Source organism: Melozone crissalis, unplaced genomic scaffold, assembly GCF_028551555.1.
Source record: "Melozone crissalis strain CALT ecotype California unplaced genomic scaffold, PUWL_Pcris_2 ptg000079l_1, whole genome shotgun sequence".
In the NCBI taxonomy this organism is placed as follows: Eukaryota; Metazoa; Chordata; class Aves; order Passeriformes; family Passerellidae; genus Melozone; species Melozone crissalis.
In genome coordinates this window covers 4,225,748-4,295,998 of record NW_026535856.1, presented here as the reverse complement: position 1 = coordinate 4,295,998, position 70,251 = coordinate 4,225,748, and the positions used below count along the sequence as shown (strand labels likewise).

At 56.4% G+C, this 70,251-nt stretch overlaps 1 protein-coding gene and 3 gene segments (V, D, J or C); 1 reads left to right on the top strand and 3 right to left on the bottom strand.

Moving 5' to 3' along the window:
• Positions 1-15,120: 15,120 nt before the first annotated feature.
• On the bottom strand, positions 15,121-23,843 carry LOC128946260 (Ig heavy chain V region 914-like). The segment is given in 3 exon segments: positions 15,121-15,152; positions 16,527-16,928; positions 23,747-23,843. Coding segments are annotated over 3 exon segments (531 nt in total).
• A 2,739-nt stretch (positions 23,844-26,582) lies between these two features.
• Positions 26,583-44,403, bottom strand: LOC128946258 (immunoglobulin alpha-2 heavy chain-like). The gene is made up of 4 exons (XM_054290093.1): positions 44,258-44,403; positions 43,511-43,700; positions 42,153-42,497; positions 26,583-26,600 (listed from the first exon to the last, which is right to left on the bottom strand). Exons 1-4 carry the CDS (start codon positions 44,401-44,403, stop codon positions 26,583-26,585), a joined length of 699 nt encoding a protein of 232 aa, XP_054146068.1.
• Positions 44,404-45,257: 854 nt separating this feature from the next.
• On the top strand, positions 45,258-45,644 carry LOC128946257 (Ig heavy chain V region 914-like; the record flags this gene model as incomplete). The annotated part of the segment is given in 1 exon segment: positions 45,258-45,644. A coding segment is annotated over 1 exon segment (387 nt), but the record flags the coding sequence as incomplete, so codon positions are not given.
• Positions 45,645-58,041: 12,397 nt separating this feature from the next.
• On the bottom strand, positions 58,042-58,404 carry LOC128946256 (immunoglobulin heavy variable 3-48-like; the record flags this gene model as incomplete). The annotated part of the segment is given in 1 exon segment: positions 58,042-58,404. A coding segment is annotated over 1 exon segment (363 nt), but the record flags the coding sequence as incomplete, so codon positions are not given.
• Between the last annotated feature and the right edge of the window lie 11,847 nt (positions 58,405-70,251).

The window sequence follows — 70,251 nt, the reverse complement described above, 5'->3', positions numbered from 1 at the left end:
GGAACCATCACCAGCAGTGGTGGCAGCACCAGTTACGCGGATTCCGTCAAGGGCCGTTTCAGGATCTCCAGGGACAACGGGCAGAGCTCGGTGACGCTGACCATGAACAACCTCAAGGACGAGGATTCCGGATCCTATTTCTGTGCCAAAAATGCCTATGATGGTTGGGGTTTGGAGGCTCATGCTGCTGGTTCTAATTTTGGTCCCGTCCCCATCACCGCATCCCCACCTGTCCCTGTTCCCCTGGTCCTTCCCTCCAACCCTTGACCCCATTGTTGACCCCCATGGACCCAAATCTGACCGTTTTTCCCCAATCTCGACCGTTTGCACCCATGTTTGGGGACCTTGGTTGAGACTTGGAGCCAAGAGCTGAGGATTGGTGCCAAGAGCTGAGGTTTGGGGCAAAACCAGCTGAGTTTGGGGCCAATGGTCACAAGTGAGCCCCACTGAGATCTGGGGCACACAGGGCAGAGTTGAGGGGATGAACCTTTGAGAATTATTTCAAATTCTGAAAGCCTCATGGAAATGTGTGAGGTGAGACAATGATTGGGGAGATTGGGGAAAATGGTCAAGATTTGTGGCCCACACTAAAGATTTGGGGGTAGAATATGGGGTTTTGGGATGTTTGTGGCCACAGCATCGAGGAGGGGGCCACCACTGGCATCGTCATCATAACCAGCAGCAATATAAGGACCACAAAAAATGCTGTAACATTTGGCGCAGAAATAACATCCGGAATCCTCGTCCATGATGTTGTTCATGGTCAGCATCACAGAGCTCTGCCCGTTGTCCCTGGAGATCGTGAACTGGCCCTGGACCAAATCTGTGTACCTGGTGCTGGAATCGTCGCTGTTGATGCTGGCGATGAATTCCAGCCCCGGCCCGGGTCTCTGGCGCACCCATCCCATTGCAAAATTCCCGAAACTGAACCCAGACCCTCGGCAGAGGAGGCGCAGGGACCCCCCCGGGGGGCTGGAGGTGCCCCCCGCACTCCAGCAGGGTCACGGCCGGCCGGAGCCCTGTGGGGACCAAGGGGAGATGGGGATGAGGCCAAAGCTCAACCCTTGACCCAAATCCTGACTCTTGGTCCCAAATTGGGACCAATTGTTCCCACAGGGCTCCGGGCGGCCGTGACCCTGCTGAAGTGCGGGGGGGACCTCCAGCCCCCGGGGGGTCCCTGCGCCTCCTCTGCCGGGGGGCCGGGTTCGATTTTGGTCAATTTGGGATGGGCTGGATGCACCAGAGACCCGGGCAGGGACTGGAACACATTGGAGGGATCCAAAGCGATGGCAGCACCTACTACGATCCATCGTTCACGGGCCAGGTCACGATCTCCAGGGACAACGGGCAGAGCTCGGTGACGCTGACCATGAACAACCTCAAGGACGAGGATTCCGGATCCTATTTCTGTGCCAGATGCAGAGATGGTGGTTGGAATTGGGCCGCTCTTTCTTAAGGTGACAATCCTCAGCATCGCCCCAAGGCCGCAGTCCGAGTTCCCAAATTTCCCCAAAATCCTTCTCCCAATTTCCAACCCTTGACCCCATTCTTGACCTTACTCCCCAGTCTCCATTATTGTTGCCCGAATTCCTGTTGTCTCCCTAATTTTACCCATTTCTCCCAAATCTGCCCCAGCTCCCTGGGCCCTGGTTGGAGGAGGCCTGAACTGCAGGCCAGGGGTGAAGGTTTGGGGCCAATGGTTGAGTTTTGGGGCAGGAGCAGGGGAGGGTTTGGGGTCAGTGCTGACCATTGGGGCAAATGGGGGAGATTAGGGACCAAGGGACAATGGGTGAGGTTCGGGGAGAGGGTCTGGGATTGGGGACAGGGGGGGCTCAGACAGGGGTGGTGCCACCACCGACACGGTCAATATAAGCAGCAGCAGCACCACTACCAGCACCCATGTCTTTGGCACAGAAATAGGATCCGGAATCCTCATCCTTGAGGTTGTTCATGGTCAGCGTCACCGAGCTCTGCCATTGTCCCTGGAGATCGTGACCTGGCCCTTGACTGATGGCGTGTAGTAGGTGCTGGAACCAGAAGGGCTGCTGATCCCTGCGACGAATTCCAGCCCCTGCCCGGGTCTCTGGCGGATCCAGTGCATATAAAAATCCCCGAAATTGAACCCGGACCCTCGGCAGAGGAGGCGCAGGGCCCCCCGGGGGGCTGGAGGTGCCCTCCGCACTCCAGCAGGGTCAGGGCTGCCAGGAGCCCTGTGGGACAAAGGGGGAATGGGGATGAGAGACCTGAGTGTGTCGTAGGAAGGGGACCCGGACACCAGCTGTTTCATCACTGGTCCTGTTTATTGAAGAAAGCATCAAACACTTATACAGCAAATAATAAGCTTATGAATATTCTGTAAGCCAAGCAATCTATTGGTTAAACTATACCATGAACTCTTCCTCATTCCTTAGGGGTTACATCTCTCTTTTCTCATGTCTCTTTCACTATTTGTTATCCTACTACAGCTAGGCCCAAGGACACACTATCTCACAGGTGCAAGATTTGGAATTAGCCACGGCTTTGTACTTTTCCATTCTCTAGTCTGCTAAATTTCCCAACACCAAACCACAACTCCTTACCCCAAATCTCCTCTTTGTGCCCCATAACTTGGCTCTGAACGTCGGGGTTTGAAGCCCAGGGTCCCGATTTGGGGACAAAGGTTGAGAAGTTGTGTCAGCGGCTGTGGCTGGGAGCGCTAGGTGGGGATTTGGGGTAGAATTGGGTGAGTTTTGGGGCCAAAGCAGTTGGGTTTGGGGCACGACCACTTTGGGGGTTTTGGATCCATGGTTGGTGGTGTGGGAAATAGGGGAGATCTGGGACAAAGGGTCAGGAATGGGGTCACGGACTGAGATTTGGGGGAAGGGTCTGGGGATTGGGGAGAGGAGGGGATCCAGTCAAGGGCAAGAGGCCAAGAGCAGAGACATCATTACCCCACCTGGCACCAGCAGCTTTGGCAAAGAAATAGGATCCGGAATCCTCATCCTTGAGGTTGTTCATGTTCAGCGTCACCGAGCTCTGCCCGTTGTCCCTGGAGATCCTGAACCAGCCCTTGACCGATGGCGCGTACTCGGTGTTACCACCACTGCTGATCCCTGCGAGCCACTGCAGCCCCTGCCCGGATCTCTGATGGATCCAGAACATTCCATAAACCCCAAAACTGAACCCGGACCCTCGGCAGAGGAGGCGCAGGGACCCCCAAGGGGGCTGGAGGTCCCCCCCGGACTCCAGCAGGGTCATGGCCTCTTCCTCGTCCCCTAACCTTCACTGATTTTGCCCCAAATTTCCTTTTGTCGGGGCCCAAATATCTAACAGAAATTTCCTGTATGGAAAAGTTCCCTAAACCCTGCAATTAGACCCAATCCATCCATTAATTAATTGGACAGCTCTGCTGGACCTTTGCATCACCCCATCCCCATCTCCCCTTTGTCCTGCAGGGCTCCAGGCGGCCGTGACCCTGCTGGAGTGCGGGGGGGACCTCCAGCCCCCCGGGGGGTCCCTGCGCCTCCTCTGCCGAGGGTCCGGGTTCAGTTTCAGCAGTTTTCCCATGCAATGGATCCGTCCGAGACCCGGGCAGGGGCTGGAATACATTGCAGGGATCTGGAGCAGTGGTGGTTACATCTGCTACAGTCCATCGGTCAAGGGCCGGTTCACGATCTCCCAGGACAAAGGGCAGAGCTTTGTGTTGCTGACCATGAACAACCTCAAGGACGAGGATTCCGGATCGAATTTCTGTGCCAGGGGTGCTGATGATAATGGTGCTGTTTATGATGCCTATGGCATTGATGCCTCGCAATGGCCGTGTCCCCACCTGTCCCCATTCCCCAGACCCTTCCCGAATCCCTAGCCCCTGACCCCATTCCTGTCCCTGTTTCCCAGCTCTGAGCTGGCTCTGCCCCACATTCTCAGCTCTTGGCCCCAAACCTCAGCTCTGGGCTCCACGTCTCAGTCTAGGTCTCCAAACCTGGGTGCAAATGGCCGAGATTTGGGGAAAATGGGCCAGATTTGGGTCTCTGGTAGTCACCAATGGGGTCAAGGACTGGAGGGAAGGATCGGGGGAAGAGGGTAGGGGGGCACACAGGGACGGGGATGGGGTCCAACAGCAGCAGCAACAGCAGCAGCAGCAGCATAAGCACCCCAACCAGCAGAAGCACATTTGGCACAGAAATAGGATCCGGAATCCTTGTCCTTGAGGTTGTTCATGGTCAGCTTCACCAAGCTCGGCTCGTTGTCCCTGGAGATCGTGACCCGGCCCTTGAACGTAGACGGGTATCTGGTGTATCCATTGCTGTCAATGCCTGCGACAAATTCCAGCCCCTGCCCGGGTCTCTGGCGCACCCAGCCCATCCCAAATTGTCCAAAACTGAACCCAGACCCTAGGCGGAGGAGGCGCAGGGACCCCGCGGGGGGCTGGAGGTCCCCCCTGCACTCCAGCAGGGTCACGGCCGCCCGGAGCCCATCCCCAAATCTTTAACAATTTCCCTCATAACTCCGCTGGTTTGGTCCCAAATCTCCATCAGATTTTTCTGGAATCCTGAGGTCCCTCTAACCCTACAAGTTAACTCAATATTCTCATTAATTAATTGCACACCTTGACCTGAGTGTTCCACATTGATTTCAAAACTAAAACCAGCATTAACCATCCCCAAACTCGTCACATCACGGCCATGGCCTCAAGCTCCCTCCGGCTCCTGGCCCTGCTGCTCCTGCTGCTCCTCCCAGGTGGCCCCAACCCTTTTCCCCTTCTGAACCAATCAGGCTTCTGATCCCCATCTCCCCTTTGTCCCGCAGGGCTCCGGGCGGCCGTGACCCTGCTGGAGTGTTGGGGGACCTCCAGCCACCCGGGGGGGGGCCTTGCGCCTCCTCTGCCGAGGGTCCGGGTATGATTTTGGGAATTTTTCCATGAACTGGGTTCGACAGAGACCTGGGCAGGGGCTGAAATGGGTCGCCTACATCAGCAACACGTGTGCTTATATCTACTACACGCCATCCGTCAAGGGCCAGTTCACGATCTCCAGGGACAACGGGCAGAGCTCCATGACGCTTACCATGAACAACCTCATGGACGAGGATTCCGGATCCTATTTCTGTGCCAAAAGTTGGGATGGCTGTTGTGGTCCTGCTGCTGATAAAGACATTGATTGGGATGATGTTGGTCATGGTGGTTTTTTTCTGAGTCCTTTTTTTTGAACCCCCCAGTCCCCAAACCCAGACCCTCTCCCCGAACCTCAGCCCTTGACCCTTTGTCCCAAATCTCCCCCATTTGCCCCAATGGTCAGCACTGACCCCAAACCCTCCCCTGCTCCTGCCCCAAATCTCAACCATTTGCCCCAAACCTTCACCCCTGGGCTCCAGTTCAGGCCTCCTCCAATCAGGGCCCGGGGAGCTGGGGCAGATTTGGGTGAAATGGGAAAAACTTGGATAAAGTCGAAAGTTGGGGCAAAGATGGTGGACACTGGGGGAGAAGGTAAAGAATGGGGTCAAGGTTTGTGATTTGGGGCAGGATTTGGGGATTTTGGGACATTTGGGGAGCCAGGGATGGGGAATTGGGGCCACCACCAGCATCGTTACCATGTCCAGAGCTCCCAGAGAGGATTCCAGCCCAGCCCCAAGGAGCAGCCCCAGACACCGAGGCCGCTGAGGAAGAAGTGAAGCCCCAGGAGGGACAAAGGGAGGGAGAGAGGGAGCAGAAGACGCCGCAATTTTGGGGCTCCGCAGCCTCCCCCCACTTCCTCCGTGGCAGCTGCCGGGGCCCGGACGGGGCAGGAAAGGAAACAGAAAGTTCCTGGTTTTGGTCACTGTGAACATCTGTGTTTGGCAGAGGGCTGCTCAGCCTCGGGCCGCTGCAGCAGAGCGCCGGCTGCACAAAAAGCTTTGTGTGCAAAGGGTCCTGGAATGATCCCCGTGCCACTCTGGGATGGAGGGGAAGGGCCAGACTGGGGAGAAATGGGAAAAGCTGGAGGAAAACTAGGAATTGGGGAAGTGACAGTGGAGTTTGGGGGGAAATGTTGAAGATTTTAGTAAAAGGGGTACGCGCCATCGGTCAAGGGTCGGTTCACGATCTCCAGGGACAACGGGCAGAGCTCGGTGACGCTGACCATGAACAACCTCAAGGACGAGGATTCCGGATCCTATTTCTGTGCCAAGGATGCTGATGGTTACGGTGCTGCTCCTAATGCTGGTTGGGGATGGGGCCGTGGTCGGCACTCTCAATATAACCAGCAGCATAAGTGCCACGGGTACCATGAGATTTCCCACAGGAACAGGATCCGGAGGAGCCAGGAGCTGAGATTTGGGGCCAGGAGCTGAGATTTGGGGCCAGAGCAGGGCAGGGTTGGGACGCAGGGTAAGGAGTGGGGTCTGGGGTTGGAGGGAATGATCTGGGGCGCGGGGACAGGAAAAGGGCCATGAAAAACATCACAAACATCAGCATCAGAAAGAGCACAACAACTGTAAGCACCCTTGGTGCAGAAATAGGATCCGGAATCCTCGTTCTTGAGGCAGTTCATGGTCAGCGTCACCGAGTTCTGCCCATTGTCCCTGGACATCCTGAACCGGCCCTTGACCGATGGCGTGTAGTAGGTGTCTCCATTGTTATGAATCCCTGCGAGCCATTCCAGCCCCTGCCTGGGTCTCTGGCGCATCCATCCCAGCCCAAAATTCCCGAAACTGAACCCGGACCCTTGGCAGAGGAGGCGCAGGGATCCCCCGGGGGGCTGGAGGTCCCCCCCGCACTCCAGCAGGGTCACGGCCGCCCGGAGCCCTGCGGGACCAAGGGGAGATGGGGATGAGGCAACGCAAAACTCTGGCAGAGCTGTCCAATTAATCAATGGGTGAATTGGGGTCAGTTGGAGGCTTGAAGGCACTGTATAATAGTGGGCATCTCTCTTGGAGATTTGGGGCCAGACAAAGGGAATTTGGGGAAAAACTCCAATGAAGGTTTGAGGATGGGGGAGGGGCCGTGACCCTGCTGGAGTGCGGGGGGGACCTCCAGCCCCCCAGGGGGTCCCTGCGCCTCCTCTGCCGAGGGGCCGGGTTCAATTTCGGGAGCAATGGAATGTTCTGGGTGCGCCAGAGACCCGGGCAGGGGCTGGAGTGGCTCGCGGGGATCAGCAGGGACGGTTCCAGCGCCCACTACGGGACGTCATTCATGGAGCGCGTGAGGATCTCCAGGGACAATGGGCAGACCTCGGTGATCCTGACCATGAACAACCTCAAGGACGAGGATTCCGGATCCTATTTCTGTGCCAAATCTGCTGATAATCATTCGGGGAATAATGCTTATAATGTTGACCCCATCCCCATGGCTCTGCCCCCTCCCGTCCCTGTTCCCCAGACCCTTCCCCCAATCCCCAGCCCCTGACCCCATTCCTGTCCCCCTGTCCCAGCTCTGAGCTGGCTCTGCCCCAATCTCAGCTCCTGGCCCCACACCTCAGCTCTGGGCTCCAAGGCTCAACCAAGGTCTCCAAATCTGGGTGCAAATGGTCGAGATTTGGGGAAAATGGGCAAGATTTGGTCCGTGGCTAGGACTCAGTTCCACCACTGGGATTTTGGCACACAATGGGTTCAGTCTGGGGGCGATGATTGGGATTTCGAGGACGAGGCTGAAGTCAGGGTGAAACCGGCCCTGATTTGGGGACAGAGCTGAGATCTGGGGCCAGAGCAGGGCAGGCTTCAGACAAAGGGTCAGGAATGGGGTCAGGGGTTGGAGGGAAGGGTCTGGCGAATGTGGACTGGGACGGAGCTGGAAGGACAACCAGCAGCAGCATTCCAACGACCAGTGCCAGGTTCTTTGGCACAGAAATAGGTGGCAGAATCCTCGTCCTTGAGGTTGTTCATGGTCAGCGTCACCGAGCTCTGCCCGTTGTCCCTCGAGATCCTGACGCGATCCTTGAACGATGGTGCGAGGTTGGTGCCGGAACCATCGCTCCTGATGCTCCCGACCCATTCCAGCCCCTGCGCGGGTCTCTGGCGGACCCATTGCAAGGCAACACTCCCGAAATTGAACCCAGACCCTCGGCAGAGGAGGCGCAGGGACCCCCCAGGGGGCTGGAGGTCCCCCCCGCACTCCAGCAGGGTCACGGCCGCCCGGAGCCCTGCGGGACAAACGGGAGATGGGGATGAGAAACCTGATTGGTCGAGGACCTAAAAGCAGGCATGGCCATATAGAAAAAGGTGTGGGACCCACCTCGGAGGGCCAGCAGGGGCAGGAGCACACACCTGCTCCTCCAAACCGGTTCGGGAGGGATTCCTCAGAAATGAGTAGTAAGCACCTGTTTATTTTACAGGCACAGCACCCCCCAGCACAGAAAATAAACAACACCAGATGACGCCACTCCTTCATTGCTCTGAAAAAGATGACAAATTCAGAAAGTCTCCCTCAGGGTTTGTCGCTCTGTTATCAGTCCCTCCGGTGCTGGGGCAGCTGCTGCAGCCACAAGGTGCAAACTCTCGGTGTTTCCCAGGTCCTAGTACAGAGCAGGTCAAAAAAAGGGAAAGGAGAAACAGTCCAGGGAAAATTCTGATTGCCAGGTTGAACTAACTAAAGAGCAGGAGCAAAAAGCAAGAGCAAAATATGCCCTGCGTACTGCCCCGTCTCTCTGTGCCACCGACTGCTGGGGGAGTGAAAAGCTGATAACAAAATAAAAGGAAACAGAAACAAAACAAATCAAAACAAAATATTCTCTCTTAGAGCCATTCTTGAAGTCACAGACCATAATATCCAGCATAAAAAGAAAAATTACTCGGGACACAAGCAACCTAATGACACCCTAGGACAACAAGGAGTCAACAACTGGACCAAAGGCCAAGCTTTGGGGCAAAACTCGAGAGTTTGGGGACACAATGAGTGCGGATCAAATACCAGAGCTCCAGGCCATGGCCAGCACTGTCACTATAAGTACCAGTAGGCCAACAACCGGTACAAGAAGATTTCATGCAGAAATAGGATCCGGAATCCTCGTCCTTGAGGTTGTTCATGGTCAGCGTCACTGAGCTCTGCCCGTTGTCCCTGGAGATCGTGACCCGGCCCTTGACCGACGGCGCGTAGCAGGTGCTGCCACTGCTGCTGATACTGGCGATGTATTCCAGCCCCTGCCCGGGTCTCCGGCGCACCCAGACCATTCCAAATTTTCCGAAACTGAACCCGGACCCTCGGCAGAGGAGGCGCAGGGACCCCCCGGGGGGCTGGAGGTCCCTCCCTGCACTCCAGCAGGGTCACGGCCGCCCGGAGCCCTGCGGGACAAAGGGGAGATGGGGATGAGGGAACAAATCCACCCAAATGTTGATTCCTGCATGCAGATCCTGATCTTGACCCCAAATTGTGGAACTATCTCCTCCTCCCGATCCTGCTGCCCCTCCCAGGTTGGTCGAGGTCCCTTTTTGTATCTGGTCACCCCCAGCCCAGCCCACACCCGGATCCGGGGCCTCGTCCCCTCTCCCCTTTGTCCCGCAGGTCTCCAGGCGGCCATGACCCTGCTGGAGTGCGGGGGGGACCTCCAGCCCCCCGGGAGGTCCCTGCGCCTCCTCTGCCGAGGGTCCGGGTTCGATTTTTAGGATTTTGGAATGATCTGGATCCGACAGAAATCTGGGAAGACGCTGGAATCTATTGTGAGTATCAGCAGTGGTGCTTACAGCGACTAAGCGCCGTCGGTCAAGGGCCGGGTCACGATCTCCAGGGACAACGGGCAGAGCTCCATGTCCCTGACCATGAACAACCTCAAGGACGAGGATTCCGGATCCTATTTCTGTGCCAAACATGGTACTGGTAGTAAGTTACGGTGTCGGAGGAAGGAGACCCCGACACCAGTTGGTTCATCCAAGTCCAATTTATTGATCCAATACGGTGGGTTAAATATAGTTCTTAATAAGCTTCATACATATTGCAAAAGTTGAGCTCAGGATTGGTTAGTTACGTATCAACAACTACACCTACTTCTACATTCTTGTGCTTATTCTTCTGTTACATTCTGCAGATATTCAGGACTAATCTCACCTCCCTTTCCTCATGTTGCAGCAAGGCCATCCGGCATTCTTGCCTGTCAGCAGTCACTGAATCAGAGACTGCTGACCTCCCTCTTTCAGCTTAACCAGTGGCATTATGTCAGTATGGCCTTTCTCAGCTAACCAACTCTTAATGAAATCCTCCACGTTTTCTTCTTTAGCAAGAAGACTAGTCTGCATTTTTGCTATCATACGACTGACCATGTTTAGAATACAATTAAAAATACAAGGCAAAATAAGCAAAAACCTTAAGATCACACCCAGTAAGCCGATAGCATATGTCACAATGTTCCTTAGCCATGGTCCAAGCCCTAAGCCTTTAAGCCATTCGTCAATTCCTAAACCTTCTTCTTCCTTGAGATGGTGAAGTCCCTGTTGTAGTTTGTGGAGGATTTTATTAAGAGTTGGTTAGCTGAGAAAGGCCATACTGACTTAATGCCGCTGGTTAAGCTTGAAAGGGAGGTCAGCAGTCTCTGATTCAGTGACTGCTGACAGGCAAGAATGCCGGATGGCCTTGCTGCAACATGAGGAAAGGGAGGTGAGATTAGTCCTGAATATCTGCAGAATGTAACAGAAGAATAAGCACAAGAATGTAGAAGTAGGTGTAGTTGCTGATATGTAACTAACCAATCCTGAGCTCAACTTTTGCAATATGTATGAAGCTTATTAGGAACCATATTTAACCCGCCGTATTCGATCAATAAATAGGACTTGGATGAACCAATTGGTGTCGGGGTCTCCTTCCTCCGACAGTAGTTCTTTTATCTTAGTATGAATGGACACCGAATGATCAGACAAATTCATACAACACATTCCCTCAAATTCTTCACATCCATGCCCTTGTGCTAAGAGCAAAAAGTCTACAGCAGCTCTATTTTGTAAAACAGCATGGTTAACACTCTGCACATCTGCAGTTAACATGTCTAGAATTTGGGATGTCTTGTTTAGCTCATTTTTTGCCCAGCACCCTAATTGCTTTGCTGAATTTATAGCCTTATTGGCAGATCCTCCTGGTAAAATAGTTGAAACTACTACTTGCCTGAATGTACCCCAAAACTTTGGATCTCCAATCTGGCTGCAGTCCAAGTCATGTATACTACACTTTTTCCTGTTTGATGTTTGACTGAGCTGCACTAGCAAGGATACATTAGGGTGAAACAAGGACAATTTTCCCAAATAACAGGGTCTACCCTGTGGCTTAGCTGGTACACCATTCCACGCCCTGTCTCCACAAATTAAAAATATTCCTGTAGGTAATTTCATTGGTGCCGTGATTTTTGTACTGTTACATTGACTGTAATACTGTGGAGAGAATTCACTCAAATTCAGGGATGAATCTAAGGTGGCCCATGTTTCTTTAGGTTGATTTAAATTTTGAACATCCAAGGGTTTGAAACTAAACTATCCTCCAGCTGTAGTGTTAGGCATACTGGCATTTGCACTTCCAAAAAGATCCAATTCCTCAGGAGGAGAATGCAAAGAGGTGTTAAGTGATTGGATTAGTAAGCATTGGCGATAGCCATCACTGACCTGCAGTATACCCTTGTTGCACTGGCAATGTGATGTTTGACATGTTAGACATACATTAGGTTTGATTATTTATCAAACCGCAAAATTCTCCTGGAGACCACACCGGAAGTCCCACCCGGCATGTTCGAAATGGGTTAGTAGCTCTCCAAGACTAAGACAAAGCGATGATTGATTAATTTGATTAGCAAGTGTTACACATAGATTTTCTCTTGGCTGACTGAAATGTGTTATTCCTATTGCTTCACTTACTGCAGCATTGAGCAGTATAAAAACAAACCTCATTCTTCTTTCTGCTTTCTCTGTTTTTCCTTTCTTCGTTGTCTTTTCCCTGGTTTGTTAGAATGTCTATTGTGAGGCTGAGTCAATTTCTGAATACACTCGTCTAATTCCAAATCAGCATCCTTGCTTACAGATATAGATAGCATCAGGTAGGTTCAAAAGCAAATCAGCTTTACAGCGAGCTGCTATGATGCGTGAGGATGTAGTAATTTCAAGCTCCCTAAGTACTTGCTGTAATTTCCACCTTATATATGCTATGGCCACTTGTTCTGTACTCTCATAAAGTTGTAATCCTGACCTTCCTGGTAGACCAGTACTTTGCTCAAGAGCTCTATACCAGGAAGAATATCGAATCCACTTCCCAAAACAAGGGTGACACCATAAAATTCCTTCTGTCCTCTGTGAATACCAATAAACCTTATTGCAATCAGCACAATGCAAAGCTACCCAAGCATAGCACTTATCATTATCCTTTTTGTAAACATAACAAGGAAGTGTATATAGGAAAGGATCAGTATTAAAATTTGTCTGTGTGATCCAATCCAACCAGTTCAATGGTGGTGATTGCAAAGCCTCTTCAGCTTTCTTACTATATACAGCTACCAATTCAAGCTCCTTCCTTAATACAAAATGTATCTTATCTCGTAATCGCTGTTCTTGTTCTTCAACACCTATAGCATGCCACGAAGCAGGGTCCCATGGAGCTACAGCATCCCACAAGGCAGGGTCCCATAGATGTGAAATTGCCCTAATCATAGAAAACTAATTAGCAATCACTAATAGCCTTATTTAGATGAGGTTGTTCCCCATCCTACCTTCTTTTTCTTATCTGTTTTCAGTTTTGCTGCTCCTAACTTTACTGGTCCTGTTACTTGCAAACTTAATTTTTGCAACTTTACAATGCAGCAGTCTAGTGCTCTTTCATGATTCCCTCTGAAGGGTCCTACAATCGAACGTTGCGTTAAAGGTACTAATTTTCTACACCTTACAGAAATTATATGTGATTTACTTTGAACCTCAATTCTATTTACAACACATTGTACTTCCCATTGATAATAAGCAAGAATTTTCTGTTCAGGAGACTCATAAAGACATAAAGATTTAAAGCTACATATGCATTTATCCCCGTCTGTCTCCTTAATTCATCTTCCCAGTTTTTACCCCACGTGTGCTTGTGCTCAACAGTGTGACACCATAAATCCCGTAATAATGATTGTTCTATCCAAAAAGTTCTATCACAATCCCCACAACGTAGGGCTATCCAGGCAGCACAATGTGGATCGTGACAGTCAAGGCAATGTTCCTTTGCTGGATTTGTTAAACGAAAAGCTGATAATGAGTCAATAAAACCAATCAACTCCTGGGCCGTCTGATAGTGACGTGTCAGTGCTTTGTCCAACACTTTCAAGTGTCCCTTCAACTGCAACAGTAGTGGTCGTAGGACTGGAAACAGTTTCTTCCCCAGTAGCTCCATGTCCTCCTCTGTGAGACAGTCCACCAGAGGCTGCATCAAAAACAGGTTTAGTCCACTTAGCAGGCACCCACAAAGGTCCTGTAGGTGAGGAAACACAAAGATATCCCCGACCCCAGTATAATACTTTTGCAGGTTTTTCCCATAATCCTGTACTCGGGTTCTTATACTTAACCCAGACCTCTGTCTCCTCAGTATTTTTCTGACCTGACCTTGGATGATGTTTAATCGCAGGAGGGGTATCGTCTTCCTCAAAAATACATAAATGATTGATCACATACAGAACCTTAGCCAAGCATGATTGTGGATCTCTCAAATCTTGATGCTTTTCAATATACTGTTTAAGGGTACCATTTGCTCTTTCCACTATTGCCTGTCCAGTAGGAGAGTGTGGAATACCTGTCACATGCTTAACAGACCACTGATTCAAAAATTTCTGGACCTCAGCATTTACATAAACTGGACCATTATCTGTTTTAATACTCTTTGGAACTCCCATGACAGCGAAACAACTTAACAGGTGCCTAATAACATGTATAGCTTTCTGTCCTGCCTGAGCTGTAGCCCATATGTAGTGACTATATGTATCTATAGTGACATGCACACACTTAACTTTACCAAATCTAGCTATATGTGTAACATCCATTTGCCATTTCTCATTTATTTCCAAACCTCGAGGATTAACTCCCATGCCTAAACCTATTCCACCATTATGATAATTACATGTTGGACATGCTCTAACAATAGCCTTAGCTTCTGACAAACTCAGCTCAAAGTTCCTTGCTAATCCTTTTGCATTTTGATGATATTTACTATGTGCTTCTCTGGCCAATGTATGCTTTTCAATAGGACAAGAGTTATCAATGGGTAGGGTAACCAATTTATCTGCACGTTCATTCCCTTCTCCTAAACCTTCAGACCATTTATGACTCCTAATATGAATCACAGAATACGCTGCATTTCTCTCCCGTAAAGCTTTCCTTACTTGTATCAATAACTCATACAATCGTTTATTATTCGCTTCCTTAATTGCTGTATTCGTCTGACTACTCCTGCAACATACATAGAATCTGTGACCACATTTAAAGGCTCCTGTAAGTTAGACATTGCCCATACTACTGCTAACAATTCCAAAATTTGTAAGCTATCTGCAGGGTCTGCTGTAAGGAGTTGATGCTTCCATTGTCCTTTTTCTTGCCAGGTGACAGCAGCATGCCTTGATTTCTTTCCTGCATCCGTAAAAGCAGTAATAGCTCCTGTATCCAATAATCCATAAAGGGTTATGCTTTGATGCCCATGGGTAATTTCCACCTTTTGTTTTGGTCTATTTTGTAAATCCACAGTTAAAAGTGTAACACCAGTAGAGCCAAAACCTTTTTCATTCCGTGTTTGCCCAGTAAATGATGGTATACCAGATGTCATTTGTGACAGTGGTACCAATTGCGCGATGCGTTGTCCTTTTGTTATTTTAATAGGAGGATAAAGGGTGTAAACCATAATTTGTATTTCCCCTGTATAATCCGCATCGATAACACCAGGCAATACAATGAATCCCAGCATAGTTATTGAAGAACGTCCTAGTAATAATGCTCCACATCTTTGTCCATTTAACATAAGAGGACCCTTTACTCAACTTGGTATCCTCTCAGGCCGGTTTGTCATTAGTGTGACGTCTACTGCTGCTGATAAGTCCAAGCCGAGGCTCCCTGCTGTGGCTGGTTGCAGACAGGAGGTGACAGTGATGTTACGGCAGCAGCTGATGTCTCCGATGTCACGGCGGCTACTTGTGTCTGGGCGCGTATGTCCCTCTTTGCCGCATCGGTAACACTTGATGAACGGTCTCAAGCCTCCTTACGTAACCGCCAGTGAGCCGCTTCGGAGAGGAGCAAGAACAGCTAACACCTGATTCTGAGCAGCTAACACCTGATTTTGAGTAGACTCTGCTTGCTTTTGCCACCCTAATCCTAATTCCTTTAAAGTTTCTGCTATAAATGCCTGTGAAGCTGTTGGCATTAATGCCATTCGCTCTAAAGCTTCCTCAATAGTCCAATTTACTCCTAAAGTAGCTAACACTCTTTGTGTAACTGCTGATGCTGAGTAAATATCAACCGAACTATTCCTCTTAAATCATTTGGGCATAAAACCTGAGTATTAAAAAGGCAATCTAATATTTGCCTAACAGGTTCACTTTTTACTGCAAACTGACTAACCGTAGAACGTAACAACTACGTTGTTGAGGGGAGATGGGGATGAGAAACCTTATTGGTCGAGGGACTTAAAGCTGGTGTGGCCAGCTGGAAAAAGGGGCAGGACCCGCCTGGGGGGAGGGTGATGAACTCCAAGGGTCTCAATTTGCAGCCCAGAGTCAGGATTTGGGTCAAGGGTTGAGCTTTGGCCCCATCCCCATCTCCCCTTTGTCCCGCAGGGCTCCGGGCAGCCGTGACCCTGCTGGAGTGCGGGGGGGAGTCCAGCCCCCCGGGGGGTCCCTGCGCCTCCTCTGCCGAGGGGCCGGGTTCAGTTTCGGGAGTTATGGAATGTACTGGATCCGCCAGAGACCCGGGCAGGGTTTGGAATACGTCGCAGGGATCCACTACAATGGCCACACCATCTACGCCCCATCGGTGCAGGGCCGGTTCAGGATCTCCAGGGACAACGGGAAGAGCTCGGTGACACTGACCATGAACAACCTCAAGGACGAGGATTCCGCCGTTTATTTCTGCGCCAAGTGTCCTCCTAATAATTACTCTGAACACGCTGCTCGTAGTGACGATGTCCAAGGTTTCCCACCCCCATCCCCGTGTCCCCCCCCATCCCCGTTTCCCAGACCCTTCCCCCAAACCCCCAGCCCACACCCAGCCCTTCACCATTGATCCCAAACTTGCTCGGCCTCAGCCCCAATTTCTCACCCCAAACCACAACTCCTGACCCCAAATCTCCTCTTTCTGCCCTAAACTTTGCTCTGAAGGTTGGGGTTTGAGGCCCGGGATCCTGATTTGGGTCAGAATTGGGGATTTGCGTCAGTGGTGGCTGATCGGGGCCAGCAGCGCAGATTTGGGCAGAGCTGGGCGAGTTCAGCCCAGGGATCCTGGCAGAGGGGCCGGGGCCAGCCCAGGAGCCAAAATGGCCCTGAGTGGGCCATGAGCTGAGGTGTGGGGCCAGGAGCTTAGAATGTGGGGCAGGGACGGAGCAGGGTTGGGGCACGGGGACAGGAATGGGGTCAGGGGCTGGGGATTGGGGGAAGGGTCACTGTGGAGAAAGTTGGTGACCATCACGGTGGTGGGAACACTGACGTTGCCGCTCCCAATAGCAGCTGCACTGTGAGAGCCGTAACTACTACTGGCACGTTTTGTGCAGAAATAAACGGCGGAATCCTTGTCCTTGAGGTTGTTCATGGTCAGCATCACCGAGCTCTGGCCGTTGTCCCTGGAGATCGTGAACCGGCCCTTGACCGACGGCGCGTAGCCGATGCCGCCACCACTGCTGCTGATGCTGGCGATATATTTCAGTGTCCGCCCGGGTCTCTGACGGATCCAGATCATTACAAAATTCCCGAAATCAAACCCAGGTGCGCGGCACAGCAACGTCAGGGACCCCCCGGGGGGCTGGAGGTCCCCCCCGCACTCCAGCAGGGTCACGGCCGCCCGGAGCCCTGCAGGACAAAGAGGAGATGGGGAGGAGGCCTGCGATCCAGGTGTGGGTCCAGCTGGGGGTGACCAGATCCAAAAAGGGGCCTCGAGCCCCCTGGGAGGGCCAGCAGGATGGGGAGGAGGAGAAAGTGCCACAATTTGGGGCCAACATCAGGATCTGCATGCAGGAATCAACATTTGGATGGATTTTTTTCCCTCATCCCCATCTCCCCTTTGTCCCGCAGGGCTCCGGGCGGCCGTTACCCTGCTGGAGTGCGGGGGGGACCTCCAGCCCCCCGGGGGGTCCCTGTGCCTCCTCTGCCGAGTGTCCGGGTTCGATTTCAGGAGCAATGGAATGTTCTGGATGTGCCAGAGACCCAGGCAGGCGCTGGAGTGGCTCGTGGGGATCAGCAGGGACGGTTCCAGTGCCAGCTACGGGACGTCATTCAAGGAGCACGTGAGGATCTCCAGGGACAACGGGCAGAGCTTGGTGACGCTGACCATGAACAACCTCAAGGACGAGGATTCCGGATCCTATTTCTGTGCCAAATCTGCTGAAAATTATTCGGGGAATAATGCTTATGATGTTGACCCCATCTCCATGGCTCTGCCCCCTCCCGTCCCCGTTTCCCAGCCCTTTCCCCAGTCCCCAGCCCCTGACCCCATTGCTGTCCCCGTGTCCCAGCTCTGAGCAGGCTCTGCCCCAATCTCAGCTCTTGGCCCCAAACCTCAGCTCTGGGCTCAAACGTTCAACCAAGGTCTCCAAACCTGGGTGCAGATGGTTGAGATTTGGGAAAAAGGGGCCAGATTTGGTCCGTGGCTGTGACTCAGATCCACCACTGAAATTCTGGGCCAGAATGGGTCCAGTCTGGGGGCAATGGTTGGGATTGGAGGGCTGAGGCTGAGCTCACGGTGAAACCAGCTCTGATTTGGGGCCAGGAGCTGAGATTTGGGGCCAGAGCAGGGCAGGGTTGGGACAAAGGGTCAGGAGTGGGGTCAGGAGTGGGAGTGTGGGGGAAGAGTCTGGGGAATGGGGCCAGGAGGGACACGGGGATGGGGCCGAAATGTCAAACATCAGCAGCATAAGGAGCAGCACCAGCACCAGTGCATTTGGCACAGCAATAGGATCCGGAATCCTCGTCCTTGAGGTTGTTTATGGTCAGCGTCACCGAGCTCTGCCCGTTGTCCCTGGAGATTGTGAAGCGGCCCTTGACCGACGGCGCGTAATAGGTGCTGCCACCATCGTTGCTGATCCCCGCGAGCCATTCCAGCCCCTGCCCGGGTCTCTGGCGGATCCACAGCATGGAGAAACTGCTGAAACTGATCCCGGACCCTCGGCAGAGGAGGCGTAGGGACCCCCGGGGGGCTGGAGGTCCCCCCTGCACTCCAGCAGGGTCACGGCCGCTCCCCCATCCCCAAACCTTCGCTGGTTTTACCCCAAATTCCCTTTGTCTGGCCCCAAATCTCCAAGAGCGATTTCCAGAATTGTAAAGTGCCGTCAACCCTGCAATGAGCCCCAATCCACCCATTAAATATTTCGACAGCTCTGTCTGACTTTTGCATCGCCCCATCCCCATCTCCCCTCCGTCCCAGTGTGGAACGGGGATCGCTGCAGGGCCCTTTTCACACAAAGCTTTTTGTGCAGCCGGCGCTCTGCCGCAGCGACCCGAGGCTGAGCTGCCCTCTGCCAAACACAGATGTTCACAATGACCAAAACCAGGAACTTTCTGTTTCCTTTCCCGCCCCGGCTGGGCCCCGGCAGCTGCCGGGGAGGAAGTGGGGGGAGGCTGCGGAGCCCCAAAATTGCGGCGTCTTCTCCGCCCTCCCTCCCTCCCTCGCTCCCACCTGGGGCTTCACTTCTCCCTCAGCGGCCTACGGTGTCTGGGGCTGCTCCTTGGGGCATGGCTGGAATCCTCTCTGGGAGCTCTGGACGTGGTGATGATGCTGGTGGTGGCACCAAACCCCCATCCCTGGCTCCCCAAACGTCCCAAAATCCCCAAATCCTGCCCCAAATCCCAACCCTTGACCCCATTCTTGACCTTCTCCCCCAGTGTCCACCATCATTGCCCCAACTCTCGACTTCCCCACAATTTTGCCCATTTCACCCAAATCTCCCCCAGCTCCCCGGGCCCTGATTGGAGGAGGCCTGAACTGGAGGCCAGGGGTGCTGGTTTGGGGCCAATGGTTGAGATTTGGGGCAGGAGCAGGGGAGGGTTCAGGGTCAGTGCTGACCATTGGGGCAAATGGTGGAGATTTGGGACAAAGGGTAAAGGGCTGAAGTTCGGGGGAATGGTCTGAGTTTGGGGACAGAAGGGACTAAAAAATGAAGACTCAGAAAAGAACCATCATGACCAACATCATCACAATGAATGTCTTTACCAGCAGCAGGACCATAACAACCAGCCCAACTTTTGGCACAGAAATAGGATCCGGAATTCTCGTCCGTGAGGTTGTTCATGGTCAGCGGCACTGAGCTCTGCCCGTTGTCCCTGGAGATTGGGAACTGGCCCTTGACCGAGGGCGCATAATTGGTGCTGCCACCAGTGTTGCTGATGTAGGCGACCCATTCCAGCCCCTGCCCGGGTCTTTGACGAACCCAGTTAATGGCAAAACTCCCGAAACTGAACCCGGCCCCTCGGCAGAGGAGGCGCAGGGACCCCCCGTGGGGCTGGAGGTCCCCCCCGCACTACAGCAGGGTCATGGCCGCTCCCCCATCCCCAAACCTTCCCTGGAGTTTTGCCCCAAATTCCCTTTGTCTGGTCCCAAATCTCCAAGAGAGATGCCCAGTATTATACAGTGCCTTCAAGCCTCCAATTGACCCCAATTCAAACATTAATTAATTGGGCAGCTCTGCCGGAGTTTTGCATTGCCACATTCCCATCTCCCGTTTGTCCTGCAAGGCTCTGGGCCGCCGTGACCCTGCTGGAGTGTGGGAGGGATCTCCAGCCCCCCGGGGGTTCCCTGCGCCTCCTCTGTCGAGGGTCCGGGTTCAGTTTCGGCAGTTTTGCCCTGAACTGGATCCACCAGAGACCCGGGCAGGCGCTGGAATTCGTCACGTGGATCAGGAGCGATGGTTCCGGCACCATCTACACTCTGTCGGTCAAGGGCCGGGTCACGATCTCCGGGGACAACGGGCAGAGCTCGGTGACCCTGACCATGAACAGCCTCAAGGAGGAAGATTCCGGATCCTATTTCTGCGCCAAAGTTGCTGGTGCTGCTTGGGATGCTGCTGCTTATATTGACTGTGCTGATGATGGCAGCGCCCTTGCCTGAGCCCCTCTTGTCCCCAGATCTCAGAACCTTTACCCAAATCTCAGCCCTTGACCTCATTCTTGACCCTTTGCCCAGATCTCCCCCATTTCAACCAATGGTTACCAAAGTCCCCAAACCTCCAAACTGGTTCTGCCCCAAACCCCCAAACTGGTTCTGCCCCAAACTCTCATGCTTTGGCCCCAAAACTCACCCGATTCTGCCCAAAATCCCCACTTTGGGCTCCCAGCCGCAGCCGCTGACCCAAACCTCACCCGCTGTCCAAAAATCTCGGCCCTTGGGGCACTTTTGGGGCACGAAGGGGCGATTTGGGGCCGAGAGTTGAGTTTGGGGCCAGACCCAGGTGAGGGTTTGGGGCCAATGGGCAGGGTTGGGGCAAAGGGGGCGGGGCTGGGACAAAGGGTAAGGGGTGGGACAGGGGGATTTGGGGAAGGGTCTGGGGACAGCTGGGGACAGGGACAGGGCTGAAACCCCAAACACCAACCCAACCACCAGGAGTGAAACCAATGGCATGGGCGGCATTCCAGCCACCATAGGAATCCTTGGCACAGAAATATGATCCGGAATCCTCGTCCTTGACGTTGTTCATGGTCAGCGTCACCGAGCTCTGCCCGCTGTCCTTGGAGATCGTGAACCGGCCCTGGACCGACGGCGCGTAGTAGGTTCTGGAAAGATCATAGCTGATCTCTGCCACGAACTCCAGTCCCTGTCCAGGTCTCTTGCGAACCCAGTGCATGTTCACATTCCCGAAAGTGAACCCGGACCCTCGGCAGAGGAGGCGCGGGGACCCCCCAGGAGGCTGGAGGTTCCCCCCCTCACTCCAGCAGGGTCACGGCCGCCCGGAGCCCTGCGGGACAAAGGGGAGGTGATGGAAATGAAAAACCTGATCCCATGAATGTCTCATAGTGCATGTGGTCAGCTGGAAAACGTGATGGGACCCGCTGGGGGAAGGAGGAGGGAGGGTGATGAACTCCAAGGGTCCCAGTTTGGGGCCCAGAGTCAGGATTTGGGTTAAGGGTTGAGCTTTGGCCTCACCCCCATCTCCCCTTTGTCCCGCAGGGCTCCGGGCGGCCGTGACCGTGCTGGAGTGCGGGGGGGAACTCCAGCCCCCCGGGGGGTCCCTGTGCCTCCTCTGCCGAGGGCCCGGGTTCAGTTTTGGACGAGCCAGTCTGATGTGGATCCGCCAGCGGCCTGGGCAGGGCCTGGAATACATTGCAGAGATTGATTATGATGGAGACACCAGATACCCGTCATTGTTCAGCAGTCGAGTCAGCATCTCCAGGGACAACGGGCAGAGCTCGGTGAGCTGAACATGATCAACCTCTAGGACGAGGATTCCGGATTCTATTTCTGTGCCAAAACTCCTGAGGGTTGTAATGCTGTTCTTGCTTATCGTAGTGACGCTGCTGGTGCTGGTTATGGAGCATGTAGCCCCCCCCCTTTGTTGCGTCCATAATTGTCGCCATACCCCAGACCCTCCCCCCAAATCCCAGCCCTCGTCCCCGCTCTCGGTGACTGAATTCGTGTCCCCAGCCCCGGGCCCAGCGCTGACCTTTGGGGCAGAGTTTGGGGGAAGATCAACGGCCAAGGGTTGGGGTTTGGGGCCGGAGAGGGGGAAGGGAAATGGGGAAATGGTCACGGGCTGGGTCAGGGGCTGGGAGCTGGGGAAGGGTCTGGGGAATGGGGACAGGGGGGGACACAGTGATAGGGAAGGGGTCAATACAGCAGGCATTGTTATCACCAGCATAACCAGCAAAACCCTTGGTGCAGAAATAGGATCCGGAATCCTCGTCCTTGAGGTTGTTCATGGTCAGCGTCACCGAGCTCTGCCCGTTGTCCCTGGAGATCCTGCACCGGCCCTGGACCGATGGCGCGTAGTAGATGTAGGAACCATCACTGTAGATGCCTGCGAGCCACTCCAGCCCCTGCCCGGGTCTCTGGCGGACCCAGCTCATGGGGTAACTCCCGAAATCAAACCCGGACCCTCGGCAGAGGAGGCGCAGGGAACCCCCGGGGGGCTGGAGGTCCCCCCCACACTCCAGTAGTGTCACGGCCGCCCGGAGCCCTGCAGGACAAAGGGGAGATGGGGAGGAGGAGCTGGATTGGTTATGGACCCAAAGTGGGCACCGCCATGCCAGAAAAAGGGTGTGGGATCCACCTGGGAGGGCCAGCAGGAGCTGCAGGAGGAGGATGGGGAGGTCCCAGGGTCCCAATTTGGGGCCAACATCAGGGTCTGCAGGCAAGAATCAACATTTGGGTCGATTTGTTCCCTCATCCCCATCTCCCCTTTGTCCCACAGGGCTCCGGCTGGCCGTGACCCTGCTGGAGTGCGGGGGGGACCTCCAGCCCCCCGGGGGTTCCCTGCGCCTCCTCTGCAGAGGGCCTGGGTTCAGTTTCGGCAGTTTTGCCATGTAGTGGGTGTGCCAGAGACCCGGGCAGGGGCTGGAATTCGTCGCAAGGATCTACAACACTGCTGCTTACACCAACTACGTGCCGTCGGTCAAGGGCCGGTTCACGATCTCCAGGGACAACGGGCAGAGCTCGGTGACGCTGACCATGAACAACCTCAAGGACGAGGATTCCGGATCCTATTTCAGCGCCAGATGTTACACCAGTGGTTATGGTCATTGTTCTTATGCTTATGATGTTGATGGTGGTTGTTGTCCCAAGCCCTCTCCTCAATGTTCCCAAGCATCACAAAATTCTCTGATCCTTCCTCCAAATCCCCACCCCAGTTTCCCAAATCTCAGATATTTTCCCCCAAACTACACCATAACTTCCCCCATTCCCAGTTTTGCCCCAATTTTCCCCATTTCTCTCCAGTCTGGCCCTTCCCCTCCATCTCAGTGCAAAACGGGGATCGCTCCAGGGCCCTTTGCACACAAAGCTTTTTGTGCAGCCGGCACTCTGCCGCAGCGCCCCGAGGCTGAGCTGCCCTCTGCCAAACACAGATCTTCACAATGACCAAAACCAGGAACTTTCTGTTTCCTTTCCTGCCCCGGCCGGGCCCTGGCAGCTGCCACGGAGGAAGTGGGGGGAGGCTGGGGACCCCAAAATCACGGCGTCTTCTCCTCTCTCCCTCCCTCGCTCCCACCTGGGGCTTCACTTCTCCCTCTGCTGCCGCGGTGTCTGGGGCTGCTCCTTGGGGCATGGCTGGAATCCTCTCTGGGAGCTCTGGAGAATAAACCCACATTTTTACCCAAAAACACCTGAAATTTTCGTGAGATGAAACTGTTTAAATTGATCTCGAGCCAAGGGCTCCATGCTGAGAGAAGCAGATGGGTGCAAGGGTGGAGTCACCTGGAACTTTCCATCGGTCAAGGGCCGAGTCTGCACGGCCAGGGACAGCGGGCTGACCTCGGTGACGCTGGCCATGTGTGACCACAGGGGAAAGGTCTGGGGTCAGCTGAGGACACAGAGATGGGGACAGGGCCAAAAGCACTGGCAAAATCAGCACTGCCACCAGAAATACGCTTGGCACAGAAATAGGATCCAGAATCGTCGTCCTTGAGGTTGTTCATGGTCAGCGTCACCGAGCTCTTCCCGTTGTCCCAGGAGATCCTGAACCGACCCTGCACCAATGGACTGTAGATGGTGTAGCCTCCATTGTAGGTGATGTGGGCGACCAACTGCAGCCCCTGCCCGGGTCTCTGGCGGATCCAGAACATGTCGTGATTGGCGAGAGTGAACCCAGAGCCGATGCAGAGCAACGTCAGGGACCACCAAGGGGGCTGGAGTTCCCCCCCGCACTGCAGCAGGGTCACGGCCGCCCGGAGCCCTGCGGGACAAAGGGGAGATGGGGATGGGAAACCTGATTGGCCGTGGGGTCAAAGTAGGTGTGGCTTGCTGTAAAAAGGGGCGGGACACCGCCAGGGAGGACAGTGATGAAATCCAAGGGTCCCAATTTGTGGCCAAGAGTCAGGATTTGGGTCAAGGGTTGAGCTTTGGCCTCACCCCCATCTCCCCTTTGTCCCGCAGGGCTCCGGGCGGCCGTGACCCTGCTGGAGTGCGGGGGGGACCTCCAACCCCCCAGGGGGTCCCTGACGTTGCTGTGCAGAGGGTCCGGGTTCAGTTTTGGGAGTTTTGGAATGTTCTGGATCCATCAGAGACCCTGGCAGGCGCTACAATTCGTGGCATACATCAACAGTGGTGGCACCACCTTCTACTCGCAGTCGGTCAAGGGCCGGTTCACGATCTCCAGGGACAAGGGGCAGAGCTCGGTGGCGCTGACCATGAACAACCTCAAGGACGAGGATTCCGCTGTTTATTTCTGCGCCAATCGTACCAATGATTATGCTGGCAATGCTAATGCAGCTGCTATTGGCATCAATCCTGGTAGTGACCATGACGGTCACCAAATTTCCCCAATCCCGGCGATCCTTCCCCCAAATCCCAGCCCTTCTCCTCAAAACTTCACCCTTTTCCCCCAAACTCCACCCCTGCTTCCCCAACTCTGGACTTTTCCCCCAATTTTTCCCATTTCCCCCAAATCTCGCCCTTCCCCTCACCCTGGGGCCCTTTGCCCAGAACCATCCCCCAAGTCTCGGCCTTTCACCCCAGGTTTCCACTCCCTTCCATTGCGACCATTGACCTGAAAATCCCTCTGGGGCAGCCCTGAATCTGAACCCCTGGCCCCAAACCCGCGCTGGGGGCACCCAATCCTGAGGTTTTGGCACAAAAATTGGCACCAAGGATGAAGGGGTGGGGCCGAGAGTTGGGAATTTGGGGGAAAAGGGGGGAGATTTGGGGAAGGGCCAGTTCAGGGCTGGGACACAGGGACAGGAATGGGGTCAGTGGCTGGGGTGTGGGGAAGGGTCTGGGGAACCGGGACGGGTGAGGACATTGGGACATGGAGAGGATCCAACGATAAGCAGCAGCCTGATTATGGTAACCAATATCAGCACCCTTGGCACAGAAATAGGATCCGGAATCCTCGTCCTTGAGGTTGCTCATGGTCAGCATCACCGAGCTCTGCCCGTTGTCCCTGGAGATCGTGACCCGGCCCTTGACCGATGGTGCGTAGTGGGTGCTGGAACCATCCCTGTAGATTCCTGCGAGCTATTCCAGCCCCTGCCCGGGTCTCTGGCACACCCAGTACATGGTGAAACTGCCAAAACTGAACCCGGACCCTCGGCAGAGTAGGCGCGGGGACCCCCCGGGGGGCTGGAGGTCCCCCCCGCACTTCAGCAGTGTCACGGCCGCCCGGAGCCCTGCGGGACAAAGGGGAGGTGATGGAAATGAAAAACCTGATCCCTTGAATGTCTCATAGTGCATGTGGTCTGCTGGAAAACGTGATGGGACCCGCTGGGAGGAGGAGGGAGGATGATGAACTCCAAGGGTCCCAGTTTGGGGCCCAGAGTCAGGATTTGGGTTAAGGGTTGAGCTTTGGCCTCACCCCCATCTCCCCTTTGTCCCGCAGGGCTCCGGGCGGCCGTGACCTTGCTGGAGTGCGGGTGGGACCTCCAGCCCCCCGTGGGTTCCCTGTGCCTCCTCTGCCGAGGGTCCGGGTTCAGTTTTGGACAAGCCAGTCTGATGTGGATCCACTAGCGGCCTGGGCAGGGCCTGGAATACATTGCAGAGATTGATTATGATGGAGACACCAGATACCCGTCATTGTTCAGCAGTCGAGTCAGCATCTCCAGGGACAACGGGCAGAGCTCGGTGAGCTGAACATGAACAACCTCAAGGACGAGGATTCCGGATTCTATTTCTGTGCCAAAACTCCTGAGGGTTGTAATGCTGTTCTTGCTTATCGTAGTGACGCTGCTGGTGCTGGTTATGGAGCATGTAGCCCCCCCCCTTTGTTGCGTCCATAATTGTCGCCATACCCCAGACCCTCCCCCCAAATCCCAGCCCTCGTCCCCGCTCTCGGTGACTGAATTCGTGTCCCCAGCCCCGGGCCCAGCGCTGACCTTTGGGGCAGAGTTTGGGGGAAGATCAACGGCCAAGGGTTGGGGTTTGGGGCCGGAGAGGGGGAAGGGAAATGGGGAAATGGTCACGGGCTGGGTCAGGGGCTGGGAGCTGGGGAAGGGTCTGGGGAATGGGGACAGGGGGGGACACAGTGATAGGGAAGGGGTCAATACAGCAGGCATTGTTATCACCAGCATAACCAGCAAAACCCTTGGTGCAGAAATAGGATCCGGAATCCTCGTCCTTGAGGTTGTTCATGGTCAGCGTCACCGAGCTCTGCCCGTTGTCCCTGGAGATCCTGCACCGGCCCTGGACCGATGGCGCGTAGTAGATGTAGGAACCATCACTGTAGATGCCTGCGAGCCACTCCAGCCCCTGCCCGGGTCTCTGGCGGACCCAGCTCATGGGGTAACTCCCGAAATCAAACCCGGACCCTCGGCAGAGGAGGCGCAGGGAACCCCCGGGGGGCTGGAGGTCCCCCCCACATTCCAGTCGGTTCACGGCTGCCCGGAGCCCTGCAGGACAAAGAGGAGATGGGGAGGAGGAGCTGGATTGGTTATGGACCCAAAGTGGGCACCGCCATGCCAGAAAAAGGGTGTGGGATCCACCTGGGAGGGCCAGCAGGAGCTGCAGGAGGAGGATGGGGAGGTCCCAGGGTCCCAATTTGGGGCCAACATCAGGGTCTGCAGGCAAGAATCAACATTTGGGTGGATTTGTTCCCTCATCCCCATCTCCCCTTTGTCCCGCAGGGCTCTGGCTGGCCGTGTTCCTGCTGGAGTGCGGGGGGGCCCTCCAACCCCCCCGGGCTCCCCGCGCCTCCTCTGCAGAGGGTCCGGGTTCAATTTCAGGAGTTTCAGAAGGTTCTGGATGTGCCAGAGACCCGGGCGGGGGCTGGAAGACGTCGCAGTGATCAAGAATGATGGATCCAGCTATACCTACGCATTATCAGTGCAGGGCTGGTTCAGGATCTCCAGGGACAACGGGCAGAGCTCGGTGACGCTGACCATGAACAACCTCAAGGACGAGGATTCCGGTTCCTATTTCTGCGGGAAAGCTGCCTCTGATACTTGGGGTTCTGCTGCGGATGGTTCTGACCCCATCCCCATGGCTCTGTCCCCGCCCTGTCCAGGTTCCCCAGACCCTTCTCCCAAACTCTGCCCCTGACCCCATTTCTGACCCTATCTCCCAACCCTTCTCTGGCTCTGCCCCAAATTCTCCACTCTTGGCCGCAAAATTGACCGAAATCTTAACCCATGACCAGAAGTATCCACTTTCAGAATCAAGTTTTGGGGCACAAATTGGAGATTTGGGGTCAGGAGTTGTGGTTTGGGGTCAGCGGGTGAGAATTGGGGCCTAGGCAGAGCAAGGTTGGGATCAGTGGTCAAGAGCTGGGTGTGGGCTGGGGGTTTGGGGGAAGGGTCTGGGGAATGGGTACGGGGACACGGAGATGGGCACATCACGAGCACCGTCAATATAATCAGCAGGAGCAGCACCACGACCACAAGGAGCTTTGACACAGAAATAGGTTGCGGAATCCTCGTCCTTGAGGTTGTTCATGGTCAGCATCACCGAGCTCTGCCCGTTGTCCCTGGAGATTGTGACCCGGCCCTTGACCAATGGCGCGTACTCGGTGTAACCTCCAGTGTCACTGATCCTTGCGACGTACTCCAGCCCTCATCCAGGCCTCGGTCGATACCAGCCCATCCCAAAACTGCTAAAATCGAACCCGGACCCTCGGCATAGGACCCGCAGGGACCCCCTGGGGTGCTGGAGGTGCCCCCCGCACTCCAGCAGGGTCACAGCCGCCCGGAGCCCATCCCCAAATCCTCACCAATTTCACTCATAACTGCACTGGTTTGGTCCCAAACCTCCACCAGAATTTTTGGGTATCATGAAGTTACTCAAAAGCTGGAATTAAACTCAATATTGTCATTAATTAATTGGACACCTTCTCCTCAGGGTTCCACATTGATTTCCAACGCAATACCGCGTTAACAACACCCAAAACCCCCCAGGACCCCAGCCCCAGCACATCCCGGCCTTGGCCTTGAGGTCCCTCCTGCTCCTGGCCCTGCTGCCCCTGCTGCCCCTCCCAGGTGGGTCCCGCCCCTTTTTTCTGGAACACAAGCACCTTTTCCCCTTCTGGAGCAATCACATTTCTCATTTTTAATCATCTCCGCTTTGTCCCGCAGGGCTCCGGGCGGCCGTGACCCTGCTGGAGTGCGGGGGGGACCTCCAGCCCCGCGGGGGGTCCCTGCACCTCCTCTACCGAGGGTCCGAGTTCAGTTTTGGGAATTTTGACATGTCATGGATCCGCCAGAGACCCGGGCAGGGGCTGGAATTCGTCGCGTGGATCAGGAGCGATGGTTCCAGCACCATCTACGCGCCGTTGGTCAAGGGCCGGTTCACGATCTCCAAGGACAACGGGCAGAGCTCGGTGACGCTGACCATAAGCAACCTCAAGGGTGAGGATTCCGGATCCTATTTCTGTGCCAAAGTTGCTGGTGCTGCTTGGGCTGCTGGTGCTGTTTTTATTGACCTTTCCCGTGGTGGCAGCGCCCTTGCCTGAGCCCCTCTTGTCCCCAAATCTCAGAGCCTTTACCCAAATCTGAGCCCTTGACCTCATTCTTGACCCCTTTTCCCAGATCTCCCCTATTTCCACCAATGGTGACCCAAGACCCCAAACCCACAAACTGGTTCTGCCCCAAGCCCTCCTACTTTGGCCCCAAAACTCGCCCGATTCTGCCCCAAATCCCCACTTTGGGCTCCCAGCCACAGCCGCTGACCCAAACCTCACCCACTGTCCCCAAATCTCTACCCTTGGGGCACTTTTGGGGCACGAGGGGGAGATTTGGGGCTGAGAGTTGAGTTTGGGGCCAGAACCAGGGGTGTTTTGGGCCAATGGGCAGCGTTGGGGCAAAGGGGGCAGGGCTGGGACGAAGGGTCAGGGGTGGGTCAGGGGGGTTTAGGGAAGGGTCTGGAGACAGCTAGGGACAGGGACGGGGCTGAAACCCCAAGCACCAACCCAACCATCGGGAGTGAAACCAATGGCATGGGTGGCATTCCAGCCACCATAGGAATCCTTGGCACAGAAATAGGACCCGGAATCCTCGTCCGTGAGGTTGTTCATGGTCAGCACCACCGAGCTCTGCCCGTTATTCCTGGAGATCGTGAACCGACCCTGGACCGAATCTCCATAGTGGGTTTTGCCAACAGTGTTGATCTGTGCTACGAACGCCAGCGCCTGCCCGGGTCTCTGGCGGACCCAGCCCATCCCAAAACTGCCGAAATCGAACCTGGACCCTCGGCAGAGAAGGATCAGGGACCCCCCGGGGGGCTGGAGGTCCCCCCCGCACTCCAGCAGGGTCACCGCCGCCCAGAGCCCTGCGGGACAAAGGGGATGGAAAAGCTCAACCGTTGACCCACATCCTGACTCCTGGCCCCACATTGGGTCCCTTGGAGTTCATCATCCTCCTCCCAGGTTGGTCCAGTCCCGTTTTCCAGCAGACCACACCTGCTTTGAGGCCCTCAACCAATCAGGTTTCCCATCCCTATCTCCCTTTTTTCCCGCAGGACTCCGGGCGGCCGTGACCCTGGTGGAGTGCGGGGGGGAAATCCAACTCCCCGGGGGGTCCCTGCGCCTCCTCTGCCGAGGGTCCGGGTTTGATTTTGGGAGTGTTGCCATGCAGTGGGTCCGTCAGAGACCCGGGCAGGGGCTGGAGTGGCTCGCAGGGATCTGGGGCAATGGTGGAGACACCCGCTATGTGCCGTCTGTCACGGTTCGGTTCACAATCTCCAGGGACAATGGGCAGAGCTCGGTGACGCTGACCATGAACACCCTCAAGGACGAGGATTTCGGATCCTATTTCTGCACCAGGGGTGCTGATGGTTATGGTGCTGGTTGGGGTGCTGCAAATATTGTTTATGATTTTCTCCCTGTCCCCGTGCCGCAACCCTTCCCTCCACTCCTGACCCTTTGTCCCAACCTTGCCCTGCTCTGGCCCCAAATCTCAGCTCCTGGCCCCAAATCAGAGCTGGTTTCACCCTGAGCTCAGTCTCGGCCCTCAAATCCCACATTGCCCCACACTGGACCTGTTTTGGCCCAGAATTTCAGTGGTGGATCTGAGTCACAGACACAGACCAAATCTGGCCCATTTTCCCAAATCTCGACCATTTGCACCCAGGTTTGGGAACCTTGGCTGAGCGTTGGAGCCAAGAGCTGAGGTTTGGGGCGAAGAGCTGAGATTTGGGGCCGAGCCAGCTCAGAGCTGGGACACGGGGAAAGGAATGGGGTCCGGGGCTGGGGTGTGGGGAAGGGGCTGGGGAATGGGGACAGGTGGGGACACGGGGATGGGGATGAGGTTAACACCATCCACACCAGCAGCAGCACCCAATTATTATAGGCAGCCCTGGCACAGAAATAGGATCCGGAATCCTCGTCCTTGAGGTTGTTCATGGTCAGCGTCACCGAGCTCTGCCCGTTGTCCCTGGAGATCCTGAACCGGCCCTTGACGGATGGCGCATAGAAGGTGCTGCGACCACCACTGCTGATACTTCCAACCCATTCCAGCACCTGCCCGGGTCTCTGGCGGATCCAGCACATGACAAAACTGCCGTCATTGAACCCGGACCCTCGGCAGAGGAGGCGCAGGGAACCCTCAGGGGGCTGGAGGTCCCCCCCGCACTCCAGCAGGGTCACGGCCGCCCGGAGCCCTGGGGGACAAAGGGGAGATGGGGATGAGGCCAAAGCTAAACCCTTGACCCAAACCCCGACTTTTGGCCCAAAATTTTGACACTTCTGCCGCCATATCCTCTTCCTGGCTGCCCTCTCAAGTGGGTCCTGCCCCTTTTTCTGCAAGCCATGCCCCTTTTCCCCTTCTGGACCAATCCGATTTCTTGTTACCATAATCTCCCCTTTGTTCCGCAGGGCTCCGGGCGGCCGTGACCCTGCTGGAGTCTGGGGGGGACCTCCAGCCCCCCGGGGGGTCCCTGCGCCCCCTCTGGTGAGGGTCCGGGTTTGATTTTGGGAGTTTTGCCATGAACTGGGTCCGCAAGAGACCCGGGCAGGGGCTGGAATGGGTCACGGGCATCAGACACCGTGGTTCTTACACCGGGTACGCGCCGTCAGTCCAGGGTCGGTTCACGATCTCCAGGGACAATGGGCAGAGCTCGGTGACGCTGACCATGAACAACCTCAATTTCGAGGATTCCGCCACGTATTTCTGTGCCAAATCTGATGATGGTGATGGTGGTGGTGGTGGTTTTATTGACAATGCCCAAGCTGTCCCTATGCCCGTGTCCCCCCCGTCCCCGTTGCCCAGACCCTTCCCCCAAACCCCCAGCCCACACCCAGCCCTTGACCATCGATCCCAACCTTGCTCTGCCTCGGTCCCAATTCTCACCCGCTGACCCCAAACCACAACTCCCGACCCCAAATCTCCCCTTTGTGCCCTAAAACTTTGCCCTGAAGGTCGGGGTTTGAGGCCCAGGGTCCTGATTTTGGTCAGAATTGGGGATTCGTGTCAGCAGCTGTGGCTGGGAGAACAAAGTGGGGTTTTTGGGCAGAATTGGGTGATTTTCGTGCAAACTTTATTGGGTTTGGGGCAGAACCCGATTGGGGGTTTTGCCTCCGTGGTTGGCGTTGGTGGAACTGGGGGAGATCTGGGACCAAGGGTGAAGAATGGGGTCAAGGGCTGAGATTTGGTGGAAGGGTCTGGGGCCTGGGGGCAGGAGGGGACCCAGTCAAGGGGAAGGGGCAAAGAGCAGAGACATCATTACCCCAACTGGCACCAGCAGCCTTGGCGCAGAAATAGGATCCGGAATCCTCGTCCTTGAGGTTGTTCATGGTCAGCGTCACCGAGCTCTGCCCGTTGTCCCTGGAGACCCTAAACCGGCCCTTGACCAAACCCGCGTACTCCGTGTAACCACCACTGCTGATCCCTGCGAGCCACTCCAGCCCCTGCCCGGCTCTCTGATGGATCCAGAACATTCCAAAACTCCCAAAACTGAACCCGGACCCTCGGCAGAGGAGGCGCAGGGACCCCCCAGGGGACTGGAGGTCCCCCCCGCACTCAAGCAGGGTCACTGCCGCTCCCCCATCCCTAAACCTTCACCGGTTTTGCCCCCAATTCCCTTTCTTTGTCCCCAAATCTCCAACAGATGTATCCTGAATGGTAAAGTGCCTTAAACCGTGCAATTAGTCCCAATCCACCCATTCAATAATTGGGCACCTTCGCCTGACTTTTGCATCACCTCATCCCCATCTCCCCTTTGTCCCGCAGGGCTCCGGGCGGCCGTGACCCTGCTGGAGTGCGGGGGGGACCTCCAGGCCCCCGGGGGTTCCCTGCACCTCTTCTGCCGAGGGTCTGGCTTCGATTTCGGGGATTCCACCCTGTACTGGGTGCGCCAGAGACCCAGGCAGGGGCTGGGATACATTGGAGCGATCAAGTAAGACGGTTCCAGCACCAGCTACGCGCCATCGGTCAAGGGCCGGGTCACGATCTCCAGGGACAACGGGCAGAGCTCGGTGACGCTGACCCTGAACAACCTCAAGGACGAGGATTCCGGATTCTATTTCTGTGCCAAAACTCCTGAGGGTTGTAATGCTGTTCTTGCTTATCGTAGTGACGCTGCTGGTGCTGGTTATGGAGCATGTAGCCCCCCCCCTTTGTTGCGTCCATAATTGTCGCCATACCCCAGACCCTCCCCCCAAATCCCAGCCCTCGTCCCCGCTCTCGGTGACTGAATTCGTGTCCCCAGCCCCGGGCCCAGCGCTGACCTTTGGGGCAGAGTTTGGGGGAAGATCAACGGCCAAGGGTTGGGGTTTGGGGCCGGAGAGGGGGAAGGGAAATGGGGAAATGGTCACGGGCTGGGTCAGGGGCTGGGAGCTGGGGAAGGGTCTGGGGAATGGGGACAGGGGGGGACACAGTGATAGGGAAGGGGTCAATACAGCAGGCATTGTTATCACCAGCATAACCAGCAAAACCCTTGGTGCAGAAATAGGATCCGGAATCCTCGTCCTTGAGGTTGTTCATGGTCAGCGTCACCGAGCTCTGCCCGTTGTCCCTGGAGATCCTGCACCAGCCCTGGACCGATGGCGCGTAGTAGATGTAGGAACCATCACTGTAGATGCCTGCGAGCCACTCCAGCCCCTGCCCGGGTCTCTGGCGGACCCAGCTCATGGGGTAACTCCCGAAATCAAACCCGGACCCTCGGCAGAGGAGGCGCAGGGAACCCCCGGGGGGCTGGAGGTCCCCCCCACATTCCAGTCGGTTCACGGCTGCCCGGAGCCCTGCAGGACAAAGAGGAGATGGGGAGGAGGAGCTGGATTGGTTATGGACCCAAAGTGGGCACCGCCATGCCAGAAAAAGGGTGTGGGATCCACCTGGGAGGGCCAGCAGGAGCTGCAGGAGGAGGATGGGGAGGTCCCAGGGTCCCAATTTGGGGCCAACATCAGGGTCTGCAGGCAAGAATCAACATTTGGGTGGATTTGTTCCCTCATCCCCATCTCCCCTTTGTCCCGCAGGGCTCTGGCTGGCCGTGTTCCTGCTGGAGTGCGGGGGGGCCCTCCAACCCCCCCGGGCTCCCCGCGCCTCCTCTGCAGAGGGTCCGGGTTCAATTTCAGGAGTTTCAGAAGGTTCTGGATGTGCCAGATACCCGGGCGGGGGCTGGAAGACGTCGCAGTGATCAAGAATGATGGATCCAGCTATACCTACGCATTATCAGTGCAGGGCTGGTTCAGGATCTCCAGGGACAACGGGCAGAGCTCGGTGACGCTGACCATGAACAACCTCAAGGACGAGGATTCCGGTTCCTATTTCTGCGGGAAAGCTGCCTTTGATACTTGGGGTTCTGCTGCGGATGGTTCTGACCCCATCCCCATGGCTCTGTCCCCGCCCTGTCCAGGTTCCCCAGACCCTTCTCCCAAACTCTGCCCCTGACCCCATTTCTGACCCTATCTCCCAACCCTTCTCTGGCTCTGCCCCAAATTCTCCACTCTTGGCCGCAAAATTGACCGAAATCTTAACCCATGACCAGAAGTATCCACTTTCAGAATCAAGTTTTGGGGCACAAATTGGAGATTTGGGGTCAGGAGTTGTGGTTTGGGGTCAGCGGGTGAGAATTGGGGCCTAGGCAGAGCAAGGTTGGGATCAGTGGTCAAGAGCTGGGTGTGGGCTGGGGGTTTGGGGGAAGGGTCTGGGGAATGGGTACGGGGACACGGAGATGGGCACATCACGAGCACCGTCAATATAATCAGCAGGAGCAGCACCACGACCACAAGGAGCTTTGACACAGAAATAGGTTGCGGAATCCTCGTCCTTGAGGTTGTTCATGGTCAGCATCACCGAGCTCTGCCCGTTGTCCCTGGAGATTGTGACCCGGCCCTTGACCAATGGCGCGTACTCGGTGTAACCTCCAGTGTCACTGATCCTTGCGACGTACTCCAGCCCTCATCCAGGCCTCGGTCGATACCAGCCCATCCCAAAACTGCTAAAATCGAACCCGGACCCTCGGCATAGGACCCGCAGGGACCCCCTGGGGTGCTGGAGGTGCCCCCCGCACTCCAGCAGGGTCACAGCCGCCCGGAGCCCATCCCCAAATCCTCACCAATTTCACTCATAACTGCACTGGTTTGGTCCCAAACCTCCACCAGAATTTTTGGGTATCATGAAGTTACTCAAAAGCTGGAATTAAACTCAATATTGTCATTAATTAATTGGACACCTTCTCCTCAGGGTTCCACATTGATTTCCAACGCAATACCGCGTTAACAACACCCAAAACCCCCCAGGACCCCAGCCCCAGCACATCCCGGCCTTGGCCTTGAGGTCCCTCCTGCTCCTGGCCCTGCTGCCCCTGCTGCCCCTCCCAGGTGGGTCCCGCCCCTTTTTTCTGGAACACAAGCACCTTTTCCCCTTCTGGAGCAATCACATTTCTCATTTTTAATCATCTCCGCTTTGTCCCGCAGGGCTCCGGGCGGCCGTGACCCTGCTGGAGTGCGGGGGGGACCTCCAGCCCCGCGGGGGGTCCCTGCACCTCCTCTACCGAGGGTCCGAGTTCAGTTTTGGGAATTTTGACATGTCATGGATCCGCCAGAGACCCGGGCAGGGGCTGGAATTCGTCGCGTGGATCAGGAGCGATGGTTCCAGCACCATCTACGCGCCGTTGGTCAAGGGCCGGTTCACGATCTCCAAGGACAACGGGCAGAGCTCGGTGACGCTGACCATAAGCAACCTCAAGGGTGAGGATTCCGGATCCTATTTCTGTGCCAAAGTTGCTGGTGCTGCTTGGGCTGCTGGTGCTGTTTTTATTGACCTTTCCCGTGGTGGCAGCGCCCTTGCCTGAGCCCCTCTTGTCCCCAAATCTCAGAGCCTTTACCCAAATCTGAGCCCTTGACCTCATTCTTGACCCCTTTTCCCAGATCTCCCCTATTTCCACCAATGGTGACCCAAGACCCCAAACCCACAAACTGGTTCTGCCCCAAGCCCTCCTACTTTGGCCCCAAAACTCGCCCGATTCTGCCCCAAATCCCCACTTTGGGCTCCCAGCCACAGCCGCTGACCCAAACCTCACCCACTGTCCCCAAATCTCTACCCTTGGGGCACTTTTGGGGCACGAGGGGGAGATTTGGGGCTGAGAGTTGAGTTTGGGGCCAGAACCAGGGGTGTTTTGGGCCAATGGGCAGCGTTGGGGCAAAGGGGGCAGGGCTGGGACGAAGGGTCAGGGGTGGGTCAGGGGGGTTTAGGGAAGGGTCTGGAGACAGCTAGGGACAGGGACGGGGCTGAAACCCCAAGCACCAACCCAACCATCGGGAGTGAAACCAATGGCATGGGTGGCATTCCAGCCACCATAGGAATCCTTGGCACAGAAATAGGACCCGGAATCCTCGTCCGTGAGGTTGTTCATGGTCAGCACCACCGAGCTCTGCCCGTTATTCCTGGAGATCGTGAACCGACCCTGGACCGAATCTCCATAGTGGGTTTTGCCAACAGTGTTGATCTGTGCTACGAACGCCAGCGCCTGCCCGGGTCTCTGGCGGACCCAGCCCATCCCAAAACTGCCGAAATCGAACCTGGACCCTCGGCAGAGAAGGATCAGGGACCCCCCGGGGGGCTGGAGGTCCCCCCCGCACTCCAGCAGGGTCACCGCCGCCCAGAGCCCTGCGGGACAAAGGGGATGGAAAAGCTCAACCGTTGACCCACATCCTGACTCCTGGCCCCACATTGGGTCCCTTGGAGTTCATCATCCTCCTCCCAGGTTGGTCCAGTCCCGTTTTCCAGCAGACCACACCTGCTTTGAGGCCCTCAACCAATCAGGTTTCCCATCCCTATCTCCCTTTTTTCCCGCAGGACTCCGGGCGGCCGTGACCCTGGTGGAGTGCGGGGGGGAAATCCAACTCCCCGGGGGGTCCCTGCGCCTCCTCTGCCGAGGGTCCGGGTTTGATTTTGGGAGTGTTGCCATGCAGTGGGTCCGTCAGAGACCCGGGCAGGGGCTGGAGTGGCTCGCAGGGATCTGGGGCAATGGTGGAGACACCCGCTATGCGCCGTCTGTCACGGTTCGGTTCACAATCTCCAGGGACAATGGGCAGAGCTCGGTGACGCTGACCATGAACACCCTCAAGGACGAGGATTTCGGATCCTATTTCTGCACCAGGGGTGCTGATGGTTATGGTGCTGGTTGGGGTGCTGCAAATATTGTTTATGATTTTCTCCCTGTCCCCGTGCCGCAACCCTTCCCTCCACTCCTGACCCTTTGTCCCAACCTTGCCCTGCTCTGGCCCCAAATCTCAGCTCCTGGCCCCAAATCAGAGCTGGTTTCACCCTGAGCTCAGTCTCGGCCCTCAAATCCCACATTGCCCCACACTGGACCTGTTTTGGCCCAGAATTTCAGTGGTGGATCTGAGTCACAGACACAGACCAAATCTGGCCCATTTTCCCAAATCTCGACCATTTGCACCCAGGTTTGGGAACCTTGGCTGAGCGTTGGAGCCAAGAGCTGAGGTTTGGGGCGAAGAGCTGAGATTTGGGGCCGAGCCAGCTCAGAGCTGGGACACGGGGAAAGGAATGGGGTCCGGGGCTGGGGTGTGGGGAAGGGGCTGGGGAATGGGGACAGGTGGGGACACGGGGATGGGGATGAGGTTAACACCATCCACACCAGCAGCAGCACCCAATTATTATAGGCAGCCCTGGCACAGAAATAGGATCCGGAATCCTCGTCCTTGAGGTTGTTCATGGTCAGCGTCACCGAGCTCTGCCCGTTGTCCCTGGAGATCCTGAACCGGCCCTTGACGGATGGCGCATAGAAGGTGCTGCGACCACCACTGCTGATACTTCCAACCCATTCCAGCACCTGCCCGGGTCTCTGGCGGATCCAGCACATGACAAAACTGCCGTCATTGAACCCGGACCCTCGGCAGAGGAGGCGCAGGGAACCCTCAGGGGGCTGGAGGTCCCCCCCGCACTCCAGCAGGGTCACGGCCGCCCGGAGCCCTGGGGGACAAAGGGGAGATGGGGATGAGGCCAAAGCTAAACCCTTGACCCAAACCCCGACTTTTGGCCCAAAATTTTGACACTTCTGCCGCCATATCCTCTTCCTGGCTGCCCTCTCAAGTGGGTCCTGCCCCTTTTTCTGCAAGCCATGCCCCTTTTCCCCTTCTGGACCAATCCGATTTCTTGTTACCATAATCTCCCCTTTGTTCCGCAGGGCTCCGGGCGGCCGTGACCCTGCTGGAGTCTGGGGGGGACCTCCAGCCCCCCGGGGGGTCCCTGCGCCCCCTCTGGTGAGGGTCCGGGTTTGATTTTGGGAGTTTTGCCATGAACTGGGTCCGCAAGAGACCCGGGCAGGGGCTGGAATGGGTCACGGGCATCAGACACCGTGGTTCTTACACCGGGTACGCGCCGTCAGTCCAGGGTCGGTTCACGATCTCCAGGGACAATGGGCAGAGCTCGGTGACGCTGACCATGAACAACCTCAATTTCGAGGATTCCGCCACGTATTTCTGTGCCAAATCTGATGATGGTGATGGTGGTGGTGGTGGTTTTATTGACAATGCCCAAGCTGTCCCTATGCCCGTGTCCCCCCCGTCCCCGTTGCCCAGACCCTTCCCCCAAACCCCCAGCCCACACCCAGCCCTTGACCATCGATCCCAACCTTGCTCTGCCTCGGTCCCAATTCTCACCCGCTGACCCCAAACCACAACTCCCGACCCCAAATCTCCCCTTTGTGCCCTAAAACTTTGCCCTGAAGGTCGGGGTTTGAGGCCCAGGGTCCTGATTTTGGTCAGAATTGGGGATTCGTGTCAGCAGCTGTGGCTGGGAGAACAAAGTGGGGTTTTTGGGCAGAATTGGGTGATTTTCGTGCAAACTTTATTGGGTTTGGGGCAGAACCCGATTGGGGGTTTTGCCTCCGTGGTTGGCGTTGGTGGAACTGGGGGAGATCTGGGACCAAGGGTGAAGAATGGGGTCAAGGGCTGAGATTTGGTGGAAGGGTCTGGGGCCTGGGGGCAGGAGGGGACCCAGTCAAGGGGAAGGGGCAAAGAGCAGAGACATCATTACCCCAACTGGCACCAGCAGCCTTGGCGCAGAAATAGGATCCGGAATCCTCGTCCTTGAGGTTGTTCATGGTCAGCGTCACCGAGCTCTGCCCGTTGTCCCTGGAGACCCTAAACCGGCCCTTGACCAAACCCGCGTACTCCGTGTAACCACCACTGCTGATCCCTGCGAGCCACTCCAGCCCCTGCCCGGCTCTCTGATGGATCCAGAACATTCCAAAACTCCCAAAACTGAACCCGGACCCTCGGCAGAGGAGGCGCAGGGACCCCCCAGGGGGCTGGAGGTCCCCCCCGCACTCCAGCTGGGTCACAGCATCTGACTCCATTATGCAGAATGTTGAACAATTGCTCTATTAAATCTCTACTATATTACATTAATATTGTATTTTATTACATTGATACAATATTATATCTCATTATTACTATATTACATCTCATTTATAATATATTATATCTCATTAATACTACATTATGTCTCATTAATTCTATATTATAACTTATTAATACTATATTATATCTCATTAATACTATATTACATCTCTTTAATGCTATATTACATCTCGTTAAAGGAATATTTCATCTCATTAATACTATAGTATATCTCATTAATACTATATTATATCTCATTAATGCTATATTACATCTATACTAAAGATATACTAAAATATTCCGTATAAAAGAGACGGAAAAATCCTAAAGAATCCCCGTGAGAGTTTGACAGAGCCAGGTCACGGCGTGGAGCCCATTGGCCAAGGAAACAAAACAATCTGCAGCAGAACCCAAATGATGAATCCCTGGAGGGGAACAATCCCCCTGACACTTTCCACACACGCAGAAACAGCAGGAGCAGCGAGGAGAGATGGGAATTGTTTCCTCTTCATCTTCTCTCTGTGCTGCTCCAGGAAAAATCCTGTGACAGAAAGAGAGAGACAGAGAGAGAGAGGGAGAGAGAGAGAGAGACAGAGAGACAGAGGGAATGGTGTCTGACTCTGTGCTGGGAATGAGAATGGCACAGCTGGGCCTGGTGGCCATCTCCCCTTTGTCCCGCAGGGCTCCGGACGGCCGTGACCCTGCTGGAGTGCGGGGGGCACCTCCAGCCCCCCGGGGGGTCCCTGTGCCTCCTCTGCCGAGGGTCCGGGTTAAATTTCGGGAGTTTCTCCATGTTCTGGGTGCGCCAGAGAGCCTAGCAGGGGCTGGAATTCGTGGCAGGGATCAAGGACAAAGGTGGCTGCATCGCCTACGCGCCATCGGTCAAGGGCCGGTCCAGGATCTCCAGGGACAACGGGCAGAGCTCGGTGATGCTGACCATGAACAACCTCAAGGACGAGGATTCCGGATCCTATTTCTGTGCCAAATGCGTTGTTGGTGGTTGTGCCTATAGTGATGGTACTGTTGGTGTGGCATTTATTGCTGGTTCTGATCTTGGTCCCAAATCCCTCCACTTTGTTCCCAAATATCCCATATTCCTCTGATCTCTCCACCAAATCTCAGGCCTTTTCATCAAATCTCGGCCATTTAACCCCAAACTCCGCCCCTGCTGCCCCAGCCCCTGAATTTCTCCCAGTTTTTCCCATTCCACCCAAATCTCCCCCAGCTCTCAAGACCTGGTTGGAGCAGGCCTGAACTGGACCCCAGGGGTGAAGGTTTGGGGCCAATGGTTGAGTTTTGGGGCAGGAGCAGGGCAGGGTTTTGGGTCAGTGCTGACCATTGTGGCAAATGGAGACAAAGGGTGAAGGGCTGGGTCAATGGGTGAGGTTTGGGATGAAAAGCTGAACTCTGGGGACTCAATGATGGGAGTGGGATGAAAGGCAGGAGCGTGAGACCATCAAGGGCATCGTCACCATTACCACCAGCACCATAACCATCAGCAGCCCTGGCACAGAAAAGGGATCCGGAACCCTCGTCCATGAGGTAGTTCATGGTTAACGTCACCGAGCTCTGCCCGTTTTCCCTGGAGATCCTGAACCGGCCCTTGACCGATGGCGCGTAGTAAGTGGCTCCGTCAATGTTTATGTATGCCACAAATTCCAGCCCCTGCCCGTGGCTCTGGCGCACCCAGTTCATGGCAAAACTCCTGAAACTGAACCCGGACCCGGGGCAGAGGAGGCGCAGGGACCCCCCGGGGGGCTGGAGGTCCCCCCCGCACTCCAGCAGGGTCACGGCTGCTGGAGCCCTGTGGGATAAAGGGGAGATGGGGATGAGGGTATGGATTGGCTTTGCGGTCAATGTTGGCGCTGCCATTCCAGAAAAAGGGTGTGGGATCCACCCGGGATGACTAGCAGGAGTTGCAGGAGGAAGATGGTGAGGTCCAAGGGTCCCAATTTTTGGGCAACATCAGAATGTGCATGCAAGAATCAACATTTGGGTGGATGTTTTCCTTCATCCCCATCTCCCCTTTGTCCTGCAGGGCTCCGGGTGGCCGTGACCCTGCTGGAGTGCGGGGGGGAAATCCAACTCCCCGGGGGGTCCCTGCGCCTCCTCTGCCTAGGGTCCGGGTTTGATTTTGGGAGTGTTGACCTGTTCTGGATCCGCCAGAGACCCGGGCAGGGGTTGCAATACGTCGCAAGGATCTACTACACTGGAGGTTACACCGACTACACGCCGTCGGTCAAGGGCCGGTTCACGATCTGCAGGGACAACGGGCAGAGCTCGGTGACGCTGACCATGAACAACCTCAAGGACGACGATTCTGCCGTTTATTTCTGTGCCAAATTTTACAGCAGTGGTTGTGGTAGTGGTGGTGCTGCTTATGGTCTTGATGGTGGTTGTGGTCCCAAACCCTCTCCTCTCCCTTCCCAAAGATCTCAGAATTCTCTAATCCTTCCCTAAAATCCCCACCCCTGTTTTTCAAATCTTGACCATTTCCCCCTAAACTCCACCCCTGCTGCCCCAGCTTTTGGTTTCCCCCAATTTACCCATTTCTCTCCAATCTCCCCTAGTTCCCCTCCGTCCTAGTGCGGAACGGGGATCGCTCCAGGCCCCTTTGCACACAAAGCTTTTTGTGCAGCCGGTGCTCTGCCGCAGCACCCCGAGGCTGAGCTGCCCTCTGCCAAACACAGATGTTCACAATGACCAAAACCAGGAACTTTCTGTTTCCTTCCCTGCCCCGGCTGGGCCCCGGCAGCTGCCAGGGAGGAAGTGGGGGGAGGCTGCGGAGCCCCAAAATCATGGCATCTTCTTCTCCCTCCCTCCCTCCCTCGCTCCCACCTGGGGCTTCACTTCTCCCTCAGCAGCCGCGGTGTCTGGGGCTGCTCCTTGGGGCTGGGCTGGAATCCTCTCTGGGAGCTATGGAGAAAAAACCCGTTTTTGTTCCCAAATACGCCTGAAATTTTGGAGAGATGAAATTGTTGAAAGTGATCTCGAGCCAAGGGCTCCATGCTGTGAGCAGCAGATGGGTGCAAGGGTGGAGTCACCTGGAACGTTCCATCGGTCAAGGGTCGGGTCAGCATGGCCAAGGACAGCGGGCTGACCTCGGTGACGCTGGCCATGTGTGACCACAGGGGAGAGGTCTGGGGACAGCTGAGGACACGGTGATGAGGACAGGGCCAAAAGCACCGGCAGTGCCAGCATTGCCACCAGAAATTCGCTTGGCACAGAAATACGATCTGGAATCCTCGTCCTTGAGGTTGTTCATGGTCAGCGTCACCGAGCTCTGCCCGTTGTCCCTGGAGATCCTGAACCGGCCCTTGACCGACGGTGCGTAGAAGGTGTTGACACCATCAGCATTGATCCCAGCAACGAATTCCAGCGCCTGCCCGGGTCTCTGGCGGATCCAGTACATTCCGTAATTCCCAAAATCAAACCCGGACCCTAGGCAGAGGAGGCGCAGGGAACCCCCGGGGGGCTGGAGGTCCCCCCCGCACTCCAGCTGGGTCACGGCTGCCCGGAGCCCTGCGGGACAAAGGGGAGATGGGGATGAGAAACCTGATTGGCTGTAGGCCTCAAAGTGGGTTTGTCAAACTGGAAAATGGGGCGGGACCCATCTGAGGGGCAGCAGGAGAAGGACAACTAGGATGGGGTGGTCCAAAGGTCCCAGTTTGGGGCCAAGAGTCAGGATTTGGGTCAATGTTCAGCTTTGGCCTCATCCCCATTTCCCCTTTTTCCTGCAGGGCTCCGGGCGGCCGTGACCCTGCTGGAGTGCGGGGGGGAACTCCAGCCCCCCGGGGGGTCCCTGCGCCTCCTCTGCCGAGGGGCCGGGTTCGATTTCAGAAATTATGGAATGTTCTGGATTCGCCAGAAATCTGGGAAGGTCCTGGAATACCTCGCAAGTATCAATGGGGTTGGCACCACCCACCACGCGCCATCAATCAATGGTCGGTTCACGATCTCCAGGGACAACGGGCAGAGCTCGGTGATGCTGATCATGAACAACCTCAAGGACGAGTATTGCGCCATTTATTTCTGCGCCAAACGTAGCAATAATGATTATGGTTTTTCTGGTCCTGGTCTTATTGGCGAAAATTCTGTCAGCGGGCCACCCCCATGTTGGTCAAAAAATGTCTCCAATGCCCAGCCATCCTTCCCCGGCATCCCAGCCGTTTGTGTCAAATCTTCCCTACTTTCCCCCAAACTTTGCCCCATCCTTCCCCTAGTCTCGATTGTCTCCCCAGTTTTGCCCATTTCACCAAAATCTCACCAAGCTCCCCAGGCCCTGATCGGAAAAGGCCTGACCTGGAGGCCAGGGGTGAAGGTTTGGGGCCAATGGTTGAGTTTTGGGGCAGGAGCAGAGGAGGGTTTGGGGTCAGTGCTGACCCTTGGGGCAAATTGGGGAGATTTGGGACAAAGGGTCAAGGTCTGAGGTTTGGGGGAAAGGTCTGGTTTTGGGAGAGGAGGGAACTCAAAATTGAGGACTCAGAAAAAACCACCGTGACCAACATCACTATCAATGAATTTACCAGCAGCAGGACCACAACAACCATCCCAGCTTTTGGCACAGATATAGGTGGCGGAATCCTCGTCCTTGTGGTTGTTCGTGGTCAGCGTCACCGAGCTCTGCCCGTTGTCCCTGGAGATCTTGAACCGACTCTGGACTGACGGCGCGTAGTAGATGGTGCCACCAGTGTTGCTGATATAGGCGACCCATTCCAGCCCCTGCCCGGGTCTCTGGCAGACCCATTGTAGGGCAAAACCACCAAAACTGAACCGGGATCCTTGGCACAGCAACGTCAGGGACCACCCGGGGGGCTGGAGGTCTCCTCCGGACTCCAACAGGGTCACGGCCGCCCGGAGCCCTGCGGGAAAAAGAGGAGATGGGGATGAGAAACCTGATCGTTCAGGGCCGCAAACTGGAGGGTCAAGCTTGATAAAGTATCGAGACAAACCTGGGAGGAGGATGATGAACCTCCAGGGTCCGAGTTTGGGGCCAAGGGTCAGGATTTGGGTCAGTGTTTGAGCTTTGGCCTGATGCCCATCTGGCCTTTGTCCCGCAGGGCTCCGGGCGGCCGTGACGCACCTGGAGTGCGGGGGGGACCTCCAGCACCCCGGGGGGGTCCCTGCGCCTCCTCTGCCGAGGGTCTGGGGTCAGTTTTGGTAGTTTTGGGATGGGCTGGTATCGCCAGAGACCCGGGCAGGGGATGGAGGACATTGCAGATAACAGTAATGTTGGCAGCACCTGGTACGCACCATCGGTCACGGGCCGGTTCAGGATCTCCAGGGACAACGGGCAGAGCTCGGTGGTGCTGACTGTGAACAACCTCAAAGTCGAAGATTCCGCCATCTATTTCTGTGGGAAATCTGTCAATACTGGTGCTCCTGTTGCTGTTGCTCATGGGGACCTTCCCAGTGATTGCCCCACACCAAACACAGCACCCCAACTTTTCCCCGTTCGTCAGACTCTTCCCTAGCTCCCAGCCCCGGACCCCGCCCGTGACCATTTCTGCCTTTTCCTTTCCCCTCTCCGTACCCAAAACCCCAACCCTTGGCCATTGATCTTCCCCCAAACTCTGCCGCAAAGTTCAGCGCTGGGCCCGGGGCTGGGGACACAAATTCAGTCCCCTAGAGCGGAGACGAGGGCTGGGATCTGGGGGAGGGTCTGGGGAATGGTGACATTTGCGGACACAGCCATGGTGGTGGTGCCAATCCCACAGGCCTCAATATCATCGGCGTCATCATCAGCACCCCTGGCACAGAAATAGGATTCGGAATCCTCGTCCTTGAGGTTGTTCAAGGTCAGCGTCACCGAGCTCTGCCCGTTGTTCCTGGAGATCCTGAACCGTCCCTGCACCGACGTCTTGTACCAGGCGTGGGCACCGCTAGCGTCGATCAGCGCCAGCAATTCCAGCTCCTGCCCGGGCCTCTGGCGGGTCCAGGTGATGGAGTGAGCCCCGAAACTGAACCCGGACCCTTGGCAGAGGAGGGGCAGGGAGCCCCCGGGGGGCTGGAGGTCCCCCCCCGCACTCCAGCAGGGTCACGGCCGCCCGGAGCCCTGCGGGACAAAGGGGAGATGGGGCTGAGTAGATGCAAAAGTCAGAAGAGCTGTCAGAATAATTAATGGATGGATTGGGGCTAATTGCAGGGGTGAAGGCACTTTACCATTCAGGATACCTCTGTTGGATGTCTGGGGACAAACAAAGGGAATTGGTGGCAAAACCACTGAAGGTTTGGGGATGGGGGCGCGGCCCTGACCCTGCTGGAGTGCGGGGGGAAACTCCACACCCCCGGGGGGTCCCTGCGCCTCCTCTGCCGAGGGTCCGGGTTGAGTTTTGGCAGTTCCACCATGTACTGGATCCGCCAGAGACCCCGGCATGGGCTGGAGTGGCTGGCGGGGATCACCAGTGGTGGCACCACCGCCTACACGTCGGCTGTCAAGGGCCGGGTCACGATCTCCAGGGACAACGGGCAGAACTCAGTGACGCTGACCATGAACAACCTCAGGGACGAGGATTCCGGATGTGATTTGTGTGCCAAATCTGTTGATGATGGTAGTGGCTGTGAGACTGTTGCCTATCGTGTTGACCCCATGTCCTTTAGCAGAATCCACAGAGATTGCGCGAGCTCCAGGGAGGATTGAGACGTAACAGCAGGAACTGGTCAGTCATGACGGAACAGCAAAATAATCTCCTGTCTTTTGCCCACTGCCCCACATCTTCTCTCTGTAACCCCATTTGTGTCTTCTCCCTGACCCTCACTGTTGGACAGGTTTGGATCCCCCTCTACCCTATAAAAGGGGCTGGTTTAGCCCATCTGACAGGAGAAGAGCTGTCGCTGGAACCCCTCACAGATCCCTCAATGAACCATGGCTGTGGAGCCGCCAGGACCTCTCCTTGTCCTCTCTGTCCGTCTGTTTCTGACCCAGCCAAAGGTGCCCCAGAGAGTGAGCAAAGAGCTGAGATCCTGAGAGCTGAGAATCCCTAACGAGCTGAAATCCTGAGAGCTGATAATCAATAAAAGAGCTGGAATCCTGAGAGAGCTGATAATCAATAAAAGAGCTGTAATCCTGAGAGCTGAGAATCACTAAAGAGCTGAAGTCACTGAGCTTGCTGAGATGGTGGCATCTCTGAGCTGATTGGCTGTTCGGGAACTCTGTCGCCCAGAGTTATCCAGATCGGCCAGCATGGCACGGGGATCAGCCCAAATCAGATATCTGGGTCTTATCAGGGTTGGGACAAAGGGGCAGGAACGGGGTCAGGGCTTGGGGTTTGTGGGAAGGGCCTGGGGAATGGGGACAGGAGGGGAGCAAGGGCACGGAGACGGGGACAAAATTATAAGTTTCAGCATAAGCCTAATTATCACCATAAGCACGTTTGGCACAGAAATAGGTGGCGGAATCCTCGTCCTTGAGGTTGTTCATGGTCAGCGCCACCGAGCTCTGCCCATTGTCCCTGGAGATAGTGAACCAGCCCTTGACTGAGGGCACGTAGTAGGTGTCAGCACCATCGTACCTGACCCCCACGACCCACTCCAGCCCCTGCCCGGGACACTGTCAAGCCCATTCAATTTCAAAACCCCCAAAATTGAACTCAGACCCTCGGCAGAGGAGGCGCAGGGACCCCCCGGGGGACTGGAGGTCCCTCCCACACTCCAGCAGGGTCACGGCCGCCCGGAGCCCTGCGGGACAAAGGGGAGATGGGGATGAGAAACCTGATTGGTGAAGAGAGCCCTAGTTGGCCTGGCATGCTTCAAAAAGTGGTGGGACCCACCTTAGAGGAGGATGATGAACTCCAAGGGTCCCAGTTTTGGGCCAAGAGTCAGGATTTGGGTGTAGGGTTGAGCTTTGGCCCCATCCCCATCTCCCATTTGTCCCGCAGGGCTCCAGGTGGCCGTGAACCTGCTGGAGTGCAGGGGGGCACCTCCAGCCCCCCAGGGGGTCCCTGCGCCTCCTCTGCCGAGGGTCCGGGTTCAGCTTTGGCAGCTCTGACATGCTCTGGATCCGCCAGAGACCCGGGCAGGAGCTGGAATACGTCGCAGGCATCTACAGCAGTGGTTCCAGCACTGCCTACGCGCCATCGGTCAAGGGCTGGTTCATGATCTCCCAGGACAATGGGCAGAGCTCGGTGACACTGACCATGAACAACTTCAAGGACGAGGATTCCAGATCCTATTTCTGTGCCAAGGGTTTTGCTGGTTATGCTGCTGATAATGATGCCTGCTGTATTGACCCCATCCCCGTCACTGCATCCCCACCTGTCCCTGTTCCACAGACCCTTCCCCAGCTCCCAGCCCCTGACCCCGCCCGTGACCATTTCTCCATTTCCCTTTCCCCTCTTCGAACCCCAAACCTCAACCCCTGGCCGTTGATCTTCCCCCAAACTCTGCCCCAAAGGTCAGCACTGGGCCCAGGGCTGTGGACACGAATTCAGTCACCGAGTGCGGGGACCAGGGCTGGGAATGAGGGGAGGGTCTGGGGAATGAGGACATTTGAGGACACAGCCATGGTGGTGGTGCCAATCCCACAGGCATCAATATCATCGGCGTCGTCATCAGCACCCCTGGCACAGAAATAAAATCCAGAATCCTCGTCCTTGAGGTTGTCCATGGTCAGCGTCACAAAGCTCTGCCCGCTGTCCCTGGAGATGCTGAACCGGCCCTGCACCAACGGCGCGTACCAGGCGTGGGCACCGCTAGCGTCGATCAGCGCTAGCCATTCCAGCTCCTGCTCGGGCCTCTGGCGGGTCCAGGTGATGGAGTGAGCCCCGAAACTGAACCCGGCCCCTCGGCAGAGGAGGCACATGGACCCCGTGGGTGGCTGGAGGTACCCCCCGCACTCCAGCAGGGTCACGGCCGCCCGGAGCCCATCCCCAAACCTTCCCAGTTATTACCAAACTGCCCTGGTTTGCTCCCAAATTTCTACCAGAGATCTCCTGTATAATAAGTTGCCTCAAATCGTGCAATTCTCCCGTATCCACTTGTTAGTAATTGGAAACCTCCTCCTGATTCTTCTCCACTGATGGTGCAATTAAAAACTCATTAATGACTGCCAAAATCCCCCGGGACCCCACCCCAGCACAACACGGCCAATTCCTTGAATTCCCTCCGGCTCCTGGCCCTGCTGCTCCTGCTGCCCCTCCCAGGTGGGCCCCATCCCTTTTTCCAAAAGCCACACCCCTTTCCCCTTCTGGAGCAATCATATTTCTCATTTTTAATGATCTCCCCTTTGTCCCGCAGGGCTCCGGATGGCTGTGACCCTGCTGGAGTGCGGGGGGGAACCTCCAGCCCCCCGGGGGGTCCCTGACGTTGCTGTGCCGCGGTTCCGGGTTCGATTTCAGGAATGTTGACATGTACTGCATCCGCCAGAGACCAGGGCAAGGACTGGAAGGGCTTGTGGGGATTTGGAGTGGTGGCGGCGCCTTCTACGCGCCATCAGTCAGGGGACGCTTCACGGCGTCCAGGGACAATGGGCAGAGCTCAGTGACGCTGACCATGAACAACCTCAAGGACGAGGGTTCCGGATGCTATTTCTGTGCCATGGGCGCTGGTGGCACTGCTAGTGATAATGACGCCCACGGTTTTGGCCCCATATGCACAATTGTGTCCCCACTTTTCCCCATCTGCCCAATCCCCTTTGCCCAATCCCCAGCCCCTCACCCCATTCCGATCCCCGGGCCCCAACCCTGCCCTGGACCTGCCCCACATTCTAAGCTCCGCGCCCCACACCTCAGCTCGGGGGCCACTCAGGGCCATTTTGGCTCCTGGGCTGGCCCCGGACCCTCTGCCAGGACCGCTGGGCTGAACTCGCCCGACTCTGCCCAAATCTGCGCTGCTGGCCCTGAGCAGCCACCACTGACACAAATCCCCAATTCCAACCCAAATTGGGGCCCTGGGCCTCAAACCCCGACCTTCAGAGCAAAGTTTGGGGCACAGAGAGGAGATTTGGGGTCAGGAGTTGTGGTTTGGGGTCAGCAGGTGCGAATTGGGGCCGAGGCAGAGCAAGGTTGGGATCAATGGTCAAGGGCTGGGTGTGGGCTGGGGGTTTGGCGGAAGGGTCTGGGCAACTGGGACAGGGGGGATGAGGAGATGGGGGTGGGGTCAAAATGTTCAACACCAGAACCATCCAACCAACCCCGATAAGCACCATTGGCACAGAAATAGGATCCAGAATCCTCGTCCTTGAGGTTTTTCATGGTCAGAGTCACCGAGTTCTGCCCATTGTCCCTGGAGATCGTGAACCGGCCCTTCACCGATGGCGCGTAGTAGATGTAGGAACCATTGCTGTAGATGCCCGTGACCCATTCCAAACACTGCCCAGGTCTCTGGCGGACCCAGATAATCCCAAAACTGCGGAAACTCAACAAGGACCCTGGGCAGAGAAGGCGCAGGGACCCCCCGAGGGGCTGGAGGTCCCCCCCGCACTCCAGCAGGGTCATGGCCGCTTGGAGCCCTGTGGGACAGAGGGGAGATGGGGATGAGGCCAAAACTCAACCCTTGAGCCAAATCCTGACTCTTGGCCCCAAACTGGGACCCTTGGAGTTCATCATCCTCCTCCTTCTTCTCCTGCTGGACCTCCCAGGTGGGTCCCACCCACGTCTGGATCTCAACATGTGAACCTTGAGCCACAGCCAACCAGGTTTCCCATCCCCATCTCCCTGTTGTCCCGCAGGGCTCCGGGCGGCCATGACCCTGCTGGAGTGCGGGGGGACCTCCAGCCCCCCGGGGGGTCCCTGCGCCTCTTCTGCTGAGGGTCTGGGTTCAGTTTCAGGAGTTACACCATTCACTGGGTGCGCCAGACACTCGGGCAGGGACTGGAATACATGTCCAGCATAAACCCTAGTGGTGGCAGCAGCTACGCGCCATCGTTCAAGGGCTGGTTCAGGATCTCCAGGGACAACGGGCAGAGCTCGGTGACTCTGACCATGAACAACCTCAAGGACGAGGATTCCGCATCCTATTTCTGTGCCAAACATGCTGATAGTGGTTGTTGCAGTCTTGGTGCTTTTAGTGAAGATGACAGTTGTGGATCCAGTCCCGTCCCCATGTCCCGCTCTGTCCCCAAGCCCAGACTCTCCCTCCCCAAACCTCTGCCTTTGACCCTTTGTTCCAAATCTCCCCCATTTGCACCAACGGTCAGCACTGACCCCAAACCCTCCCCTGCTCCTGCCCCAGAACTCAACCATTGGCCCCAAATCTTCACCCCTGGCCTCCAGTTCAGGCCTCCTCCAATCAGGGCCCGGGGAGCTGGGGGAGATTTGGGTGAAATGGGCAAAACTGCGGGAAAGTCAAAAGTTGGGGCAAAGGTGCTGGACACTGGGGGAGAAGGTCAAGAATTGGGTCAAGGGTTGGGATTTGGGGCAGGATTTGGGGATTTTGGGACATTTGGGGAGCCAGGGATGGGGGTTTGGGGCCACCACCAGCATCGTCACCACGTCCAGAGCTCCCAGAGAGGATTCCAGCCCAGCCCCAATGAGCAGCCCCAGATACTGCGGCCGCTGAGGGAGAAGTGAAGCCCCAGGTGGAGCGAGGGAGGGAGGGAGGGAGGAGCAGACGCCGCGATTTAAGGGCTCCGCAGCCTCCCCCCACTTCCTCCCTGGCAGCTGCCGGGGCCCGGCCGGGGCAGGAAAGGAAACAGAAAATTCCTGGTTTTGGTCATTGTGAACATCTGTGTTTGGCAGAGGGCAGCTCAGCCTCGGGGCGCTGCGGCGGAGCGCCGGCTGCACAAAAAGCTTTGTGTGCAAAGGGCCCTGGAGCGATCCCTGTGCCACACTGGGGCGGAGGGGAAGGGCCAGACTGGGGAGGAATGGGGAAAATTGGGGGGAAACCAAAAATTGCGGCAACAGGGGAGGAGTTTGGAGGAAATGGTGAAGATTTGATAAAAAGGGCAGGAACCAGGGGGAAGGGTCAGAGAATTCTGTGATATCTGGGAACACAGAAGAAAGGACTCGGGACCACAGCCGCCATCAATACCATAAGCAGCACCACCACCACGACAACTACTACTGTAACATTTGGCACAGAAATAGGTGGCGGAATCCTTGTCCTTGAGGTTGTTCATGGTCAGCGTCACCGAGCTCTGCCCGTTGTCCCTGGAGATCCTGAACCGGACCTTGACAGAGGGCGCGTAGTCGGTGTAACCTCCAGTGTAGTAGATCCTTGTGACGTATTGCAACCCCTGCCCGGGTCTCTGGCGGATCCAGAACATGTCAACACTCCCGAAATCAAACCCGGACGCTCGGCAGAGGAGGCGCAGGGACCCCCCGGGGGGCTGGAGGTCCCCTCCGCACTCCAGCAGGGTCATGGCCGCCCAGAGCCCTGCAGGACAAAGGGGAGATGGGGATGAAGGAAAACATCACCCAAATTCTTGCATGCAGATCCTGATGTTTCCCAAAAATTGGGACCCTTGGACCTCACCATCTTCCTCCTGCAACTCCGGCCAGTCATTCCGGGTGGATCCCAAACCCTTTTTCTGGAATGGCAGCGCCAACTTTTACCGCACAGCCAATCCATCCCCTCATCCCCATCTCCCCTTTGTCCCGCAGGGCTCCGGGCGGCCGTGACCCTGCTGGAGTGCGGGGGGGAACTCCAGCCTCCCGGGGGTTCCCTGCACCTCTTCTGCCGAGGTTCCGGGTTCAGTTTCAGCAATTTTGCCATGAACTGGGTGCGCCAGAGCCACGGGCAGGGGCTGGAACTCGTGGCGTACATAAACATTGGTGGAGGCACTTACAACGCGCCATCGGTCAAGGGCCGGTTCACCATCTACCAGGACAACGGGCAGAGCTCGGTGACGTTAACCATGAACAACCTCAAGGTCAACGACTCCGGATCCTTTTTCTGTGCCAGGGCTGCTGATGGTTATGGTGCTGCCGCTAATAGTGACGCTGCCCAGGATGGTCTCAAGTTCTTGCCTTTCATCCCACTCCCATCATTGAGTCCCCAGAGTTCTGCTTTTCGTCCCAAACCTCACCCATTTACCCAGCCCTTGACCCTTTGTCTCCATTTGCCACAATGGTCAGCACTGACCCCAAACCCTGCCCTGCTCCTGCCCCAATACTCAACCATTGGCCCCAAACCTTCACCCCTGGGGTCCAGTTCAGGCCTGCTCCAACCAGGTCTTGGGAGCTGGGGGAGATTTGGGTGGAATGGGGAAAAACTGGGAGAAATTCGGGGGTTGGGGCAGCAGGGGCAGAGTTTGGCGTAAAATGGCCGAGATTTGATGAAAAGGGCTGAGATTTGGTGGAGAGATCAGAGGAATATGGGATATTTGGGAACAAAGTGGAGGGATTTTGGACCAAGACCAGAACCAGCAATAAATGCCACACCAACAGTACCATCACTATAGGCACAACCACCATCAACGCATTTGGCACAGAAATAGGATCCAGAATCCTCGTCCTTGAGGTTGTTCATGGTCAGCGTCACCGAGATCTGCCCGTTGTCCCTGGAGATCCTGAACCGGCCCTTGAACGATGGTGCATAGGCAATGCTGCCACCATTGTCCTTGATCCCTGCCACGAATTCCAGCCTCTTCCCGGGTCTCTGGCGCACCCAGAACATGGAGAATCTCCCGAAATTTAACCCGGACCCTCGGCAGAGGAGGCGCAGTGACCCCCCGGGGGGCTGGAGGTCCCCCCCACACTCCAGCAGGGTCACAGCCACCCGGAGCCCTGCGGGACAAAGGGGAGATGGGGATGAGAAACCTGATTGGTTGTAGGCCTGCAGTGGGTGCGGCCAGCTGGAAAAAGGGATGAGACCCACCTGGGAGGGTGACCAGGAGCAGGAGGAGAAGAAAAAATTATTACAGCCTGGGGCCAATAGCTGGGACTTTGGGGCCAAGGGTTGAGCTTTGGCCATCCCCATCTCTGTCTGGATGGGAGGGAGAAATGCGGCACGCGATATGAGTGATCAGCAAGTCTCAAATCTTTATTGGTAGACACGCATCTTTATATCAGTGTTAATGAGTCTCATGCATATTGCAAAGGCAAGCTCACCATTGGTCGGTTACTCATCAACCAACTGCGCCTCCTTCTGCATTCTTGTGGATATTTTATTGAAACTTCTCTTCGTATTCCTTCCAAAGATGCTCTCCCCTATCCTGCTGTGGCACCAAGGGCACAATGTCCTTGCCTGTCATTGGACATTGGCTGCTGGCTCCTGTACTTGTCCCCTTCAAGCTTAACCAGCGGCATTATGTCGACGTGACCTTAACAGCCAACCAGCTGTCCACAAAGCTCTCCACACTTCTCCCCTTTGTCCCACAGGGCTCTGGGCGGCCGTGACCCTTCTGGAGTGTGGGGGGGACCTCCAGCCCCCCGGGGGGTCCCTGCGCCTCCTCTGCCGAGGGTCTGGGTTCAGTTTTGGCAGTGTTGGGATGCACTGGGTCCGCCAGAGACCAGGGCAGGGGCGGGAATATATTGCGGGGTTCAGCAGCAGTGGTGGCAGCACGGACTCCGCGCCGTCGGTGCAGGGCCGGGTCACGATCTCCAGGGAAAATGGGCAGAGCTCGGTGACTCTGACCATGAACAACCTCAAGGACGAGGATTCCGGATCCTATTTCTGTGCCAGGGCTGCTGATGGTTATGGTGCTGCTGCTAATGGTTACGGTGTCCCTGATGGTGTGAAGCTCCTTCCTTTCTTCTGACTCCCACCATTGAAACCCCAGAGCTGTGATTTTCATACCAAACCTCACCCATTGACCCGGCCCTTGACCCTTTGTCCCCATTTGCCCCAATAACACCACAGACCCCAAACCCTCCCCTGCTCCTGCCCCAAAACACAACCATTGGCCCCGAACCTTCACCCCTGGCCTCCAATTCAGGCCTTGCTCTTCAAGAGTTCCCATTTCTGCCCGTGCCAGCTCAGCCAGGGAGATGGGGGAGATTTGGCTGAAATGCCCAAAACTGGGGGAAAGTCGACAGTTGGTGCAGCTGGTGCAGAGTTTGGGGAAAAATGGTGAAGATTTGAGGAGAAGATCTGTGATTTGGGGAAGGATCTGTGGGGATTGCAGACATTTGGTGACCACCATGGGGGTTGGGACCACTGCCAGGATTGTCACTAAAGGCAGCAACACCACCACCACAACTACTAGTAACTCATTTGGCACAGAAATAGAATCTGGAATTGTCGTCCTTGAGGTTGTTCACGGTCAGCTATTACAGCGACCTGATGAAGGTCTTCAGGGTGAGAGAAGTGGACGAGAATCTTGGTTCATGATCGGATGGCTGGATTTATTGATATATGATATATAATACATTATAACTATACTAAAAGGAATAAAGAGCGAAGTTGCAGAAGCTGCTAAGCTAAGAATAGCATAGGAAAGAAGAAAATAACAAAGTTCTGTGTCCAGCAGAAAGAAAGGACAAACTCTCCCGTGAGTGGTCAGCAAATCGAAACACTCACGGAGGACCAATCACAGATGCTTCTATTACATTCCACACCAGCAGATAATTATTGTTTACATTTTTCTTCTGGGGCCCCGGCATCCCAGAAAGGACAAATCCTAAAAGAAAGGATTTTATGAAAAAATCTCTGTGACAGGTCAGGAATGGGGTCAGGGGTTGGGGTTTGGGGGAAGGCTCTGGGGAATGGGGACAGGGGGGAAGGGGGGCAGGCAATGCCATGTAAAGTTTCAACAGCAGCAGGACCATCAATCCACCCACCATAAGCACATTTCGCACAGAAATAGGATCCGGAATCCTCGTCCTTGAGGTTGTTCATGGTCAGCCTCACTAAGCTCTGCCCGTTGTCCCTGGAGATCGTGATACGGTCATTGAACGCGGGTGGGTACCAGTTGTATCCATCACTGTCTATCGCTGTGACCCACTCCAGCCCCTGCCCGGGTCTCTGGCGAACCCAGCCGAGCCCGAATTTCCCAAAATCGAACCCGGACCCTCGGCAGAGGAGGCGCAGGGATTCCCCGGGGGGCTGGAGGTCCCCCCCGCACTCCAGCAGGGTCACGGCTGCCCGGAGCCCTGCGGGACAAAGGGGAGATGGGGATGGGGATAAAAAGCTACCCAAATATTGATTCTTCCATGCAGATCCTGATTCTGGCCACAAATTGGGACCCTTGGACCTCACCATCCTCCTCCTGCAGCACCTACCAATCCTCCCAGGTGGATCCCACATCCTTCTTCTGGCATGGCCGTGCCCACGTTGGGTCCACAGCCAATCCAGCTCCTCCTCCCCATCTCCCCTTTGTCCTGCAGGGCTCCGGGTGGCCGTGACCCTGCTGAAGTGCGGGGGGCACCTCCAGCCCCCCGGGGGCTCCCTGCACCTCCTCTGCCGAGGGTCCGGGTTCAGTTTCGGCAGCTCTGACATGCTCTGCATCCTCCAGAGACCCGGGCAGGGGCTGGAATGGCTCCCAGGCATCTACAGCAGTGGTTCCAGCACCACCTTCGTGCCGTCCGTCAAGGGCCCGTTCACGATCCCCACGGCCAACAGGCAGAGCTCCGTGACGCTGACCATGAACAACCTCAAGGACAAGGATTTCGGATCCTATTTCTGTGCCAAGGGTGCTGGTGCTGATGCTGGTGCTAATACTGCGTATGCTATTGGCTCCTCCCCCATGGTCGTGCCCCATTCCCCAGACCCTTCCCCCAAACCCCAACCCCTGACCCCATTCCTCACCCTCTGTCCAAGCCCTGCTCCGGCTCTGCCCCAAATGTCCCCTCTGGGCCACACTCAGTGCCCTCGTTTCTCAAATTGCATTCAGTTTTTCAAAATTTGGGGCCAAAGTTAAGGTCAGGAGTCAAAAATTCAAATTTTTGCCTGAAATTCCTTATGTGAGGCTAATGGGCCAGATTTCGGTCGGTGGCTGTGACTTGGTGCCCGCAGGGGAGATTTGGGGTAAAACTGGACAAGTCTGGGGGCAATGGTTGGGATTGAAGGGACGAGGCTGAGCTCAGGGTGAAACCGGTCCTGATTTGGGGCCAAGAGCTGAGATTTGGGGCTAGAGCAGGGCAAGGTTGGGACTAAGGCTCAGGAGTGAGGTCAGGGGTTGGAGGGAAGGGTCTGGGGCACGGGGACAGGAAGAAAATGATTAACAAAAGCAGCAGCACCCCAACCAGCATCAGATGTAAAAGCACATTGGCACAGAAATAGGATCCGGAATCCTCGTCCTTGAGGTTGTTCATGGTCAGCGTCACCGAGCTCTGCCCGTTGTCCCTGGAGATCGTGAACCGGCCCTTGACAGAATCCGCGTACCAGGTGCTGCCACCATCGTACCTTATCCCCGTGACCCATTGCAGCCCCTGCCCGGGTCTCTGACGAACCCAATCCATTTCAAAAGTCCTGAAACTGAACCCGGACCCTCAGCAGAGGAGGCGCAGGGATCCCCCGGTGGGCTGGAGGTGCCCCCCGCACTCCAGCAGGGTCACGGCCGCCTGAAGCCCTGCGGGACAAAGGGGAGATGATTAAAAATGAGAATTATGATTGGCCCAGAAGGGGGAAAGGGGTGTGGCTTGTGTAAAAAAGGGCGGAGCCCACCTGGGAGAGCCAGCAGGAGCAGCAGGACCTGGAGCCAGGGGGAGCTCAAAGCCAAGGCCGGGATGTGCCGGGGTAGGGGTCCCGGGGGGGTTTGGGCGTTGTTAACGTGGTATTACTTTTGAAATCAATGTGGAACCCTGAGGAGAAGGTGTCCAATTAATTAATGACAATATTGAGTTTCATTCCAGATTTTGAGGAACTTCAGGATACCCAAAGCCTCGGGTGGAGATTTGGGACCGAACCAGGGGAGTTATAAGTGAAATTGGTGAGGTTTTGGAGATGGGCTCTGGGAAGCTGTGACCCTGCTGGAGTGCGGGGGGGACCTCCAGCCCCCCGGGGTGTCCCTGCGCCTCCTCTGCCGAGGGTCTGGGTTAAGTTTCGGCAGTTTTGGGATGGGCTGGTATCGACAGGGGCCTGGACAGGGGCTGAAGTACATCGCAAGGATCAGTGACAGTGGAGGTTACACCATCGGTCAAGGGCCGGGTCACGATCTCCAGGGAAAACGGGCAGAGCTCGGTGACACTGACCATGAACAACCTCAAGGACGACGATTCCGCCACCTATGTCTGTGCCAAAGCTCCTGGTGGTGGTGGTGCTGCTCCTGCTGATTATATTGAGGGTGCTCGTGCTGTTCCCATCCCTGTGTCCCCCCCTGTCCCCGTTCCCCAGACCCTTTCCCCAAACCCCCAGCCCACACCCATCCCTTGACCATTGATCCCAACCTTGCTCTGCCTCGGCCCCAGTTCTCACCCACTGACCCAAAACCACAACTCCTGACCCCAAATCTCCTCTTTGTGCCCCAAAACTTGATTCTGAAAGTGGATACTTCTGGTCATGGGTTAAGATTTCAGTCAAGTGTGTGGCCAAGAGTGGAGAATTTGGGGTAGAGTCAGGACAGGGTTGGGAGATGGGGTCAGAAATGGCATCAGGGGCAGAGTTTGCGAGAAGGGTCTGGGGAACTGGTACAGGTGGGGACACAGCCATGGGGATGGGGTCAAAACCATCAACAGCACCTAGAGCATATTTTCCTTCTGGAGCTTTGCCACAGAAATAGCATCCAGAATCCTTGTCCTTGAGGTTGTTCATGGTCAGCGTCACCAAGCTCTGCCCATTGTACCTGGAGATCGCGACCCAGCCCTTGACTGTATCCCCGTAGTAGGTGTCTCCATCGTAGTCAATCCGCACAACCCCTTCCAGCACCTGCCCAGGCCCCTCGCGAACCCAAATAAAACTGGTTTGTCCCAAATCGAACCCGGACCCTCGGCAGAGGAGGCACAGGGACCCCCTGGGGGGCTGGAGGTGCCCCCCGCACTCCGGCAGGGTCACGGCTGCCTGGAGCCCTGCGGGACAAAGGGGAGATGGGGATGTGGCCAAAGCTCAACTCTTGACCTAAATCCTGACTCTTGGCCCCAAACTGGGACCCTTGGAGTTCATCATCCTCCTCTCACAGGCGTCCCACCACTTTTTCAAGTGTGCCATGCCAACGTGGGCCCTCTTGACCAATCAGGTTTCTGTTCCCCATGTCCCCTTAGACAGGGATGATGCCAAAACGCTCAGACAGGGGTGATGCCAAAACCGGCATGGTCAATATAAGCAGCAGCTGCACCAGCATAAGCAGATTTGGCACAGAAATAAACGGCGGAATCCTCGTCCTTGAGGTTGTTCATGGTCAGCGTCACCGAGCTCTGCCCATTGTCCCTGGAGATCCTGAACCGGCCCTTGACCGATGGCGCGTAGTAGGTGTAACCACCAGTGTTGCTGAAGTAGGCAAAGAATTCCAGCCCCTGCCCGGGTCTCTGGCCGATCCATTCCATGTCAAAACTGCCAAAACTGAACCCGGACCCTCGGCAGAGGACGCGCAGGGACCCCCCGGGGGGCTGGAGGTCCCCCCCGCACTCCAGCAGGGTCACGGCCGCCCGGAGCCCTGCGGGACAAAGGTGAGATGGGGATGAGGCCAAAGCTCAACCCTTGACCCAAATCCTGACTCTTGGCCCCAAATTTTGACACCTCTGCCACCACATCCTCATCCTGGCTGCCGTCTTACGTGGGTCCTGCCCCTTTTTTCTGCAAGCCATGCCCCTTTTCTCGTTCTGGACCAATCAGATTTGTCGTTTCCATCATCTGCCCGATGTCCCGCAGGGCTCTGGGCGGCCGTGACCTTGCTGGAGAGCGGGGGGGACCTCCAGCCCCCCGGGGGTTCCCTGCGCCTCCTCTGCCGAGGGTCCGGGTTCAGTTTCAGTGGTTTTAACATGAGCTGGTATCGGCAGAGACCCGGGCAGGGGCTGGAAGCAGTCGCAAGTGTCAGCAACGATGGTGGCCGCACCAGGTACGCGGATTCAGTCAAGGGCCGGGTCACAATCTCCAGGGACAACGGGCAGAGCTCGGTGACGCTGACCATGAACAACCACAAGGATGAGGATTCCGGATACTATTTCTGTGGCAGAAGTGTTGTTGGTAGTGCTGCAGGTATTGGTCACTTTCATGTTTCGGTTGCATTTGGCTGTGTTCCTGTTCCCTGGTCCCCACCTATCTCCATTCTCTGGACCCTTCCCCAAAACCCCAAGCCTGGACCCCATTGCTGTCCCCATGTCCTAATCTTGGAGTGGTTCGGCCTGAAATCCGCTCTCTGCACCTTACCACAAAGTTGACTCAAACCTTAACCCTTGGCTTGAAGTATCCACTTTTATAACAAGGTTTTGGGGCACAAAGAGGAGATTTGGGTCCGGAGTTGTGGTTTGGGGTCAGCGGGTGAGAATTGGGGCCGAGGCAGAGCAAGGTTGGGATCAATGGTCAAGGGCTGGGTGTGGGCTGGGGGTTTGGGTGAAGGGTCTGGGCAACGGAGACAGGGGGGGACACAGAGAGGGGGATGGGGACAGCAAGGCCATCGTCAATAGGATGAGCACTTTCAGCCCAAGCAGCACCAGCACTCTTTGCACAGACATAGGTGGCGGAATCCTCGTCCTTGAGGTTGTTCATGGTCAGCGTCACCGAGCTCTGCCCGTTCTCCCTGGAGATCCTGAACTGGCCCTTGACCGATGGATTTTAGAATGTGGTGCCACCAGTTTTGTAGATGCCTGCAACGTATTCCAAACCCTGCCCAGGTCTCTAGCAGATCCAGTACATTCCATAACTCCCAAAATTTAACCCGGACCCTCGGCACAGCAACGTCAGGGACCACCCGGGGGGCTGGTGGTACCCCCTGCCCTCCAGCAGGGTCACGGCTGCCCGGAGCCTTGCGGGACAGAGGGGAGATGGGGATGAGAGCAAAGCTCAGCATTGACCCAAGTCCTGACTCTGGGCCCCATATTGGGATTCTTGGAGTTCATCATCCTCCTCCCAGGAGTGTTCTACCCCTTTGTCCAGCTGGCCACGCCCACTTAAAAGCCCTACACCAATCAGACTTTCGATTTCAGTCATCTCCCTTTTGTCCCGCCGGGCTCCGGCCGGCTGTGACCCTGCTGGAGTGAGGGGCAGACCTCCAGCCCCCCGGGGGGTCCCTGCGCCTCCTCTGCCAACGGTCCGGGCTCAGTTTTGAACGAACCAGTCTGATGTGGACCCGCCAGAGACCTGGGCAGGGCCTGGAATACATTGCAGGGATTGACTATGATGGATACACCAGATACCCGTCATCGTTCAGCGGCCGAGTAGCATCTCCAGGGACAACGGGCAGAGTTGGTGACGCTGACCATGAACAACCACAAGGATGAGGATTCCAAATCCTATTTCTGCGCCAAAACTCCTGAGGGTTATAATGCTGTTGTTGCTGATCGTAGTGACTCTGTTGGTGCTGGTTATGGAGCATTTAGCCCTGCCCCCTTTGTTGCGTCCCTAATTGTCCACAAACCACAGACCCTCCCCCCAGATACCAGCCCTCGTCCCCGCTCTCGGTGACTGAATTCGTGTCCACAGCCCCGGCCCAGCGCTGACCTTTGGGGCAGAGTTTGGGGGAAGATCAATGGCCAAGGGTTGGGGTTTGGGGCCGGAGAGGGGAAAGGGAAATGGAGAAATGGTCATGGGCTGGGTCAGGGGCTGGGAGCTGGGCAAGGGTCTGGGGAATGGGGACAGGAGGGGGTGCAGTGATGAGGGTGAGACCAGGACTTCGCAGGTCCCCATGAGCAGCAGCACCAGGACCACCAGTATTGTAAGATTTCCCGCAGAAATAGACGGCGGAATCCTCGTCCTTGAGGTTGGTCATGGTCAGCGTCACTGAGCTCTGCCCGTTGTCCCTGGAGATCGTGAACCGGCCCTTGACTGATGGCGCGTACCAGGTGCTGCCACCATTGCTGGTGATACTTGCGAGCCATTCCAGTGCATTCTTTGGTGTCTGTCGATACCAGCCCATCCCAAAACTCCCAAAATCGAACCCGGACCCACGGCAGAGGAGGCGCAGGGACCCCCGGGGGGGCTGGAGGTGCCCCCCGCACGCCAGCAGGTTCACGGCCGCCCAGAGCCCTGCAGGACAAAGGGGAGATGGGGATGAGAAACCTGATTGGCTGAGGACCCAAAGTGGGTGTGGCCAGCTGGAGAAAGGGACGGGACCCACCTGGGAGGGTGACCAGGAGTAGGAGGAGAAAAACAAATTGTCACAACCTGAGGCCGATAGTTGGGACATTAGGGTCAAGGGTTGATCTTTGGCCTCATCCCCATCTCCCCTTTGTCCTGCAGGGCTCCTAGGGGCCGTGACCCTGCTGGAGTGCGGGGGAGATCTCCAGACCCCAGGGGGTCCCTGACGTTGCTGTGCCGAGGGTCCTGGTTAAGTTTCAGCAGTTCTGACCTGCTCTGGGTCTGACAGAGACCCAGGCAGGGGCTGGAGTTGCTCGCGGTGATCAGCACTGCTGCTTACCCCTACTATGCGCCGTGAGTGCAGGGGCGGTTCACGATCTCCAGGGACAACGGGCAGAGCTCGGTGATGCTGACCATGAACAACCTCAAGGATGAGGATTCTGCCATCTATTTCTGTGCGAAGTGTTATTTTGCTGGTTGTAATTACGAAGCTTATGGTATTGGTGCCGGTTTCAGGCCGGCCTTTGTTGTTGGGTCCCCAGATGTCCCCAACCCTCTGACCATTCTCCCAAACCTCACCCATTGACTCAGATCTTAACCCTTTGTCCTCATTTGCACCAATGGTCAGCACTGACCCCAAACCCTCCCCTGCTCCTGCCCCAAATGTCAACCATTGGCCCCAAACATTGACACCTGGCCTCCAGTTCAGGCCTCCTCCAATCAGGGCCCAGGGAGCTTGGGGAGATTTGGGTGAAATGGGCAAAACTGGGGGAAAGTGTAGGGTTGAGGCAGCAGGGGCGGAGTTTGGGGGAAACTCTTTAACACTTGAGGAGAAAAGCTGGGCTCTGGAGGAAGGATCACTGGGAGTGGAGACATCTGGTGACCATCCTAGGGCTGGGGCCGCTGCCGGAATTGTCACTAAAAGCAGCAATACTACCACCATAACTACTACTAGCGCATTTGGTGCAGAAATAAACGGTGGAATCCTCGTCCTTGAGGTTGTTCATGGTCAGCGTCACCGAGCTCTGCCCGTTGTCCCTGGAGATTCTGAACCGGCCCTTGACCGAAGGCGTGTAGTAGGTGCAACCACCAGTGTTGCTGATACTGGCGATGTATTCCAGCGTCTGCCCGGGTCTCTGGCGCATCCAGCCCATCCCAAAACTGCCAAAATAAAACGCAGATGCGCGGCACAGAAACGTCAGGGACCCCCCGGGGGGCTGCAGGTCCCCCCGCACTCCAGCAGGGTCACGGCCGCCCGGAGCCCTGCGGGACAAAGGCCGATGGGGATGGGGCCAAAGCTCAACCCTTGACCCAAATCCTGACTCTGGGCGCCAAACTGGGAACCATGGAGTTCATCATCCTCCACCCATGTGAGTCCTGCTCCATTTTTGAAGCATGCCATGTGAAGTTGGGCACTCTTGACCAATCCGGTTTCCCGTCCCCATCTCCCCTTTGTCCCGCAGGGCTCCGGGTGGGCGTTACCCTGCTGTGGGGGGGACCTCCAGCTCCCCGGGGCATCCCTGCGCCTCCTCTGCCGAGGGTCCGGGTTCAGTTTTGGCAGTTCCACCATGCTCTGCATCCGCCAGAGACCCCGACAGGCGCTGGAGTGGTTTACGGGGATCACCAGTGGTGGCACCACTGCCTATGCGCCGTCTGTCAAGGGCCGGTTCACGATCTCCAGGGACAACAGGCAGAGATCGGTGACGCTGACCATGAACAACCTCAAGTTTGAGGATTCCGGATCGTATTTCTGCGCCAAATCTGTGGAGGATGGTACTGGCTGGGAGACTGTTGCCTATCGTGTTGACCCCATGTCCTTTAGCAGAGTCCGCAGAGATTGCGAGACTTCCATGCAGGATTGAGACGTAACAGCTGGAACTGCTCAGCCATGATGGAACAGCAAAATGATCTCCTGTCTTCTGCCTCTCACACCAGAGCTTCTCTCTCTAACCCCATTGGTGACTTCTCCCTGACCCTCACTGTTGCACATGTTTGGATCCCCCTGTACCCTATAAAAGGGGCTGGTTTAGCCCATCTGACAGGAGAAGAGCTGTCACTTCAACACCTCACAGATCCCTCAATGAACCATGGCTGTGGAACCACCAGGACCTCTCCTGTCCGTCTGGTTCTGCCACAGCCAAAGGCGCCCCAGCGAATGAGCAAAGAGCTGGGATCCTGAGAGCTGAGAATCACGAAAGAGCTGAGATCCTGAGAGAGTTGATAATCACGAAAGAGCTGAAATCACTAAATAGCTGAAATCCTGAGGGAGCTGAGAATCACTAAAGAGCTGAAATCACTGAGCTTGCTGAGAAGGTGGCATCTCTGAGCTGATTGGGTTTTGGGGCACTCTGTCTCCAAGATTTATCGAGATTGGCCTGCAAGGCACGGGGATCAGCCCAAATCAGATATCTGGGTCTTATCAGGGTTGGGACAAGGGGACAGGAACAGGGTCAGGGCTTGGGGTTTGTGGGAAGGGCCAGGGGAATGGGGACAGGAGGGGAGCAAGGGCACGGGGTTGGGGACAAAATGATAAGCATCAGCAAAGGCCCAATTATCACCATAAGTGCGTTTGGCACAGAAATAAACAGCGGAATCCTCGTCCTTGAGGTTGTTCATGGTCAGCGTCACCGAGCTCTGCCCGTTGTCCCTGGAGATCGTTAACCGGCCCTTGACCGATGGCACGTACTCGGTGTAAGCACCATCGTACCTGATCCCCGCGACCCATTCCAGCCCCTGCCCGGGCCTCTGTCGAGCCCATTCCATTTCAAAACTGCCGAAACTTAACCCAGACCCTCGGCAGAGGAGGCGCAGGGAACCCCCGGGGGCCTGGAGGGCCCCCACGCACTCCAGCAGGGTCACGGCCGACCGGAGCCCTGAGGGACAAAGGAGTGATGGGGATGCGAAACCTGATTGGCTGAGGGTCTCAATGTGGATGTGTCAAACTGGAAAATCGGGCGGGACCCACCTTAGAGGGGCAGCCGGAGCAGGACAACTAGGATGGGGTGGTCCAAAGGGTCCAGTTTCGGGCCCAGAGTCAGGGTTTTGGTCAAGGGTTGAGCTTTGACCTCATCCCCATCTCCCCTTTGTCCCACAGGGCTCCGGGCGGCCGTGACCCTGCTGGAGTGCGGGGGGGACCTCCAGCCCCCCGGGGGGTCCCTGCGCCTCCTCTGCCGAGGGTCCGGGTTCAGTTTCAGAAGCTACGACATGTTCTCGGTGCGCCAGAGACCCAGGCAGGGCTTGGAATGGCTCGCGTGGATCAGGAACGATGGTGGCAACTCCGGCTACGCGGATTCAGTGAACGGCAGGGTCACGATCTCCAGGGACAACGGGCAGAGCTCGGTGACGCTGACCATGAACAATCTCAAGGAAGAGGATTCCGGATCCTATTTCTGCGCCAAATGTTACAGCAGTGGTTGTGGTCCTAATATTGCTGCTGGTTATGATGAAGATGCCAGTGGTGGCCCCTCCTCGATGCTGTGCCCACAAACATCCCAAAACCCCACATTCGACCCTCAAATCTTTAGTGTTGGCCACAAATCTTGACCCTTCTCCCCAATCTCCCGAATCATATTCTCACCTCACACATTTCCATGGCGCTTTCAGAATTTGAAATAATTCTCAAAGATTCATCCCCAAAACCCTACACTGTGTGCCCCAGATCTCAGTGGGGTTCACTTCTGACCATTGGCCCCAAACTCAGCTGGCTCTGCCCCAAATCTCGGCTCTTGGCACCAAACCTCAGCTCTTGGCTCCAAGGCTAAACCAAGGTTCTCAAACCTGGGTGGAAATGGTCGAGATTTGGGGAAAACGGGCCGATTTGGGTCTGTGGGGGTCAACACTGGGGTCAAGGGTAGGAGGGAAGGATCTGGGGAACGGGGATGGAGACAGGACCAAAATTAGAACCAGCAGCATGAGTCTCCCAACCCCAACCATCAGAGGCGCTTTTGGCACAGAAATAGGATCCGGAATCCTCGTCCTTGAGGTTGTTCATGGTTAGCGTCACCGAGCTCTGCCCGTTGTCCCTGGAGATCCTGAACTGGCCCTTGACCGATGGCGCGTATCTGGCGGTGGAACCATGACCGTTGATCCCCGCGACGTATTCCAGCCCCAGCCAGGGTCTCTGGCGCATCCAGAACATTGCAGATTTTGTGAAATTGAAGCCAGATGTTTGGCAGATGGGAGGGGAGATGGGGATGAGGGCATGGATTGCTTTTGGACCCAAAGTGGGCCTCGCCATGCCAGAATAAGGGTGTGGGATCCACCTGGGAGGGCCAGCAGGTGCTGCAGGAGGAGGATGGGGAGGTCCAAGGGTCCCAATTTGGGGCCAACATCAGGGTCTGCATGCAAGAATTAAAATTTGGGTTGGTTTTTTTTTCTCCCCTTTGTCCCGCAGGGCTCCGGGCGTCCGTGACCCTGCTGGAGTGCGGGGGGGACCTCCAGCCCCCCAGGGGGTCCCTGACGTTGCTGTGCCTCTCCTCTGGGTTTGATTTTGGCAGTTTTGATATGTGCTGGATGCGCCAGACACCATGGCAGACGCTGGAATAAATTGCCAGTATCAACATCAATGCTGGCAGCACCGACTACGTGCTGTCGGTGCAGGACCGGTTCACGATCTCCAGGGACAACGGGCAGAGCTCGGTGACGCTGACCATGAACAACCTCAAGGACGAGGATTCCGGATCCTATTTCTGTGCCAAACATGCTTAGAGTGGTTACACTTATGGTTCTGCTGCTTTTATTTACAATTCCGGCAGTGGTCCCGCCCTCCACGATGGTCACCAGATGTCTCCATTCCCAGTGATCCTTCCTCCAGAGCCCAACTTTTCTCTTCAAATGCTCAATATTTTCCCCTAAACTTGGCCCCTGCTGCCCCAACTCTCGGCTTTCTCACAATTTTGCCCATTTCATGCAAATATCTCCAGGTTTCCGAGGCCCTGATTGGAGGCGGCCTGACCTGGAGCCCAGGGGGGAAGGTTTGGGGCCAATGGTTGAGTTTTGGGGCAGGAGCAGAGGAGGGTTTGTGGTCAGTGCTGATCATTGGGGCAAAATGGGAACAAAGGGTGAAGATCTGATGTTTGGGGGGCGGGTCTCAGATTGGGGGCAGGGGGGGACACTGAGAGGGGGGTGGATCCACAACTGTCATCTTCACTGTAAGCACCAGGACTACAACAACCACTAGTAGCACGTTTGGCACAGAAATAGGATCCGGAATCCTCGTCCTTGAGGTTGTTCATGGTCAGGGTCACTGAGCTCTGCCCGTTGTCCCTGGAGATCGTGACCCGGCCCTTGACCGATAGCGCATAGCATGTGCTGCCACCAGTGCTGATCCCCGCGAGCCACTCCAGCCCCTGCCTGGGTCTCTGACGGACCCAGCTCATGGGCTGACACCCAAAATCGAACCCAGAGGTGCAGCAGTGCACAGTCAGGGCCGCCCCGGGGGGCTGGAGGTCCCCCTCGCACTCCAGCAGGGTCACGGCCACCCGGAGCCCTGCGGGACAAAGGGGAGATGGGGATAGGGCCAAAGCTCAACATTGACCCAAATCCTGACTCTTGGCCCCAAACTGTGAACCATGGACCATCCCATCCTGGTTGTTTTGCTCCTGCTGCCTCTCCCAGATGGGTCTCACACACTTTTTCTGGCATGGCCATGTTCACTTCGGGTCCGCAGCCAATCAGATTTCCCATCCCCATCTCCCTTTTGTCCCGCAGGGCTCCGGGCAGCCGTGACCCTACTGGAGTGCGGGGGGGACCTCCAGCCCCCCGGGGTTCCGTGCGCCTCCTCTGCCGAGGGTCTGGGTTCAGTTTTGGGAGTGTTGCAATGGGATGGATGCGCCAGAGGCCCGAGAAGGGGCTGGAATACATTGCCAGTATCAGCTACAATGGTCGTAGCACCGGCTACGCGCCATCAGTGCAGGGCCGGTTCACGATCTCCAGGGACAACGGGCAGAGCTCAGTGACGCTGACCATGAACAACCTCAAGGACGAGGATTCCGGATCCTATTTCTGTGCCAAGGGTGCTGCTGGCTGTGCTGGTTATACTGGTGCCTATTGTATTGACCCTGCACCCATTGCTATGTCCCCCCTGTCCCCGTTCCCCAGACCCTTCCCCCAGTCCCCAGCCCCTGACCCCATTCCTGTCCCCGTGTCCCAGCCCTGAACTGGCTCTTTCCCAAATCTCCCCCATTCTCCCCCAAACTCCCAACTCTCGGCCGCACCCCTTCACCCTTGTTGCCAATTTTCGTGCTGAATCCTCAAGATTTAATGCCCGCACCTTGGGTTTGGGGACAGGGTTGCAGATTTTGGGCTGCCCCAGAGGGATTCTCAGGCCGATGGTCACAAGTGTCAAGGGCTGAGGTTTTAGAGTAAGGGTCTGGGTTTGAGGACAGGGGGGAGTCCAAATGGGAGCAGGGCCAAAACCACCATGACCAACATCACCACAATCAATATCCTCACCAGCAGCAGGAGCACAACAATCATCCCAATTTTTGGCAAAGAAATAAAGAGCGGAATCCTCGACCTTGAGGTTGGTCATGGTCGGTGTCATCAGACTCTGCCCGTTGTCCCTGGTGATCATGAACCGGCTCTTGACCGAATCCGCGTACCAGGTGCTGCCACCACTGCGGATGTAGGCAACGAACTCCAGCCCCTGGCCGGGTCTCTGTCAGGCCCATTGTAGGGCAAGACTCCCGATACTGAATCCCGACCCTCGGCAGAGGAGACGCAGGGAACCCCCGGCTGGAAGTCCCCCCCGCACTCCAGCAGGGTCACGGACGCCCGGAGCCCTGCGGGACAAAGGGGAGATGGGGATGAGGGAACGAATCCACCCAAATGTTGATTCTTGCCTGCAGACCCTGATGTTGGCCCCAAATTGGGACCCTGGGACCTCCCCATCCTCCTCCTGCAGCTCCTGCTGGCCCTCCCAGGTGGATCCCAAACCCTTTTTCTGGCATGGCGGTGCCCACTTTGGGTCCATAACCAATGCGTCTCCTCATCCCCATCTACCCTTTGTCCCGCAGGGCTTCAGGTGGCCGTGACCTTGCTGGAGTGCGGGGGGGACCTCCAGCCCCCCGGGGGTTCCCTGCGCCTCCTCTGCCGAGGGTCCGGGTTCGATTTCAGGAGTTACCCATTGAGCTGGGTGCGCCAGAGACCTGGGCAGTGGCTGGAGTGGCTCGCAGGCATCTACAGCGATGGTTCCTACATCTCCTATGCGCCATCGGTCAAGGGTCGGTTCACGATCTCCAGGGACAACGGGCAGAGCTCGGTGATGCTGACCATGAACAACCTCAAGGACGAGGATTCTGCCACCTATTTCTGTGCCAAGGGTTTTGCTGTTTATGCTGGTGATAACGATGCCTGCTGTATTGACCTCTTCCCCATCACTGCGTCCGCCCTGTCCCAGTTCCCCAGACCCTTCCCAAGCTCCCAGCCCCTGACCCAGCCCATGACCATTTCTCCATTTCCCTTTCCCCTCTCCGGCCCCAAACCCCAACCCTTGGCCATTTATCTTCCCCCAAACTCTGCCCCAAAGATCAGCGCTGGGCCCTGGGCTGTGGACACGAATTCAGTCACCGAGAGTGGGGATGAGGCCAGGGATTGGGGAAGGGTCTGCGGTTTGGGGACATTTGGGGATACAAAAATAGGGGTGGAGTTAATAGCATTGGCATCATGGTCATCCCCATCCGCCCCAGCGGCTTTGGCACAGAAATAGGATCCGGAATCCTCGACCTGCAGGTCGATCATGGTCAGGGCTGTGAAGCTCTGCCCGTTGTCCCTGGAGTTCCGGACCCGGCCCTTGACCGACGGCGCGTAGTAGGTGTAACCCCTGGGGCTATGGATCCCTGCGACCCATTCGAGCCCCATCCCGGGGCTCTGGCGGATCCATTGCATGGAGTGACCCCCGAAACTGAACCCGGACCCTTGGCACAGTAACGTCAGGGACCCCCCAGGGGGCTGGAGTTCCCCCCCGCACTCCAGCAGGGTCACGGTAGCCCGGAGCCCTGCAGGACAAAGGGGAAATGGGGATGAGAAACCTGATTGGCTGAGGGCATGACTGGGTGGCAGTGTCAGCTGTAAAAAGGGAAGGGACTCACCTGGCAGGAGGATGATGAACTCCAAGGGTCCCAATCTGGGGCCCAGAGTCAGGATTTGGGTTAAGGGTTGAGCTTCAGCCTCATCCCCATCTCCCCTTTGTCCCGCAGGGCTCTGGGCAGCCGTGACCCTGCTGGAGTGCGGGGGGGAACTCCAGCCCCCCGGGGGGTCCCTGCGCCTTCTCTGCCGAGGGTCCGGGTTCAGTTTCGGCAGTTTTGGGATGGGCTGGTATCGACAGAGACCCGGGCAGGGGCTGGAGCACGTCGCTGGGATCACCAACAATGCTGGTTGGACTGGCTACGCGGATTCGGTCAAGGGCCGGTTCACGATCTCCAGGGACAACGGGCAGAGCTCGGTGACGCTGACCATGAACAACCTCAAGGACGAGGATCCCGCCACCTATTTCTGTCCCAAATGTGCTTGTGCTGGTAGTTGGGCTGCTGCTGGTTATCCTTTTTACCCCCTCCCCATCTCTTTGTCCCCACCTGTCCCCGTTCCCCAGACCCTTCCCCCAATCCCCAGCCCCTGACCCCATTCCTGTCCCCGTGTCCCAGCTCTGAGCTGGCTCTGCCCCAATCTCAGCTCTTGACCCCAAACCTCAGCTCCTGGCTACAAGTCTCAGCCAAGGTCACCAAACCTGGATGCAAATGCTGAAGATTTGGGAAAATGGGCCAGATTTGGGTCGGTGGGGGTCAGGGATGGGGTAATGGGTCGGACGGAAGGACCTGAACAATGGGGACAGGTGGGGACACAGGGATGGGCACGGGTCAATGAATTCAAGGGCACCAGCAGCAATGTTAGTGCTGGACTCCTTGGTGCAGAAACAGGATCTGGGATCCTCGTCCTTGAGCTTGTTCACAGTCAGGGACATGGAGCTCTGCCCGTTGTCCCTGGAGATCGTGACCCGGCCCCGCAGTGACGGCGCGTAGTCGGTGCCACCGTGGCTGTCGATGGCGGCCACCCACTGCAGCCCCTGCCCAGGGCTCTGGCAGATCCAGTGCAGATCAGAACCACTGAAATCGAACCCGGCCCCTCGGCAGAGGAGGCGCAGGGAGCCCCCGGGGGGCTGGAGTTCCCCCCCGCACTCCAGCAGGGTCACGGCCACCCGGAGCCCTACGGGACAAAGGGGAGATGATTAAAAATGAGAAATATGATTGCTCCAGAAGGGGAAA

Coding starts and splice junctions, on each gene's coding strand:
- LOC128946258 (XM_054290093.1), bottom strand. CDS start 44,403: ATGAGCAACAGCAACAGGAGCACCAGTATTGACAGATTTCCCACAGAA. Junction 43,701..44,257: donor GAACCGGCCCGTGACCGATG/GTGCGTACCAGG, acceptor CGCCTATATCAG/CAACACTGGTGGCACCATCT. Junction 42,498..43,510: donor GTAAATTCATTGATAGTGAT/GTTGGTCACGGT, acceptor ACCCAGCTGGAG/TGCGGGGGGGACCTCCAGCC.